Below are 72089 nucleotides of genomic sequence, written 5' to 3'. Positions count from 1 at the left end.
CAAGATATTGGAAGTCAAATGGAAGCTCCACACTGCTTACAGGCCACAAAGCACTGGGCAAGTTGAGCACATGAATCGGACCCTCAAGACTACATTAGCTAAGCTCTGTCAGGAGACCCAGTTACCTGGGGTCGAATGCTACTCCTAGCCTTGCTCCAAGTCTGATGCACCCCATGGTCTCAGGCTATTCTCCCTTTGAGATCTTATATGGGAGACCAAGCTTGACCAACAACTAGCTGACCTGGAGATGCCCCAATACCTCCAGGCCCTGGGAGAAGTATAACCCAAGAAACCTTAAAAAGGACTCTCATTCCTTTGGGCAATTGGGTTCATGCCTATCAGCCAGGAGATGAAGTATGGGTTCAAGACTGGAAAAAGGAACCACTTCAGGCAGTTTGGACAGGCCCCCATACGGTCATCCTTGCAACCCCTACTGCTGTTAAAGTTACAGGCATCACCCCCTGGATTCACCACACCAGAATCAAGGCAGCAGTGACTCCCCTGGACAAGGACATCTGGAAAGCAGTTCGAGACCCTGAGAACCCACTCAAGGTCCAGATCCAAAAGTGACAGCCCTCACCCACAAATGACACCGAGCCCTGCTCTCGTCACTGGGAGCCGACTAGTCAATGCACAGCAGAAGCTTGAGAATTCTGCAGCCCTGCTCCAGCCACATCCCAGCAGCTGGTTGGTCGACACATGGTGGAAGCTTGAGAATCCAGTCATTGGGATATAAATGGGCTTCCACAGTCACCCCGGCCCCTTTCCCTGATCAACATTACTGCCGTACTCTTTGCTATAGGAATATCTTCAGCCACTCCCCAGGACTGGAATTTGGCTCAGAAGCTGCTATTAGCTGTCTGCTATCTCATCATAGTGGGGAGTATCATCCTTATTAGGTACCTCTTCTAATCACTCCCCAGTCAGACACCCCCCTTTTTTCAACTAGAGACATCAGAGAGTTAGGGTTGTGACCACACCCTGATGAATGGGGACTGGTTTCTCTACTGGCGTTGATGCTTTCTGTGGGTCAGACACAAGAGTATCTTGACTACAATCTACCTAAAGGTAGTGGGATTGTTAAGTAGTATCAAATGTTTTGGGTAACAGTGGTTTATATCCTGCTGAGCTGTAGTGTATTAGAAAGTAAAATAGACCCCACATGTATTTCATGCATTCGCATGACTAGATCAGGTCAGGGGGTCGCTTGGACCTTGCTTTATCATACTCACTTCTCTTGCCAAGGAGAGGTCGAAACTTGTGTACTTAACAAAACAACCTATTCTATTTGTCAACAATAATGCCAGTACATCAGTTTTGACCCCAGTTCCCCTCCCAGTGAAGACTGGTTAGAGGTTCACTACTTAGAAGGAGGGCTCTGGGTGAGCCCGACACAAATTACGAATTTAGAAAGCCCATGGTTAGAGGTTCGCCACTCAGACGGAGGCTCTCGGTGAGCCCGACACAGATTATGGATTTAGAAAGCCCAGTGCTGGTGCACTTTGATGAGAGTGCTGCTCACAAAAACCCCAGTAACCCCAGTAACCCCAGTGCTCTGAATGGTGGAGGCTTGTCATGGAAACAGGAATGCACGTCCAATGACAAATACATGTGTAAGCCAGTATCCCATAACATTGGGTGTTATGAAGGCCCCTTTCTTCACAGATTGACCTGGGCCTGTGTCAGATGAGCAACCTGGGAAAATATAGAGGTGACCTGGGAGAATAAGGACAAAGTAACACTCCTCCAAAAGTTGTTGATCCCAAATGTAAGCTGGGGACATGTAACCCAGTCAATTTCACTGTCTTCAACCCTGGGGACTCAAGATGGGAAGAGGGTCACCAGATCAGCATCTATATTAATGGGAGAGGTCCTGACCCAGGAACTGTATTGCTATTTCAGAGCATTTCTGTTCCTCTCTGGATTTCCACACACAGGCTCTTCCATTCTTTTTATGAAGAGACTGAAAGTGGTCCTCTTCCTATTCCAGCCAAAACTAAAAATGTCTTTAGCCCTGGCAGAGACCATAGCCCAGATATTAATGGTTACTTCTTGCTATGTGTGTGGGGGAACTAACATGGGAGACCAATGGCCCTGGGAAGCTAAAGAATTAGATCACTAGAGACCCTTCAACAACTCAAGGGAATTCAAGAAGACCAGGGTCAGAATTTGGCATTTAAAGACTTCTTTAATTGACAAAAACTGTCTGGCATGGTGGGGCCCATTATTCAATGTTCCAGTAGGAAAACTCACTTGTCTTGGCCAAAAATATTATAATATTATAATATTCATACTTCTGGTTGGTGGGGATGCCCAAACTATACAGAGCCTAATCCTCACCCTCTAGCAAGCATCCCCCATTTAAAGACCCGATGGGATGACTTGTCCACTGAAGGCCAGTGGCCTCGTCCAGAAGGATCATATTGGATTTGTGGGACTAACGCATATTCAATTTTGCCAGCCAACAGGTCAGAAGCATGTGTATTGGGGACTATCTGTCCTTCCTTTTTCCTACTCTCCCTAGCCTAAGGTGAATCATTGGGAATCCCCGTTTATAAAGACAGAGGCCCCACCAAAAATCGCAGGTCTCTACAGACTGGAGACTGGAAAGATGATGAGTGGTCTCCTGAATGCATAATCCAATACTACAGGCTAGCTACATGGGCAGAAGATGGGTCCTGGGGCTACCAAACCCCAATTTACATGCTTAACAGAATTATCCAGCTCCAGGCAGTGATTGAAAGCATTACTAATGAAATGGCCAAGGATCTTAATTTATTGGCAGAACAACAAACCAGGATGTGTAATGCTATTTATCAAAATTGCCTGGCCCTGGATTACTTACTGGCTGCAGAGGGGGGCGTCTGTAGAAAGTCCAATCTTAGCAACTGTTGCCTACAGATAGGTGATAATGGCAAGGTTATAGAAGAAATAACCAGAAAGATGGCTAACATAGCTCATGTCCCAGTCCAGACTTGGAAGGGATGGAATCCCAGAGAGCTATTTGGGGAATGGTTTTCTTACCTCGGAGAATTCACAACTGTAGTGGAAATAGTCCTACTCCTCCTTGGGACTTGCCTCCTCTTACCTTGCCCCTTGCCATTATTTGTGAGGACAACTTCCAGCCTAGCTGAGGCCATCTCAGACTGAAGGGCCACCACACACCTCCTAGCCCTGAAAGGTTATCAGCCCCTGAGCCAAGAAGATCAAGAGGTTGATGCCTTATAAGATTTGAGGGACATCAAGAGGGGGGATTGAAGAGGAAATTTTAAAACTTAAACCCAGGTAGAAATAACTTCATGCTGGGTCTGCTTCTGTAAGTCAGCTTGCTCCTTGCAAAGTCACATAAGTTACATAGTTTGGGGGGAGGGGGCAGGAAATGGAAACTTACAACAATGCTAGGAGCTGAAATTTAGCTCACTCACCCTTGTCAATTACCCAGCCCCTGTAATCCTGCTTAACGGAGTTTGTATAAAGGTCAGGCATCCCCCCTGCTGTGTCCTAACAGCTGATCCCAGAGCATGTTCCAAACCCCTAGTTTAAACTAGCCTATTAGTAGTCAGCGCTGCCCACTAAAGTCTGGTGTCGTGCATTGCCTATAAAAACTTTGTAACCCCGTTGTTTTGGGCTCAGAGCTGTAAGTGTTAACTCCTGTGGACCCACCAGCGTAATAAACCTGAGTTCTCCAACTCTCTGAGTGTGGTGCTTGGTTTCTCGATGGTCCGAATTCTGCAACACTTGCAGCAGGCACCAGAGAAATGAATTCCAAACACAGTTGACTTATAGAAAGCCAACTGCCATAGGTAAATGGTCCTCACATGCTTTAAAGAAAAAAAAAAAAAGAAAAGCATAAACATACCCAAACCTCCACCACAAAACAATATGCTCAGAATGTCTTAATTGCTGCAGGAACGCCAATCAAAAGGACAATGGAAAATCAAATCACAACACTCACACTTGCCAACATCACCAGTCTAAGGCAATAAATGTGGGAGAGAATCTGGAGGGAAAAGATTCCCCCTAGGCTGTCAGTGGGAACACACATTGGAAGGACAGTCTCCGAATGCCTGAAAACAATTGTCAAATCAGGCTAAGCCTAGGATCTGACATTCCTGCATATTGGCCTATATCCAGAGAACACCATCAATCAAAAGGCACATGCACCCCAACAAACCTCCAGCACTTTTCCTTCTAGGAGCCAAGACACACAGCCTGCAGAGACCCCAACAAGAGATTAAAGCTTAAACAAGACTATTTCTCAGTCAAAAACAGACACCGAAGTTAGGGAACTATAACACTAGGAGCGGAGAAGGCAATGGCACCCTACTCCAGTACTCTTGCCTGGAAAATCCCATGGACGGAGGAGCCTGGTAGGCTCCTCCGTCCCTGGGGCCGCTATGAGTCGGACACAACTGAGCGACTTTACTTTCATTTTTCACTTTCTTGCATTGGAGAAGAAAATGGCAACCCACTCCAGTGTTCTTGCCTGGAGAATCCCAGGGACGGGACAGCCTGGTGGGCTGCCGTCTATGGGGTCACACAGAGTAGGACACAACTGAGGTGACTTAGCAGCAGCAGCAACACTAGGAGACACTGGGATATACTTTGAAGGATGATAGGTAAAGTGAAGTCAGTCAGGCAGAGTAAAATCCTGATATATGAGGTCTCATCTACGAGGGCTTCCCTCATAGCTCAGTTGGTAAAGAATCTGCCTGCAGTGCAAGAGACCCCAGTTCGATTCCTGGGTCAGGAAGATCTGCTGGAGAAGGGATAGGCTGCCCACTCCAGTATTCTTGGACTTCCCTTGTGGCTCAGCTGGTAAAGAATCTGCCTGTAATGTGGGAGACCTGGGTTCGATTCCTGGGTCAGGAAGATCCCCTGGAGAAGGGATAAGCTGCCCACTCCAGTATTCTTGGACTTCCCTTGTGGCTCAGCTGGTAAAGAATCTGCCTGTAATGTGGGAGACCTGGGTTCGATTCCTGGGTTGGGAAGATTCCTAGAGAAGGGAAAGGCTACCCACTCCAGTATTCTGGCCTGCAGAATTCCATGGACTGTATAGTCCATGGGGTTGCAAAGAATTGGACATGACTGACTTTCATTTTTTTTTCACTAGGTCAAATGAGAACAGATGTAAAAATGAACAAATTCACATCCCAGCGACTGTGAGAATCCAAAGTCAAACCATTTCGGAATAAATAAATAAGGTGGAAGGCCTGGAAAATTTAAGGGGGAAGTACCTAAAGCAACAACAAATCTGTACCTGTAATAAACCATCCACATGCATTATCTTCCTCTTTCCTTCCTTTCATCCAAATAGACTCAGAAATCCGTAGCTCTAAGAGATAATCCACAATAATTATCTCCTATCTTCCTGCTTTCTAGTCACAGAAAAGTGTTTCTGAGGTAGAAAATGCACGACTTGATGCTCACCACTCTGCTCAACCTCCTGAGGAAAAAGTCCCAAAAAACCTATGAGATACTCCATAGATGACTTAATACCTGAATCAGGTGGTTGTTCAGTGACAATAATCATAGTATAGCAAATGGGATTCTGTGCTGCAGGGAGTATTGGCAAGATATTAAAGAAAAGCAGTGTCCACTGTGTTAGGTCCGACCTCCCTGACTTGGGATGCTATCCCATCTCTGGAGGGTGAACAGGCTGGGATCCCACTGTTGAATGGGGGTGAGGTTGACACAGCCTGGCAGGGTGACTTACGTTGAACACTTTTTAAAGGTATAGTGAGTGCTATGTCTGGCTGGGACAAGAGTTTCCCATGGCATCAAGGGCCTGAGAAATTTCAAGGCAAAATTCAGCTAGCCTCAACCTCTCCTGGTGCCGGGGCTCCCAGCACATGCCTCCTCCTGAGAGTGCCACCTCCGAGCACCCTAGCACCCTCAGCAGTGTACTGGGGACCCTGAAGGGATCCGTCTGGACTGGGTGTTTGTGAGATGGGGCTCAGCTGGTCAAGAATCCGCCTGCAATGCGGGAGACCTGGGTTCGATCCCTGGGTTGGGAAGATCCCCTGGAGAAGGGAAAGGCCACCCACTCCAGTGTTCTGGCCTGGAGAATTCCATGGACCATATAGTCCATGGGGTTGCAAAGAGTCGGACACGACTGAGTGACTTTCACTTTCACTTATATGGTGGGTAAAACTAGTGAGACTGAGCCCTCCGCTGTCTCCTCAGGATATTCCACTCTTTTTAAGCCCAGGAAGCCACCTGCCCCTAAGCCTCCGGTTGCCCCCAGGAACAAAGGTGTGAATGAAGAGTGCTGCCGCCTTGAGGACATTTTCTGTAACTACAACATGATCACCCTTGCTGCTGCTGCTGCTAAGTCGCTTCAGTCGTGTACGACTCTGTGCGATGCCATAGACGGCGGCCCACCAGGCTTCCCCGTCCCTGGGATTCTCCAGGCAAGAACACTGGAGTGGGTTGCCATTTCCTTCTCCAATGTGTGAAAGTGAAAAGCAAAAGGGAAGTCGCTCAGTCGTGTCCTACTCCTAGCGACCCCATGGACTGCAGCCCACCATACTCCTCCGTCCATGGGATTTTTCCAGGCAAGAGTACTGGAGTGGCTTGCCATTGACCACCCTTGCTAACAGGCAATTCACAAGGTCTGGGGTTCCCTTAATGACAGTTGCCCTCAGGAAATGTCCTGCGGCTGATTCCAAAGAAATAAATTCCAAACACAGCTGACTTTCAAGGAGCCAACTGCCAAAGGTAAACTGTCCTCCCACCATTTAAGGGGAAAAAAAGAAGGCATAATCACACCAAATCTGCCCCACCAAACAAGATGCTCGGCATCCCTAATTGCTGCTGGATTGCCAATGAAAAGGAGAGTGGGAAATCAAATCCCAACACTCACAATGGCCAACATCACAAGTCTACAGACAATAAATGCAGGAGAAGGTCCAGAGGAAAAAGAATCCCCCTAGACTGCCAGTGGGAATATACATTGGTAGCAGGCACGAGAATGGACAGTCTGTGAATGCTTGGAAAAAGCCATCAAGTTGGACTAAGCCTAGGATCTGACATTCCCTCACCTTGGCCTATATCCTGAGCACACCACCGACCAAAAGGCACAGGCACCCCATCATATACCTCCAGTACTACTTCCTTCCAGTAGCCAAGACACATAGTCTGCAAAATCCCCAACGAGAGATTAAAGCTTAAACAAGATGTGGTACATATATCTGGTAGACTATTTTTTACTCATAAAAAACAGACACTGAAATTAGGGAATCATAACACTGGGAGACACAAGTATGGACCCTGAAGGATCATAGGCAAAGGGAAGTCATCAGGCAGAGGGAGATCCTGGTATATGAGGTCTCATCTAGGTCAAATGAGAGCAGATATACCAGTCAACAAACTGACTACCCAAAAGAGACTCTCAGAACTCAAAGCCAAACAAATGGTATCGGGAAAAAAATAAATTAAGTGAAGGGTCTGGATTAGTGCATAAGTACCTAAAGCAACAACGAATCTGTACCTTTAATAAATAATCCACATGAACTATCTTCCTCCTTCCTTCCTTCACTCCACAAATGCACAGAAATCTGTAGTCCTAAGAAATGATCCTTAAAAATTTTCTCCTCTCATCCTGCTTTCTAGCACAGAAAAGTGTATCTGAGGTAGAAAAGGCATGAGGATCTGATGCTCAACACTCTGCTCCACCTTCAAAGGCAAAAAGTACCCCCGCCAAAACCATAGGGTACCCCACCGATGACTTAATGCCTGGATCAGGCAGTGGTCTGGTGACAATAATCACAGTCTGGCAAATGGACTACGCTGCCGGGAGTATTGGCAAGATGTTAAACAAAAGGGAGGGAAAGCAGGGCCTAATGTTCTATGTCCAACCTCCCTGACTTAGGATGCTATCCCATCCCTAGAGGCCGACCAGGCTTGAGTCCCACTGTCGAACTGGGGTGGGGTCGAAACAGCCTAGCAGGGTGTCCCTTGTTGAACACTATTTAAAGGCCTACTGTGTGCTACGTCTGGCTGGGACAAGTGTCCTGCGTGGCATCAAGGCCCTGAGGAATTTCAAGTCAAAATTCAGTTAGCCTCAACCTCTCCTGGTGCTGGGGATCCCAGCTCAAGCCTCCTTCCTGAGAGTGCCGCCTCCAAGCACCTAAGCATCCTCAGCAGTGTACCGTCGACCGGGCTGTTAGTGGGATGCTTTAGGGGGAAGACGTAGGGAGACTCAAGCCCTTTCCTGCCTATTCAGGCACATTCCACTCTATTTCACAGCCCAGGAAGCCAACTTGTCCTAAGGCTCTGCTTGCCCCCAGAAACCAAAGGTGGGCATGAAAAACTGCTGCTGCCTGTGGACATTTTCTGTAATCACAACATGGTCACCGTTGCTAACAGGCACCTCAATTCAAGTGGCCTGGGGTTCCATTCATGACAGCTGCCCTCAGAAAATGACCTGTGGCCAGCACGGGAGGAAAACGTTCCAAAAAATCAACGATCAGGAAGTCAACAGTCTCCGAATGTCTGAAAAAATCTCTCAAGGGAGGCTAAGGCTAGAAACTGACATTCCCACAGCTGAGTTTATATCCCAAAAAAAATTATCAGTAAAAGGTACATGAACCCAGACGAGCACTGCAGCACTAGTCTCAGTAGTTAAGACAGAGAACCAGCCAAGATTCCGACAGATGGAGGCACAACAGGCCGTGGTGCATACATGTGGTGGGCAGTTACATAGCCGTGAAAAACCAACACCAGCACTAAGAAATCATGACACTGGGAGCCACAGGGATGGACTTTAAATAATCATACACTAAGGGAATTCAGTCAGACAGAGGAAGCAATAATATACCATATCCTTTCTAGGCAATATTTTAAAAAAAGAGAGAGAGAAAGATACAAAAGAATGAATGTACAACTCAACAAGAGACTCAGAATTCAAACAAAAGGATCCATGAAAAAAAATAAAACACAGTGAACGGCTGGGAATAAATTAGGAGTTTGGGATGAACATAGACACAGAAATCTGTATCTGTAGTTTATCATCAATAAGTCGTGTCTGACTCTTGCAACCCCATGGACCTGCCAGGCTTCTCTGTCCATGGGATCCTTCAGGCAAGAATACTGGAGTAGGTTGCCATTTACAAGGATTATCCACTTGGGTCCTTCCTGCTTCCCTGCTTGCCTGCCTTTCTCATATACACAGATACCTGTATCTCTAAGAGATTAAGCACAAGGGTTATCCCCTTCCTTCCTTCCTCACTTCCTTGTATACACAGAAAACTGTATCTGAGATTAGATAATCCGAAAGGGCCTGATGCTCAACACTCTGGCTCCACCTTCTATGGGAAGCTCCCCCCCGCCCCCAAAAAAAAAGCCTAGAGATGCCTCATGGATATGTGACACCTGAACTGGGTGGCCACGCACCAAGAACAAGAGCAACAGTACTCCAACACAGCACTGGCCTGACGTGAAAGGAGAGGACAGAAAAGCAGTTCCGACTTGACTCCTTCTGATCTCCCTAAATGGGGCTGCTACCCCATCCCTGGAGCCCGAACAGGCTTGGAGCCCACTGCTGGCCTGGGGTGGGGTCCAGACTGCCTGACAGGGTGCCCTTCATTGAGCCCTTTTTAAATCTCTGCTGTCTGCTTGATTCTGCCTAGGACCAGAGTCCAGAGGTAGATCAAGTCCTCGAGGATACTGGAGGCAGTGGTCACCAAGCTTCCATTTTTCCTGGTGCTGGCATCCCCAGCTCAAGCCCCCTTACTCACAATGTAACCTCCTAGGCAGCTTAGCCTCCTCAGCTGGGAGCTGTGGCCCCCACTAGGATTAATCTGGGGGTTAAGGGTGTGAAGCTTTAGAGAGAAGAAGTACTGGGACAGAAGCCTTTCATGTTTGCCCAGGCACATTCCACTCTGTTTCACAGTCCAGGAAGCCAGCTTTTCCTCAGGCTCTGTTTGCTGCAGGAGCCAAGGGCAGGTGTGGAGAAGTGCTGCTCTTTGTGGACACGTCCTGTGGCTGCAGCGTGACCACTGGTGCTCCCTGGCGCATCCAGCTCCCAAGGCCTGGGGCGCAGCTGTACAGCTGCCCTCAGCAAATGTCCTGCAGCAGAGACTGTCGAAACAAACTCCACACATGCCCGACTGTCTAAAAGCCACTTGCCACTGGTGTCAGGGGACATTCCACTTTACGGGATCCAATATGTGCTTCTTCTGTGCGCTGTTTCTCACGGCCACTCTACTCCTTATCAGTTCCTGGAAAACAAGAGCCAGCAGGGCCGCATGCACTTCTCAGGACTGAGCTCATGAGGAGGGGCACCTGCTTGGATTCCCTTCAGTGACCCTTCAGTGACTCCCTTCACTGACCTTACTTAAATTTAATCTATTCAGTTATGCCCCTCTTACTCAAGATATTGAATGCTTTCTGGCCCTTTGAAGATTGTTATTTGCTTGGCATTGTTTTTGCTCAATTTTTTTTTTTTAATGCCTAAAGCTGTCTTGTATGAAGATATATAAACATGCATTTCTGCAAATAAACCACCCTTGTTTCACTCGAGACTTGGGTCCCCTGCATCCCTCTTCTCATCAACTCCAGTCCCCAGGTCCCGGTCTACAAAGACCGTGACACACTGGTAAATTTTTCTCACACTCTTTAAAAAGAAATTTAAGTGAAATACCACACAGCCTCATGGGACGTAATGGTCAGCATTCCTAATTGCTGCAGGAATGCCGAACAAAATGACAACTAGAAATCAAATCCCACCATTCAGAATGGACACCCTCACAAGCTCACAAACAATAAAGGCAGGAAGGAGCCTGGAGGAAAGGGAGCGCACGCACACTATCAGCGGGAGTGTACATCGGCAACAGCCTCTGTAAGGGACAGAATCGCAGGAGAGAAAAAACTATCAAGAGCTAAACTAAAATCTGAACTCCTAGTTTCATAAAGGAAATATAGAAAATAAAATTTCCACATACGGAAATACACACCCATATTTCACATAGAAAATACAAAAATCTGATTTTCTTCAATGGAAATATACACCCATATTTTCATATAGGAAACATAGAAAATTTGATTTTCATATATGGAAATAGTTCAGTCAATCAGTCACGTCCGACTCTTTGTGACCCCATGGACTGCAGCACCCCAGTCGTCCCTGGCCATCACCATCTCCCAGAGCTTGTTCAAACTCATGTCCATTGAGTCAGTGATGCCATCCAACCATCTCATCCTCTATCATCCCCTTCTCCTCCCGCCTTCAATCTTTCCCAGCATCAGGGTGTTTTCCAATGAGTCAGCTCTTCCTATCAGGTGCCCAAAGTATTGGAGTTTCAGCTCCAGCATCAGTCCTTCCAGTGAATATTTCAGGACTGATTTCCTTTAGGACTGGTTGGATCTCCTTGCAGTCCAAGGAACTCTCAAGAGTCTTCACCAACACCACAGTTCAAAAGCATCAGTTCTTTGGCACTCAGCTTTCTTTATAGTTCAACACTCACATCCATACATGACCACTGGAAAAACCATAGCCTTGACTAGATGGACCTTTGTTGGCAAAGTAATGTGTCTTCTTTTTAATACGCTGTCTAGGTTGGTCATAAACTTTTCTTCCAAGGAGTAAGTGTCTTTTTATTTCATGGCTGCAGTCACCATCCGCAGTGATTTTGGAGCCCCCAAAAATAAAGTCGGCCACTGTTTCCACTGTTTCTCCATCTATTTGCTATAAAGTGATGGGACCGGATGCCATGATCTTTGTTTTCTGAATGTTGAGCTTTAAGCCAACTTTTTCACTCTCCACTTTCACTTTCATCAAGAGGCGTTTTAGTTCTTCCTCACTTTCTGCCATAAGGGTGGTGTCACCTGCATATCTGAGGTTATTTATATTTCTCCCAGCAATCTTGATTCCAGCTTGTGCTTCATCCAGCCCAGCGTTTCTCATGATGTACTCTGCATATAAGTTAAATAAGCAGGGTGATAATATACAGCCTTGACATACTCCTTTTCCTATTTGGAACCAATCTGTTGCATATCCAGTTCTAACTGTTGCTTCCTGACCTGCATACAGATTTCTCAAGAGGCAGGGAAGGTGGTCTGGTATTCCCATCTCTTGAATTTTCCACAGTTTATTGTGATCCACACAGTCAAAGGCTTTAGCATAGTCAATAAAGCAGAAATAGATGTTTTTCTGGAACTCTCTTGCTTTTTCGATGATCCAGCTGATGTTGGCAATTTGATCTCTGGTTCCTCTGCCTTTTCTAAAACCAGCTTGAGCATCTGGAAGTTCATGATTCAGGTATTGTTGAAGCCTGGCTTGGAGAATTTTGAGCATTACTTTGCTAGCATGTGAGATGAGTGCAATTGTGTGGTAGTTTGAGCTTTCTTTGGCATTGCCTTTCTTTGGGATTGGAATGAAAACTAACCTTTTCCAGTCCTGTGGCCACTGCTGAATTTTCCCAATTTGCTGGCATATTGAGTGCAGCACTTTCACAGCATCATCTTTCAGGATTTGAAATAGCTCAACTGGAATTCCATCACCTCCGCTAGCTTTATTCATAGTAATGCTTCCTAAGGCCCACTTGACTTCACATCCAGGATGTCTGGCTTTAGGTGAGTGATCATACCATCATGATTATCTAGGTCATGAAGATCTTTTTTTGTACAGTTCTTCCATATATTCTTGCCACCTCTTCTTAATATCTTCTGCTTCTGTTAGGTCCATACAATTTCTGCCCTTTATTGTGCCTATCTTTGCATGAAATGTTCCCTTGGTAGCTCTAATTTTCTTGCAGAGATCTATAATCTTTTCCATTCTATCGTTTTCCTCTATTTCTTTGCATTGATCACTGAGGAAGGCTTTCTTATCTCTCCTTGCTATTCTTTGGAACTCTGCATTTAAATGGGTATATCTTTCCTTTTCTCCTTTGCCTTTTGCTTCTCTTCTTTTCACAGCTATTTGTAAGGCCTCCTCATACAACCATTTGGCCTTTTTGCATTTCTTTTTCTTGGGGATGGTCTTGATCCCTGCCTCCTGTACAAAGTCACGAACCTCCATCCATAGTTCTTCAGGCACTTAGTCTATCAGATCTAATCCCTAGAATTTATTTGTCACTTCCACTGTATAATTGTAAGGGATTTGATTTAGGTCATACCTGAATGGTCCCTACTTTCTTCAATTTAAGTCTGAATTTCGCAATAAGGAGTTCATGATCTGAGCCACAGTCAGCTCCCGATCTTTCCCATTCTATTCAGCCGAATCTCTCTCACCCGATACAAAATCCCACTGTACTTTACAAGTGTTGACACAGCCCACCCCAAAATAAAATCTTCTTTACTGTGTTTTGTTGAGGAAAATTCAATTAAGAATTAAGAAGAAAAGAGAGAATTTTTATTGGAGTCATACTGAAGACTATAAACTGGGAAGCAGATTCTCAGAAAGCTCTGAGCCTGTTCTGCCTGTTAGAAATTGAGGGCATGGTCATATACATTTTTGAGACAAAGGATCATGCCTCAAAATGATACACTGATATTTTACAGAAAGTTCACCAAAGATACATAGCCAGGTAAACTCAAACATAGCAAGCAGCAACTCACCATCGCCCCCTACAGAGCCAGAAAAGAACACTATTCTTTTAACAAGTCAAATCAACCCTAAATATTCATTGGAAGGACTGATGCTGAAGCTGAAGCTCCAATACTTTGGCCATCTGATTCCAAGAGCCGACTCCTTGGAGGTGACCCTGATGCTGGGAAACATTGAGGGCAGAAGGAGACGCAAGCATCACAGGACTAGATGGTTGGATGGCATCACTGACTCAATGGACATGAGTTTGAGCGAACTCAGGAGATAGTGAAGGACAAGGAAGTCTGGGGTGCTGCAGTCCATGGGGTCACAGTTAGACATAACTTAGTGACTGAAAGTGAAAGTGAAGTCGCTCAGTCGCGTCCGACTCTTTGCGACCCCCAAGGACTGTAGCCTCCCAGGTTCCTCCATCCATGGGATTTTCCAGGCAAGAATACTGGAGTGGGTTGCCATTTCCTTCTCCAGGGGATCTTCCTGACCTAGGGATCAAACCTGGGTCTCCCACATTGTAGGCAGATCCTTTACCATCTGAGCCACCAGGAAAGTCCAACTTAGTGACTTAATAATAATTGCTAGCTTCAGAAGAAAAGGGAAAAGAGCAATACTGTGGTTGAGCAGGCACTCCTATCTTTGAGGAGCTCTGGCTAATGTGCATGCAAATCCACAGGCACATTATGGAGGGAGAAGGCCCGAACAAACACAGAGAATTTTATGTTTACAAATTTTATTTTATCAGCTTTAACAAATGTCACTGATGTTTCTTCTTTAACACTAACATTATTTCCTGACAACTTTTTCTGATATTATTTTCCGACGTTTCCAACAAAGAAAGGTCCATCTAGTCAAAGCTATGGTTCATCCAGTAGTCACATATGGATGTGAGAGTTGAACCATAAAGAAAGCTGAGTGCCGAAGAATTGATATTTTTAAACTGTGGTGTTGGAGAAGACTCTTGAAAGTCCCTTGGACAGCAAGGAGATCCAACCAATCCTAAAGGAAATCAGTCCTGAACATTCATTGGAAGGACTGATGTTGAAGCTGAAGCTCCAATACTTTGGTCACCTGATGCAAAGAACCGACTCACTGGAAAAGACCCTGATCCTGGGAAAGATTGAAGGCAGGAGGAGAAGGGGACGACAAAGGATGAGATGGCTGGATGGCATCACCGACTCAATGGACAAGAGTTTGAGCAAGCTCCCAGAGTTGGTGATGGACAGGGAAGCCTGGCGTACTGCAGTCCATGGGGTCGCAAAGAGTCGGACACAACTGAGCGACTGAACTGAACATTATTTCAGATAGCCGTGGGAATATAGATAAGGTCAATGTGAAAATACAATATATTTATAAATCAATGACTTGAATTAGGAGATTGTCCACACTGTCATGGACATGACATGAAGTCCCCGGTGGTGAGCTCAGGGCTCGTGCTAACTCCCTGGTGAATGGGGACAGAAAGGGAAACCCTGTTCTTTTTGGTTTCCATCGCCAGCGCAGCCCACTTCCAGCGCAGGGAGGGCAGGAACCGCAGGGCCCAGCTGGGCCCAGCCAGGTCCCCGCCGGAGGCCCAGTCCTGACAGGAGTCTCCAGGAGCGAGAGGTGATTTCAACTTAACCCGTTTTCCACACGGTAACAGGGAAACATCCCAGAATTCACTAGGAAAGGCCTCACAACTGTCAGCTCCGACCTGGAGTTGCTCAAAACACTTATCCCGAAGCCAGGAGGAAGCAGCCCCAGCGCCCGCACAGCCAAAGGCTGAGACTGAGATGTGTGAGCCCGCACCGGCCGGGCGGGAACCGGCGGAGGGCAGGGCAGGGGGAGTCTCCGGCCGCGCCCACAAAGTCCACCGCGAGGGCACGCCCCACGCCGCTCCAGCCGCCCACCGCGCTCAGGGCACGCCCATCCTGGGCGAGGCCTTCCGAGGCTCCGCCCGACCCCGGCCCCACTGCCCCTGCGGCCACGCCCCCCGCACGTAAGTGCCGCGGACCCGGAAGCGGGTGTCGGGAGCAGAGGGCCCCTCGGTGGGTGCGGTCCTGGACGCTGCTCGCGCTCTTCGGCCCCGCCCCACCCCTTGCTTCACCCCGGGGCCCGAGTCCCTGCCGACGTCACAGACCCGCCCTCGCGCCGCTGGCCCGGGGCTCCCTGACACTCGCGAAGCCCGGAGCTCCGCTGCCGGGTTCGAGTCGCATCCATTTCCGGATCCGAGGCCATCCTGGTCCGATCTTCCGGCCTGTGGTCTCTTCACGGGGTCCCGCCCCGACCCGCGCCGTGTCAGGTCCCCACTCGCAACGTGCGCTCTCGCCCTCTGTGCCTCTCGGGGCCGCACGGGACTCCGCGCCCTCCGGCGGCTCCAGGAATCCGCAGACCCCCGTCTTCTCCAGAAGCGGCCCGGCCCGCCACTCGCTCCCCTCGGCGGTCACCGCCTCAGTAAGGCTCCTGAGCCCCCCGGGGGAGGGCATCGGCCCTGTCCAGTGACGCCCCGTGACCTGCTGTCCCAAGTCCTGTCCTTTGCCGGCACGGGTACCGCTCCCTCATGGGACAGTGTCCTCCTGGGCGGAGCATCTTGGCTCCATTCCATGGGTGTCGAGTGGGGCGGGCAGGCCGAGACTGAAGGAAGGAGTAAAGGAGAGTGAAGACTTGAGAAGCAAAATAGAGGAGGGAGGGAGGTGGGTGCAGTGGGACTGGAGAGACAAAATACCGGTAAAAAAGGAAAGTGACTGAAAAAGTAGCATTGTGTGTGAGGTGTGAAAGTCGCTCAGTCGTGTCCGACTCTCTGCGACCCCATGGACTGTAGTCCATGGGATTCTCCAGGCCAGAATCATGGAGTGGGTAACCTTTCCCTTCTCCAGGGGATCTTCCCAACCCAGGGATCGAACCCAGGTCGCCGTCATTGCAAGCAGATTCTTTACCAGCTAAGCCACCAGGGAAGCCGTAAGAGGCATTATGGTACATGAAAACAGACAAAAAGGAGATCAATACGGAGATGGCCAAGGACAGAATGGAGGCGGGGACTTTGACCCGCAGTAGCAGTTGGGGAAAGTAGAAGGATAGGTTCCAAATTCATTCAGTTCAGTTCAGTTGCTAAGTCGTCTCCGACTTTGGACCCCATGGACTGCAGCAGGCCAGGCCTCCCTGTCCATCACCAACTCCCGGAGTGGACTCAAACTCATGTCCATTGAGTCGGTGATGCCATCCAACCGTCTCATCCTCTAAAATTTTCCAAATTACTTTAAGTGTTTTGTGTCAGATTCAAATCATGAGACCTCGGTCCTTTTCTTGTCATTATTGTGTACTAAAAGTATTCTCTGGTGCTTAGTAAATAATTTGTACACTATTTCGGTGTGCAGTTGGTAGGGATATTAATGATTTTTGTCTTAAAAGTCAGTACCAGGTAGTTTAAACAAGTGGTCCAGTGTTCAACAGCATTCTTTCTTCTGTATGTGAGTTTTTAATTTATTGGTCTGTGATCTACAGTTTTCAACTAAGTATATACTCTCTTCAAATTTCTTTTATTTTTTTGTTTGTTTTGCAAATATTGAATGATAGGCTGGATGATTCTAGAACTTGTTCTCACAGATCTCATTTGTTCATGATGAGTACATTACTCAGAGCTATTTCCATACCTGAACGTTTGTGTTTCCCAATGCCGTTATTTAAAAGTGTTCTTAATGTTATACTTTTTATATATTCATAGAATTGTGTATTTTGATATCTATTGTGGAAAATAGAAATTAAATGGTTTTAATCAAGATGATTACAACCATGAAAGACAACTTGCCCTTGCTCAGGAAAATGAAATGAGATCTGGAATCTTTAGGGGCAGGAGTGAGAATGATCCTGGACCACCCCATGCCTGTGAGGCCAGTCATGGTTCCTCTTTCCTGTTCCTGTGTCTTTCCACATGCCCCAGGACACATTCTCGCATAGTCAAAAGGCAACTGGTAGGGAAAGATCAAGAGTTTTTAAACTAAGCACAGAACAGAGGTATTTCTCCAAGGAGGATGTGGCACTTGGTTCAGGAAAGAGAACTTGGAGGAGAAAGGGTGATCTACTTTGGATGTTAGAGAGTGAAAAAGAGCCTAGGAAGCTCAGCAACAGGAGAGGAGGAGACCTCTTCCCATCCTTATCTGGTGATGCTGTGCTCAGCAGGTGCTGGAAGACACTGTGAGGATTGACTTGAAAGGGAGGGTTGTACCAACTCACCTTCCCATATCTGCTGTGTGATGTGTGGGCTTTACAGCATAGAGGGGCAGAGAAACTTAGCTGTTGATGCCCATGTAGGAGTTTATTGGCCCTGTTCCCTAATAGTTCAGCAGACGCAGAGGACCATTTTTTCCAAATGTTGAATTTCTCCCCTACATGTGTGGTTGTGGCCAGAAAGGGGAGAAGTTATTTGAAGACATGAATGGCACATTCCCAACACTAAAGAGTGACTTCTGGCCTGAGCAAGACACTCAGAGTAGGGGAAAGATGAGGAGTCAGGAGTAAATCTTTATCAGGGAAAGCTCATATTATCTGTTGATTGATCTGCCCTCTCTTTCCTGTAATGCTGTTCTCAGGACTTGCTAAAATCTGACTCTCAGATGTCCTGCCTAAGATGTTTCCTCACTCATCTATGGCCTCTCCTATCTCCAGACCAATTCTATCTCAGTGTCACCCAGTGACATGGGACTTGGAACATGCTTCCATTTGGGGGGTCATCACGAGCAATGCTGCATGCCCAGACATTGACTAGAAACAGGAACTGGACACCATGCAGTCAATAGGATTGCCAGTTGGGACTGCATAGGCACAAGAGGTGGATGTAGACCAAGATGAAAGAAAATTGTGGAGAGGGGGAAAGTGTTCTACCTGGTTGTACAATGTAGCTGAAGCTTAACAACATAAATCTTTTTATTTGGCCTGTAATTAGAGACTTAGCCATGACAAATTAAGGTGGCATTTCATCCACATCATGTAGTATATTTTATTCTGTAATTGTTTAAAAACACAATAAACCCAAAATGGCTAATAGAGGATTTTAACATTGTTCACAGCACACCTGTCCCAGGGAGATGTTGGTGTTCATGGATTTGTAAAGAATTGATTTGTCTGCAGATACTGAGTGTTCCTCCTCTTTGGGTAAGTTGTGGTTTCGTTGCTGAGCCAATAGATGGTACATTTCATTTTGTAATAGGTTTTGGCACCATTCTCCCTACACAAAGTACACAGTTGCCAGGAAATCCTCATCTGTCTGTCCCCTCGTACCTTAACCAGGATTCATTTTAAATATGTGTGTATAATTGTAGATTTGGATAAAATGACAACTCTTTGTTCCTAATTTCCATTTTACTAATGATTTAAGAGACTGAATAAAGGTTATTCTTTATAGACATGTATATATAGAATGAATTTTCCTACTTATTTTTCTAATTTATGGTTTAGTTACATACACACAGACACTTTGATAATGTTGATGCAGTGAAACCAAATCATGGCCTTTGCTTTTTTTCCCTTCGTAAGGTGTCACCTGTTTCATAGTATAAAATATTATGTTCATTTAGTCCCAATATATTGTTTAATATTGTTCATTTCAGCTATTTAATTTGAACTATTTTAAAGTTTCAAATAATATAGGTTCAAATGTAACTTGACTGATCTCCAGGTTTTTTTTTTTTTTTTTCTTTTCACAGTTATTTTGGCTATATCCTCATCCCAAATCAAAACTGAGACAAAAATCAACTTTTTGGATGTTTCTCGTTTTTTATGTGAAATATTGCATATGATTTTTGAGGGGTATACTTGATTTACAATTTTGTTTTATATGTACAGCAAATTGGTTCAGTTATACATACATATACACGTTATTTTTCAGATTCTGCATATGACTTTTAAATTTGAGTTGCACCCCATTTCTGCAGTCACAGATTTTTTTGTCACCATGTCCTCTAGTCTAAGAATTTGGTTTGGCAGACTTTGTTCATGTCACATTTATGTCCTTAAAAAGTTTTAAAATTTCTTTGCATGAGTTTGCAAATGTATTTGAAGTTAGAGTCATAATATTTTGCTGTTATACATAGAGACTGGCTTTCATGTGTTTACTTAGGTTTTAAACTATTGTTACTAAATAGGAAACATTGATTTCAGTACATTAGGGTTGGATTTGTCCACTTTAAAAAGTATTATTAGGTATGATAGTTAAAATGGATTCTTACATATATTTTTTTAGTTTGAAATCATATCTTCCAAAAATCATTACAATTTCAGCTCTTTTGTACCATTTTTTAATTTCATCTTTTTTCCTCTCTTTTCTGGGTTCTGACTCAAGCACCTGCACTGATTTCTAGGATACTTCTTACTTCTATTTTGGCACACCCAAAAAAAACAAAGTCCTATTTAGAGACAGAAAGTAGAATGGTGGTTTCTAGGCATTGGGAGGAGAGGGGAATGGGGAGTGGTTGTTTAGTGGGTGCAGCGTTTCAGTTTTACAAGATGAAGAGCATTGAAGATGGTTGTACAACACTGTGAATGTATTTGACACCACTGAACTATACACTTAAAAATGACTAAGATGATAAATGTTATGTGTATGTTTTATTTTACAATTTAAAAAATTAAACAAATTCTGTGTACAATAAAAATCAGTCCTGAAACTAATCATTTATTCTGGAAATCCTTAAATTTTGTGGATTGCAGAGTTTTTCAGTTATTAGGATAACAACTAGATCTGACTTGAAGAGATGTATACTGTATGAGCTTTTTCTTGCTTGGGAGTAAAAATGAAAGATATTTTCTTTGGATAGATATTTACTCAGCATAAATATTTACACTTATGTAGAGTCACCACTCTTCTGTCCTCAGTCTGTGAATATTGTTGTTAGATTACAGATCCTCTTGCAAATAAAACTAAAGAGGAGGAAGGATTCATTTGCTGCAGATTCTCAGTGCTGCCCAGAACAACCAAAATCATAAAACACTGAAGTCTGAGAAAAGGCATAAAGTTTCCTTTTGAGACTTTTAGGGGATGCAAGAACTAAAGAATACAATTTGTTGTCCTTAATTTCATCTACAGGGTCTGCCTAATTTCCTGATTTTATCTTGATTGGGACCCACTTAGTCAGATGCTGTCCTTTTGATTAAAACACTGATGAGATTATCAACAGCATTAAAAGAGAATTCATCAAAATGATGCATTTTCTGGAAAGAGAAAGATGCTCTGAACTCTGGGATGTTGTGGCGGTGTCCTCAGTGAATATTTGGCTTTACTGGGTTTTCCGTCTGTTTGGTTCTGGTGAGTACTGGAGACCGTGTTCACCAAGAGTAAAGTATTCATTTTGGTAGGAATTCAATGAAGGGATCTCTGAGGACCTGACACGCAAACAGATTGAAGGAAATAAGTATGGGGTAGCAAGTTGTGTTTATGTATTCGAGTGGGAATGAAGGATGCTAGTGAACAGTGTAGAAGTAATAGCAGTGCTGAACTGTATTTGTGATGTTCTGAGACAGCATCTAACATGTTAACCCTTGGATGTCTGGTGGAGCTATTGAAAAGATTAGAGACTAGGTAAAGAGTAATATTTGGGGAGAGTGGGAGATGATGTACTGAGATGTAGTTCATTTCTAGTATATATTAGTTTTGGGGGGAAAAAAAGGTAAGCTCAGAAATGGAATTCAAACATGAGTTTTGTCACTTTCAATTTAGAAAAAGTAATGGAAGGAATCAAAGCAACTGTGTAAATATGTAGGCATACGTGGGCAATGCACATAAACAGAGAAAAATGAAGGAGGTAGGGTGGAGTCTTGAGATCTTCCAACAGTATCATTTGAGAAGTCCTTGGTAAGTGATACAGAGTTAGAGTGACAAGATTACTCTGAAGACTGTAGACTAAGAGAAAGTTAGGGAAAGTATGTTCCCCAAAAGAGCTTGACTTCCCATGTGGCACAGCGGTAAAGAACCGCCTGCCAAGGCAGAAGACACAACAGATTTGGGTTCAGTCCCTGGGTCAGGAAGGTCCCCTGGAGAAGGAAGTGGTAACCCACTCCAATATTCTTGCCTGGAGAATCCCATGGACAGAGGAGCCTGGCAGGCTTCAGATCATGGAGTCACAAAGAATTGGACATGACTGAGCACACACACACATTGCAAGTAGGTGCCGTTGATTCCTCCAAATAAAATAAGTACCTAAAATAATTAACCCTGTCAAAATATATTCTTAATTCTCTTAGTTCACTACTAAGTGCAGAAGAAATCTAAAAGTGAGTGTTGCTGGAAATTCTTGGAAGAGACAGAGTGATTCCAGATGAGTGTATGAGGGGCTGAGAAAAGCAGGGATGTTTCAAGGTACTAGAGGGGTGAAATGGAGCTGGAGAAACTGCTAGTGCACAAAGTAAGAATAATTAAACCTGAGAAGTTCATGGTTGTTACTCAAGGTGGAGACGCACGTGGCATGAGTCATTGATCCCTGTGATTTGGAATTAGGAGGGAACTGGACACTTCTGAACATCGTGAGTGAATTAGCATACCAAACTCAGTGGTGTCCACATTCTACTCTAAACTGAGGGTGTTTATACCTTCTTTGGGCTTCCCTGATAGCTCAGTTGGTAAAGAATCCACCTGTAATGCAGGAGACTCCAGTTTGATTCCTGGGTCAGGGAAATCTGCTGGAGAAGGGCTAGGCTACCCACTCCAGTATTCTGGCCTGGAGAATTCCATGGACTGTATAGTCCATGGAGTTGCAGAGTCGAACATGACTGAGTGACGTTCACTTTTATGCCTTCTTTACTAAGAACAATAGCCATGCCTTCTTACTTTTGATCCTAGGAGAGCTCTACCCGTATTTTTCGTGGAGCACACTGCATGTTTCTTTTGGTTGTCCTGGGAGCTACTTCCAGGTGAAGGGTTGGGGCTTCATGACAAGTGAATATGGAGATTGCAGACAGCTAAGAGTCTCATGACTTTTTTCTTCTTCCTCAGCTCTGCTTCCTGTTGCTTGGACTGTGTGTAAGTGAAAACCCAGAAGACAGTTGGCAGCTGAACTAGTTACAATGGAATCTCAGGTGAGTAGGAAATTACTCTTTCTACTGAAATTGGCAGTAGAAATTGCTTTCTAATCTCTATTGCCATTGCTGGTGATGGGGTATATGCTCAGTTTTGTCCGGCTCTTTGGAACCCCATGGACCGTAGCCCACCAGGCTCCTCTGTCCATGGGATTTCCCAGGCAAGAATTCTGGAGTGGGTTGCCATTTCCTTCTCCAGGGGATCCTCCTGACCCAGGGGTCCAACCCGAGTCTCCCTCATTAGCAAACGGATTCTTCACCACTGAGCCTTTTGGGAAGCCCTATTGCCAGTGTATGGACATAATTCTCCTACAGGCACACATGTTCTAAGAGCACTTGAGAGGTTGTTCAAGGATCTGAGCTTCAGTTAAGTTCCCCAGAATTCTGGAATGGTCATGTTGGGTCAAGGACTCATCAAATGGTCAGTCCTTCCCAACATTATAGTAAGATATTCCAGTCTTTATTAATGCCATGTATTCAAGAAGAGATAAGAGAGGTTTTCTTTTCTTCATGCAGCCCATGGCCCACTTGGCAAAAAAAAAAAGATTGTCGTTAACCATTTTATTAACTGTGATGGGCTTAGGATTAAGGTGAATACAGGCAATGGAGATGAGTAAGAAGGAAAACATTGCAACCCACCCACTGGAGAGACAGATGTTTCCACAGATGACATTGGTGAGGCCAGTGTTAGGTACTAAGGGAGTGCTGACTAGTGCTAAGAGAAAACAAATGATTATGCAAGAGAAGGCAATGAGGAGTCATTAACTTACATTTTTTCAAATTTAAACTTCTTAAAATTTTGATAAAATATATTTGTGCTTTTCAAAATCTTCTAAAAAAGAAAACTAAATTTTCATTATTACCAATGTCCCAAGTCATAAATTTTTACCTCTTTGTAATTTCTGCTTTTTCACATTTCATAACTGGAAACAGTGTATAGAGAGTAGTGTTTTCTTAATTTGAGCTGTGATTCAGAAGAAAGAATATAGGAGGTAGAGTACTACTTTAAGCCCTGAGGAAGTTTTCCATGAATGAAAGAGGCCAGAGCAATCAGGTGGCTTCAGATGTACTTGAGTAGAGAGACAAGACAAAGAAACAAAAGAGACAATAAAACTGATATTTGGAGATCCCAGGATAATTGAGAAAGGGAGACCTCAGACATAGGAAGGTTGGGATAAGACTATCCTCTGCAGAAGTCTCAGACCTGTGGTGTGAGCTGCTGACTCATTTACCCTTAATAGCAAACACCTCAGCTTTGTAAGATGAAATGTTATACCTGCTGATCCCACGACCTGTATGAATGCTAATCAGTTAGGCAGAATTCTGGATGTTGCTTCAATATTCTCTGCCATTTCCTGAATAATAAACCTAAAAGTTATATTTAAGAAATGGCTGCTAGATAGCACTTCACACATTAAGTCATTAGATCTTTCAGAACTGATGACAGATTATTAAAAACCATTTCACTGATGAAGAAACTGAGGGCATGTAGAGCAATAATCTAACCACAGTCATGTTTTAAAAGGGGCATATCATGGATACGTCATCCCTTGTGATGATTCTTAGATTTACTTGAAATTGAATTGAAGACTGTTCAGTTTTCAAGTGGAAATTTTATAATCATGATTTGGAAGTTGTAATTACAAATCTATTGGGAAATCTCCACGGTTTGTTACACCATGGAGATTAGTAACAAAAGACTTATATTGTCTTTTTATAATGAAGTTTTCTGTATTCAAAGTTTATGTGTCTTCGTAGGTTTGCTGAAAGTCAGAGGTTCATGTCAACAATGAGAATGATTTGATTGGACCCAAAGTACTGTTTGAGATTCTGTACACTCGGCTGCCACTTCCTTAGTGCCTTATACCTGTACTGTCCTCCCCTGGCAGAGATGGCCGTGTCTAAAACGATTTCTGTGATGTTTTAGGAATCAGTGACCTTCAAAGATGTAGCTGTGGACTTCACCCAGGAAGAGTGGGCCCTCCTGGACACCTCCCAGAGAATGCTGTTCAGAGATGTGATGCTGGAGAACATCAGTCATCTGGTCTCAGTTGGTTAGTCAGTTACTCTTTAATGATTGGTGTATGTATTCATTCAACAAGGATGGAGGAAAACTTTCCCATTTCTCACTCCAGATTCTGTTTTAACTCTTTAGCATAACTCTTGCAACTACCTTATCAAAATTTTCTTTAATTCCTATATTTTTGGGGGCTTCCCTGGTGGTTCCCCTGGTAAGTAATCCGCCTGCAATGCAGGAGACCTGGGTTTGATCCCTGAGTTGGGAATATCCCCTGGAGAAGGGAAAGGCTACCCACTCCAGTATTCTGGCCTGGAGAATTCCATGTACTGTATAGTCCATGGGGTCACAAAGAGTCAGACATGACTGAGTGCTGCTGCTGCTGCTGCTAAGTCGCTTCAATCGGGTCCGACTCTGTACGACCCCAGAGACGGCAACCCAGCAGGCTCCCCCATCCCTGGGATTCTCCAGGCAAGAACACTGGAGTGGGTTGCCATTTCCTTTTCCAAAGCATGAAAGTGAAAAGTGAAAGTGAAGTCGCTCAGTCGTGTCTGACTCTTAGCGACCCCATGAACTGCAGCCTACCAGGCTCCTCCATCCATGGGATTTTCCAGGCAAGAGTACTGGAGTGGGGTGCCAGTGCCTTCTCCGCATGACTGAGTGACTTTCACTCATTTCACTACTTATATATAGTTTGTCAATCCCACTACAATGTAATCTTCCTTACACAACTTTGAGTCTTTGTTGCTACTCAGTCTCTGATGCTCAAGCAGTGGTGGGAACTCACTATTTTTGTATGGGTAAATAAATGTGTTGATTTCTTAAAATTTATTTTACAGCAAGGACTGTGGTTTGATCAGATCACAGTGTTAAAAATAATAGATATATTGTTTTCCACATAGAACTTAGATTTTTCTGGTGGAAGTTGTATGTATTGGATTCTTTGGGTATATAATATTAAAGCACTGTGAAATGAAAATATTGCAGATTCCATAATCTGTCTTTGAACTTGGGCATGGGCATTAGTGGTGATAGGTCATTAATGTCTTTGGGAACAAGTTGAAGAGTTATCATTTTGCCAGTCAAAGCCTGTACGTGTTGTTTTCAACATACTCTTCTCTGTTCTGACCTTTAGAGGTTACTGTATTCTTCCTCATTAGTCTGCTCTGTGATCATGCACTGTTACGAGCATGGAACTCAAAATCCACATATCTTTCTCCTACAAACAGGTAATCAGCTTTACAAATCAGATGTGATTTCCCATTTGAAGCAAGGAGAGCAACTTTCAAGAGAAGGGTTAGGCTTCCTGCAAGGTCAGAGTCCAGGTGAGCTCCAAGAACCTGTACTTCAATAGGAGGAGGAGCCTGGTCAGTGAGTGAATAGGCCCTAAGAAATCAAGTGAAAGTTGCTCAGTCGTGTCTGACTCTTTGTGGCCCCATGGACTGTAAAGCTCCTCTGTCCATGGAATTCTCCAGGCAAGAATACTGGAGTGGGTAGCCGATCCCTTCTCCAGGGAATCTTCCCAACCCAGGAATCGAACCCAGGTCTTCCACATTGCAGGTGAATTCTTTACTGTCTGAGCCACCAGGGAAGCCCAAGAAAACTATTGGGTAGCCTATCCCTTCTTCAGGGGATCTTTCTGACCCAAGGATCGAACTGGGGTCTCCTGCACTGTAGGCTGTTTTTAAAATTTAGACAGTGTCACGGGGAAACATTTTTCAGATGTTATCATACATTGAAGGCATCAATTTTCTATTCACAAGGCTTTCTGCCATTGTCCTTGGCTTTACACAAGGTGAAATTTGTGTACCCACTGGAATTAATAAACATTCACAAAACGTCCCTTTTCGTGGTCCTGTTCTATGAATAGGATCTTCTCTTTTCTTCCCCAACTTGCCATATTCGTTTTATCTTCCTCATAATTCAGTCCTGAGAATGACAGTTGTTGCGTGTTTCTTCTCTCTTTAGAGTATTCCCTAGTTTGACATTCTGTCCCATCTGTGTGTCAGTATTTGAAACAGACACAAATGAGTATTGAGTCACTTCAACATTTTACTTCCACTGATACCATTATAGTAATTTATTTTTTTTCTAGTCATTTCAGATAGAAAAGATGGTCCGAAAAAACAGGAAATGTTATCTGTGCAGCATATCTGCAAGAAGGACGCACGTCTAATTAGTGCAATGGTAAGCTTCACAGGTGTAAACATGTTCCTCCAGATGAAGACCTGGGACTTGAATAAGTTGGAAATTTGGCATACGTACCTGATTTAACTAAAGTTGGGATCATGGACTTCCACAGGAGAAAATTTTAGTTAGTCTGGTTTTAAGGAAGAAAAGATTAACCGATAGTCAGAACTATAAACAGTTTATAGTCTCATAAACAGTTATGTAATTATGGATTATATTCCTAAATGCTGAAACATAATAATGTCTTTAAAATTAAATAGGTATCTCTGCAGTTGGGATATTACAAAAGGTAAATCTATGCTTGCAAAAGAGTAATACCTCATGTTTATGTAAATATTAAAAATATAGAAGCAATTTTAACTGAAGTCCATCACTGAATGATTACCCTAGAATTTATATGTAGAGAAAGGAAGGAATGAATAAATTGGGCAAACTTGTAACAATCTCTCATTTCATTTCAAAAAGCAGTGGTCTCACGCTCAAGAGGATCCTTTGGAATGCAACAATTTCAGAGAAAAATTTACTGAAATCTTACCATTGACTCAGTATGTAATACCTCAAGTGGGAAAGAAACCCTTTATTAGCCAAGATGTTGGAAAAGCCATCAGTCACTTGCCATCCTTTAATATACAGAAGCAGATTCGTTCTAGAAGTAAATCATATGAATGTCATCAAAAAAGGAATACCTTTATTCAAAGTTCTGCCCATAGACAACACAATAATACTCAGACTGGAGAAAAAACATTTGAATGTCATGTATGTAAGAAAGCCTTCGGTAAAAGTTCTAACCTTAGACGACATGAGATGATTCACACTGGAGTGAAACCACATGGATGTCATCTTTGTGGAAAATCTTTCACTCATTGTTCTGACCTTAGAAAACATGAAAGAATTCACACTGGAGAGAAATTATATGGATGTCATCTGTGTGGCAAAGCCTTCAGTAAAAGTTATAATCTTAGGCGACATGAGGTGATTCACACCAAAGAGAAACCAAATGAATGTCATCTGTGTGGGAAAGCCTTTGCTCATTGTTCTGACCTTAGAAAACATGAGAGAACTCACTTTGGGGAGAAACCATATGGATGCCACCTGTGTGGGAAGACTTTCAGTAAAACTTCTTACCTTAGACAACATGAGAGAACTCACAACGGAGAGAAACCGTATGGATGTCATCTATGTGGGAAGGCCTTCACTCATTGTTCTCACCTTAGAAAACATGAGAGAACTCACACTGGAGAGAAGCCATATGAATGCCATCTATGTGGAAAAGCCTTCACTGAATCTTCTGTCCTTAGACGACATGAGAGAACTCACACTGGAGAGAAGCCATATGAATGTCACCTGTGTTGGAAAGCCTTCACTGATTCTTCTGTCCTTAAACGACACCAAAGAACTCACACTGGAGAGAAACCATATGAATGTCACCTATGTGGGAAAACCTTCAATCACTCTTCTGTCCTTAGACGACATGAAAGAACTCACACGGGTGAGAAACCATATGAATGCAATATATGTGGTAAAGCCTTCAATAGGAGTTATAACTTTAGATTGCATAAGAGAATTCACACTGGAGAGAAACCATATAAATGTTACCTATGTGGAAAAGCCTTCAGTAAATATTTTAACCTCAGACAACACGAGAGAACTCATGCTATAAAGGTAATAAATGAAGATTCACCACCCATACCTTCAAAGTATAAACACTCTTGAGGACTCACACAATGAAGAAATACTATGTTTATTTTCAATGTATAAGAGTCTTTATCATCCTTATTAATTAACTAGAGTTAATGCGCAGTAGGCAGAATCCATATGTATGTCACCTGTGTAACAAAACCTTTAGCAGTGGACTCATGGGAGAACAAACTGTAAATGGAATGAATGTGGAGGAATCTTCATCCTCAGCTGTAACTGTTAAATGGATAAATCACATTTCAGAGAAGTTCCAATAATATATCTGTAATTAGTGTAGAAATACCTTTGGTTATAAGTTATCCTTTAAATAAGTAAACCACAGAGGAGAGAAACTAGACCTGTAACCACTGTGCACTTGTTTAACTTAGCACCACTCTTGGCACGCATCTGAAGATTCGGTGTCAGGCAACTGCTAGTGGAAACAAACTAGGACATGAAAAATATGGAAGGCATTTGGAGTGTCCCCTTCTGGAATGCTTGACGTACATAAACTAATTCATGTAATGACAAAAGTGCTGCCCCTCCTAGTGATGCATGAAACACCCAGAAAGCAGGGAGAGCAGAAGCAGCCATGGTCCCCTGATCTTGCCCATGTTGCCCTGTCAACAGCCATGAATCCACAGATCCCCAACTGGGAGTGAGACCCAGGAGTTCCAGCCCCTTCCATACACAAACAGAAGGCTCAGAGAGGGGAAGGTGGAGCTTCCTTCCGCCAGGGTAACGAGAAGGCCTGGGCCTTGGTACCCATTTGAACATGTCTATTACCTATGTTTCACAGGTGGCAAAACTGAGAACACAGATGTTTGTAATTAATTTATCCCATGTTTTTCTGGGACATACATATGGACTCGAAGGGATGGAAAACATACTCCACATAAATGGAAATCATAAGAGCAGAGGTAGCCATGTTTACATCAGACGGACTAATTCAAAACTGAGTTCATCAAGAGGATATGTAACATTTGTAAATATGTCATACAATATAACACCCGGACTAAAGTGCAGAAAATACCTTATAGTGATCAAATAGAGGAAGCATTCCAAAATAAAGGGAGATAAGATGAAGGAAAGATTTGTATTTTATTTTATTGTATAAAAAATATAAGATGAATCAGAGTGCCCGTGTTCATGTATGTATGTGTGTGTGCACAATAAAACTACAGAATATAAAACAGTATGTGAAGTTACATGAAAAATTGGTCAAGTAGGAAAGTTAATTTACATGTCAAATAAAATGCATTAATAAATTTTATTCAGTCATCAGTGACATGGAAAGAGGAAAACCATATCATCTTTTCACATGCATAAAAAGTAATGTAGTGTAAAGTCCTGTTTAAAGCTGAGTGAAAAGCCCACCTCCTGGTTGTGGATGAGAATAAGCTTGAGGCAGGGGGTAGCTTACCGATTCGATGGACATGAACTTGGGCCAACTCCAGGAGATGGTGAGGAGACAGGAAACCTGGCATGCTGCAGTCCATGGGGTCCCAAAGAGTCTTGACACAACTTGGCGACTAACAACAAAGCTTGCCAAACTGTATCAAAATATGAATACAGCCTAGTTTGAATCAGCAAATGAACTCCAACTTGCCCAAAGTAGAGGAAAACTTAGACATCTGCAGATAAATCATTCTGCTCGGAAATGGCCACTAAGAATTCCTTACGAAAAGAGTGTATCTTGAGATGGACGAGGGCTCAGGGAAGGCCATGAGTGACTGAGCAGATGTGTGAGGCAAGATACAGGAGAGAGATTAGCAGGCCCTGGGGAAAAAGGACACTTTAGGAAGAGAACACACCAACCAAAAGAGAAGATGCTTCCTAAGAAGCACTCCTGACTCCTGCTCTTCTCATCTGAGCTCTCTAAGGCAGATCAGCCTTAACTGGTCACTCTTGGGAATTGAAAATACATCTTCCAACATACCTCCTTCCTGTGACACAGCCATATACATAAGGACAAATTCTCCTTGTGGGTGTGATGGTCATCTGTTGTCCACTAGAACACTGGGAGCTCAAGGTCTATAAGCATGGAACCCATAGATCGGTTTTTCTGTCCTTCAGTTTTCCTTTGCTAATGAAACCCACATGTTGCTTGGCAGCAGTGGGTATAAGGGAGGGACTGACCTACCTGTGAATTAGAGACACTGAAGATGCTTCTAGTCCCTGATGAACAGCATATCCAGGAAAGGATGGGCAAAATTTTTCATTTGCCCTAATTCTCCCACCCAATCCCAGCTCCTTAATCCTCTACAGTGTTCTTTTCATTCTCCAAGCCCGGTTCACATAGCCATGTGGCCCCTCCAAATGGGAAAGGTAGTTTTGTTCTATCCTTAGTTTTAAAAGTCTTGGTCCAGATGACACCCACACTGAGCACGTGCCTTTAAGCAGCTGAGGCATATTCTAGATAAATGCAATTCATCCTCAAGCAGCACCCTTTAATAACTGAACAGCGTCTCCCTTTGCAGGCACACTGTAAGTGAGAGTGCTCATTCGTAAGTAAGTAGGAGGATAAGGGAGAACCCAGACCCCGGGGTCAGAACCCAGATCCACACCCTGGGCATCTCTCTCAGTGTGAAATTTTGCTAGTTTGGACTCTTCCTCTGAGGTCACAGTTGCAGGACAGAGAAACGTTGGTACTTCACTGGAGGTTGTCGTGGGGAATTATGGTTACTGTGCCACCAGGCAATTGTTTCATAAATAAAGACCTTCCCTTCTGGACAGGCCAAGCTCTGCCTTCACATCTGCAGTGGTGATGTCACCAAGCCTCTGCTGTGAGTGAACTCCTGCCACGGATGCTCTGCCCACTCGTGCTCTGACTATCCTGGCCCCACTCTCCTCGGGCACGCCGACCTCGCAGCTCCTCATTAACTGTCTCCCTGACTTCTTGGGCTCCTATTGTTGCCGCATAATTAAACTATGATTTCCTTTTCCACTTCCATCTCTTCAAACTTGCTCCCCCACATCTCTGAGCTGTGGGTCAGAGCAAGCTTGGATTGGGAAACAGGACTACTGGGCTCTGAGGTCTGATCCAGGCTCCAAGCCTGTAAGTGGCTTCTGGCCACCCCTTTGTGCTCCAGTACTGTGCTCTGTCTCCTCTCATCACAGCAGAGATGGGCACCTGGGGGTGTCCCAGCTCCGCACATTCTGAGGTGCCGGGTGAGAGAGAAAGGGCCTTGGCCTTCAACCCCTGCCAAGGGGTTTCCTCGGACCGCAGAGGGCCCTATAGCCAGAGGAGGCTGCTTATTGAAACCTGAATGGATGCAGTGGAGAAGGGGCTGCATGTGTCCCTGTGGCTGGTGGGGTGAAGGGGGTGGTCCTGACACTGTTAAAGAGCAGGCAGCCTGGTCCTGTTTACACTGTATGTTTCCTGGGGATGGGACACAACCAGGCTGCAAGCCCCTCCCAGCCCTCCTCGTGGGGTCAGTACAAGGCAGTTCCCTGAGGGGCAGAGAAGACCGAGGAAGACAGCGGGGTGTGGGGATGCTTGAACTCTAAGCAGTCCCCAATCCCCAAACCCTAGAGGACTAAAGGCAGATAGAAGAACTTCTAGAAGGATTGGCGGGAGTTGGGGGGACTGCATCTAGGGAGTGGGAGAGGAGGGAGATGGGGGAGGAGCTTGAGGGCTGCAGGGAGGGTGGGAACTTGATGGGCCCTGTTTGTGATTGATCGCCTGAGTAGACACAGGCCACGAGATCAGCAAGAGGACCCGCCCCTCTGGTCCTCCACCGGGTGGCCTCAGCGGTCACCAGGGGCAGGGCAGCAGCCCTGGTGCAGAACCCCTCCCCTGGGGAGGAGGCTCCCCACCCCCACCCTCCCGGTCGCCCCCTGCCACACAGCACTGCTCTGACCAGGCACTGACGCGCTCCAGGTAACACATCCCCAGACAGGCTTCGCTATGCTGGCCGAAGCCTAACCAGACGAAGAATTTAGTTCTCTTTGAAAACGTACTTTAGGCTAACATACTAATGTAATTTGTGGTTTAATAGCAGTTTATTTAGATTTTAAATACATCAAAGGTTAAAAACTACAACTTTTCCACCACTTTATACCCAGCACCCACAGCAATGCCTAGCACTGCCTCATTCATGGTCAATAACATCAGAAAAAAAAATCACTTTGTCGGTTCTACTTTCCTCTTTCTTGTCCATCCGTTGCCTCCCTAATATTGTCTGTCATATGTTTCTTAAAATACAATAATACCCTGTTGAATTAATTCACAATTAATTAAACCCATCTCACAAACTAGCAAAGTAATGCTCAAAATTCTCCAAGCGAGGCTTCAACAATACGTGAACCAAGAACTTCCAGATTTAGGTGGATTTAGAATTGAAGCTGGACTTAGAAAAGGCAGAGGAACCAGAAGTCAAATTGCCAGCATCCGTTGAATCCTCGAAAAAGCAAGAGAGTTCCAGAAAAACATCTACCTCTGCTTTATTGACTACACCAAAGCCTTTGACTGTATGGATGACAATAAACTGTGGAAAATTCTTCAAGAGATGGGAATACCAGACCATCTGAGTTGCCTCCTGAGAAACCTGTATGCAGGTCAGGAAGCAACAGTTAGAACTGGACATGGAGCAACAGACTGGTTCCAAATTGGGAAAGGAGTATGTCAAGGCTGTATATTGTCACCCTGCTTATTTAACTTATATGCAGAGTACATCATGAAAAATGCTGGGCTGGATGAAGCACAAGCTGGAATCAAGATTGCTGGGAGAAATATCAATAACCTCAGAGATGCAGATAACACCGCCCTTATGGCAAAAATGAAGAACTAAAGAGCCTCTTGATGAAAATGAAAGAGAGTGAAAAAGCTGGCTTAAAACTCAATATTCAGAAAACAAAGATCATGGCATCTGGTCCCATCACTTCATGGCAAATAGATGGGGAAACAGTGGAAACAGTGTCAGACTTTATTTTTCTGGGCTCCAAAATCACTGCAGATGATGACTGCAGCCATGAAATTAAAAGACGTTTGCTCCTTGGAAGAAAAGCTATGACCAACCTAGACAGTATATTAAAAAGCAGAGACATTACTCTTCCAACAAAGGTCATATAGTCAAAGCTATGGTTTTTCCAGTGGTCATGTATGGATGTGAGATTTGGACTATAAAGAAAGCTGAGCACCAAAGAATTGATGTTTTTGAACTGTGGTGTTGGAAAAGACTCTTGAGAGTCCCTTGGACTGCAAGGAGATCAATCCCAAAGGAAATCAGTCCTGAATATTCATTGGAAGGACTGATGCTGAAGCTGAAATGCCAATACTTTGGCCACCTGCTGTGAAGAGCTGACTCATTTGAAAAGACCCTGATGCTGGGAAAGATTGAAGGCGGGAGGAGAAGGGGATGATCGAGGATGAGATGGTTGGATGGCATCACCAACTCAATGGACATGAGTTTGAGCAAGCTCGGGGAGTTGGTGATGGACAGAGAAGCCTGGTGTGCTGCAGTCCATGAGGTTGCAAAGAGTCAGACATGACTGAGTGACTGAACTGAACTGAAATAATTCACTCCATTCCAAAGGGAAAATCTCATTCACAAAACCAAATGCAGTTATATCATTAATTCACTCAGTGGTTTCCACATGCCTTTGACGGAGAACCTCCGGACCTGTCATGACTCTGGGGCTGAGAATCCAGTCCTGCTGCCCTGCCCAGGCCAGCACCCCCACCTCCGCCCCACAGCCCCACCCCCAGCCTGGCCTCAGCTCCCGGGCGCAGAGGTTCTGTTCACTGCTGCCACTTACCCAAGTTCTGACACCAGGGGGGGGGGGGGGGGTGGGGACTGTAAAACTTTAGTCCTGTTTGCAACTGCTGAAATAAAATTTTACTAATTTTACTACTATGTGTTTATTATTTTATTTTCCCAGCTCCACAAATGTTTTCCTTCAGAATCATGTCTAGAGGGTATTTTTGTTTCCTTAAATTTACCCTTTTAAATTAGCCTTTAAACTCAAAAGTAATTGAAAATATGTCCTTCCTATATTTCAGGCTAATTCTTCCTAAATGGCACGGGCCTTGTTCAGAGTCTTCTGGCTTATATATTAATTTCTGGGGAAAAAAAATCATTTGCCTCACGAATGCTACAGCTTAAGTCAGGCTGTAAAGACACAAGAACGTAAAAGCGAGCCATGTTTGTTGAGCATAGATGACATGAAATGGTTGCTATGAACACAATACACCCTGCAGGGTTTTATAAAATGATCTGCCTGGAATCAAATATCTGTATCTAAAATGAAAACCACTAGCAAGCTAGCAAGCGTGGGCGGCGGCGACGGCGCACAAGAGTGGCCGAGAGGAGGTACCCCACACCTGAGGTCAGGGGCCGCGGCTGAGAGGAGCTACCCTATGTCCAAGGTAAGGAGCAGCAGCTGCACTTTGCTGGAGCAGCCGTGAAGAGATACCCCACATCCAAGTTAAGAGCAACCCAAGTAAGATGGTAGGTGTTGCGAGAGGGCATCAGAGGGCAGACACACTGAAACCACAATCACAGACAACTAGCCAATCTGATCACACAGACAACAGCCTTGTCTAACTCAATGAAACTAAGCCATGCCGTGTAGGGCCACCCAAGACAGACAGGTCTTGGTGGAGAGGTCTGACAGAATGTGGTCCACTGGAGAAGGGAATGGCAAACCACTTCAGTATTCTTGCCTTGAGAAACCCATGAACAGTATGAGAAGGCAAAAAGATAGGACACTGAAAGAGGAACTCCCCAGGTCAGTAGGTGCCCAATATGCTACTGGAGATCAGTGGGGAAATAACTCCAGAAAGAATGAAGGGATGGAGCAAAAGCAAAAACAACACCCAGTTGTGGATGGGACTGGTAATAGAAGCAAGGTTCAATGCTGTAAAGAGCAATATTGCATAGGAACCTGGAATGTCAGGTCTATGAATCAAGGCAAATTGGAAGTGGTCAAACAGGAGATGACAAGAGTGAACATTGACATTCTAGGAATCAACAAACTAAGATAGACTAAATGGGTGAATTTAACTCAGATGACCAATATATCTACTACTGTGGGCAGGAATCCCAGAGAAGAAATGGAGTAGCCATCATGGTCAACAAGAGAGTCCAAAATGCAGTACTTGGATGGAATCTTGAAAACGACAAAATGATCTCTGTTCCTTTCCAAGGCAAACCATTCAATATCATGGTAATCCAAGTCTATGCCCTGACCAATAATGCTGAAAAAGCTGAAGTTGAACAGTTCTATGAAGACCTACAAGACCTTCTAGAACTAACACCCAGAAAAGATGTCCTTTTCATTATAGGGGACTGGAATGCAAAAGTAGGAAGTCAAGGAACACCTGGAGTAACAGGCAAATTTGGCTTTGGAGTACAGAACGAAGCAGGGCAAAGGCTAATAGAGTTCTGCCAAGAGAACGCAATGGTCATAGCAAACACCCTCTTACAACAACACAAGAGAAGACTCTACACATGGTCATCACCAGATGGTCAACACTGAAATCAGATTGATTATATTCTTTGCAGCCAAAGATGGAGAAGCTCTATACAGTCAACAAAAACAAGACCGGGAGCTGACTGGCTCAGATCGTGAACTCCTTATTGCCAAATTCAGACTGAAATTGAAGACAGTGGAGAAAACCACTGGCCTATTCAGGTATGACTTAAATTAAATCCCTTATGACTATACAGTGGAAGTGAGAAATAGATTTAAGGGACTAGATCTGATAGACAGAGTGCCTGATGAACTATGGACAGAGGTTCGTGACATTGTACAGGAGACAGGGATCAAGACCATTCCCATGGAAAAGAAATGCAAAAAAGCAAAATGGCTATCTGAGGAGGCCTTACAAATAGCTGTGAAAAGAAGGGAAGTGAAAAGCAAAGGAGAAAAGGAAAGATACACCCATTTGAATGCAGAGTTCCAAAGAATAGCAAGAAGAGATAAGAAAGCCTTCCTCAGTGATCAATGCAAAGAAATAGAGGAAAACAATAGAATGGGAAAGACTAGAGACCTCTTCAAGAAAATTAGAGATACCAAGGGAACATTTCACGCAAAGATGGGCTCGATAAAGGACAGAAATGGTATGGACCTAACAGAAGCAGAAGATATTAAGAAGAGATGGCAAGAATACACAGAAGAACTGTACAAAAAAGAGCTTAATGACCCAGATAATCATGATGGTGTGATCTCTCACCTAGAGCCAGACATCCTGGAATGTGAAGTCAAGTGGGCCTTAGGAAACATTACTACAAATAAAGCTAGTGGAGGTGATGGAATTCCAGTTAAGCTATTTCAAATCCTGAAAGATGATGTTGTGAAAGTGCTGCATTCAATATGCCAGCAAATTGGGAAGATTCAGCAGTGGCCACAGGACTGGAAAAGGTCAGTTTTCATTCCAATCCCAAAGAAAGGCAATGCCAAAGAATGCTCAAACTACTGCACAATTGCACTCATCTCACACTCTAGTAAAGTAATGCTTCAAATTCTCCAAGCCAGGCTTCAGCAATACGTGAACCATGAACTTCCAGATGTTCAAGCTGGTTTTAGAAAAGGCAGAGGAACCAGAGATCAAATTGTCAACATCCACTGGATCATCAAAAAAAGCAGGAGAATTCCAGAAAAACATCTATTTCTGCTTTATTGACTATGCTAAAGCCTTTGACTGTGTGAATCACAATAAACTGTGGAAAATTCTTAAACAGATGGGAATACTAGACCACCTGACCTGCCTCTTGAGAAACCTATATGCAGGTCAGGAAGAAACAGTTAGAACTGGCCATGGAACAACAGACTGGCTCCAAATAGGAAAAGGAGTACGTCAAGGCTGTATATTGTCACCCTGCTTATTTAACTTCTATGCAGAGTACATCATGAGAAATGCTGGGCTGGATGAAGCACAAGCTGGAATCAAGATTGCTGGGAGAAATACCAATAACCTCAAATATGCAGATAACACCACCCTTATGGCAGAAAGTGAAGAAGAACTAAAGAACCTCTTGATGAAAGTGAGAGAGGAGAGTGTGCCGAGGTCCAGCCCTGGCTGATCCAGGGAGTTCAAAGTGGGGACTGCGTCAGCAAGGATCAGGATACAATAGCTTCAATTAGATATTAATTAGAGATGTAAAGAGTAAGAGAATGAGGCTAGCTCAGTAGGAAAATTCAGTGGAGAAAAGAGGCTGAGTAGCTTGGTTTACGTGGGAGACCAATAAAACTTCAAGACAAGAAGTTTGCACCACTTACGTAGGCTGCAGCCGTCCTTCCGTTCTCCCGAAGGAAAGGAGACACTGAAGCCTCCCCGGTCGGATCTTAGAAGCCCAGGCAAAATTAGTAAGCTTGGTGGGTTCTGCGCTCCAGATGCAGACTCAGCCAGAGTTTGACAGAGAGAGAGTGACATGGGGAGACCAGTATTTCGAGAAACTGATCCCAATTCTTTATTTTCCATGGTCTACTTTTATACACTGAGATGTTATGCAAAAGTCACATGGGGTCAGCAGTCCTGACTTTTATCAAAGTCAGGTGCTTCATACAAATGTATACAGAAGTCTTAGGGGTGTTACATCATCTTCTGGCCAGGGGGACTGCTGACAATTTATGACCCTCTCCTTGTGACAGCAGTCAGTCAACCAGAACACTTATTTCTCTGGGGGTGATTATTCTTAAAACAGACGCCACCCAAATAAAGTTACATTCCTATAGGGTGAGGGTGTAGTGGGTTTTAATTAAGGAAAGAATTTACTTAGCCTAAGGTCTAACGTGATTAATATCAAAGGTTAATACTTATTTCTTCTATATATTCATTAATGTGTGTAAGGGCAGGGGATATGGAGACTTAGCAACAAACATTGGCTCAACAAATGAAAAACCCTTCACCAATACAATTTCTAATCAGCCCACTATACTTATACTAATGGTTTTCTAACTTTTCTAAGGAACCTGTTTTTAGAAGGTTTAAAGCATCTCGTGCCTCTCATGGTTGGGAGGGTGTGAGCAATCACATGTGGCCAGACAAGCCTGTCAGGCAGGCTAGAGAACCTTCAGAGGAGTTTGTAGGTTAAAACACTCTTGTCATGCCCAGGAGTTTTTATTAACTGGAGCTCTAAGTTAACTCCTTCTCCGAAAGAGGTGGTGGGGGACAGCCCCCCGTAAAGTCAGAGGTGTAGGTGAGAGCACAAAGTAGTAAAGTAGGCAGGCTCTGGTTATGGGGGTAGATGCTCGAGAATTTCCAGGGGGACTCCTGAGGCTCGATCCCGCCTTTGCGTATGTCGAGCCTCCTTCCTCATGACCTTTGCCATGGGTGGAGGTCCTCACACCGGCTCCCAACAAGAGTGAAAAAGTTGGCTTAAAGCTCAACATTCAGAAAATGAAGATCATGGCATCTGGTCCCACCACTTCATGGGAAATAGATGGGGAAACAGTAGAAACAGTTGCTGACTTTATTTTTCTGGGCTCCAAAATCACTGCAGATGGTGACTTAAGCCATGAAATTAAAAGACGCTTACTCCTTGGAAGGAAGTTATGACCAACCTAGACAGCATATTCAAAAGCAGAGACATTACTTTGCCAACAAAGGTCCGTCTAGTTAAGGCTATGGTTTTTCCAATGGTCATGTATGGATGTGAGAGTTGGACTATAAAGAAAGCTGAGCATTTGATTGATGTTTTTGAACTGTGGTATTGGAGAAGACTCTTGAGAGTCCCTTGGACTGTGAGGAGATCCAATTGGAAGGATAGATGTTGAAGCTGAAACTCCAATACTTTGGCCACCTGATGCAAAGAGCTGACTCATTGGAAGAGACCCTGATGCTGGGAAAGATTGAGGGCAGGAGAAGAAGGGGACAACAGAGGATGAGATGATTGGATGGCCTCACTGACTCAATGGACATGGGTTTGGGTGGACTCTGGGAGTTGGTGATAGGGAAACCTGGCGTGCTTCTGTTCGTGGGGTTGCAAAGAGTGAGGTCGGACACAACTGAGCAACTGAACTGAACTGAAAATGAAAAGATCTAGCTTGATTTTTCTTCAAAGGTAATTTATGATTTATTATTTAACCTGTGTCCTATGATTGCCAAATTTGTTAATATTATTGGAAAATAAATGAGTTGAAAAATGACATTACAGGAAGATCAATTATACAACTAGATAATTTATTTCAGGATTCTGCAGTATTTTGAAGCTTGGAGAATATTCTGGTCCTTAGGTACAGCAGCTAAGTGTGATCTGAAGAGACCCACGCCGGATGGTTTTCTCAGACTTAGAGTACGACATGGGGTGCCCCAGAGCCCTGAAAACTGTATCTTTTTACAGCGCCAGCATTTCTCCTTTTGCCATCCCGGCTTGAGAGGATGCTGGTAGCTTAGGTGTTGTCTTGGGAATGAGGAGTAGGATGGTTCTGCTGCTAAGAACTAGTAACAGTCTCTAGCTGCATCAGGACAACGCAACCTCACAAAGCAGTGAGGCCACTGGCCACTCACAAAACAGAGATGGCCACTCTGTCTGGCAGACTGAAGGAGCAGAATTCCAGGAAATGCCAGTTTTCCATAATTGTATCATTGCCATGTTCCGTGCCTGGGGGACATACTTTATTAAAGAGGTGGGGTCGATTAGATTTGTTCTGACTGGTATCCAGGTGGGTTACTCAGGTGGCTGCCCTGGATTACCTGCGTGATGAGATTATGTGACCCAAGGGGTTCCATACCTGATGAGGTTATATCAATGATGGGGTTAAACTGCATGTAAGGAGAGCTCACCATCTGAAAGGGGCTTAGTTTCTAGTGAGACACTCCGTGGTGCCCGTGACCCCAGCAGAGAACTGGCTTTGTCGTCTTCTCTATAGATTTGGATCCTGGTAAGCATTCAAGACTCCCTGGTAGCTCAGCTGGTTAAGAATCCGCCTGCAGTGCAGGAGACCGCGGTTCAATTCCGGGGTTGGGAAGATCCCCTGGAAAAGGGATAGGCTACCTACTCCAGTATTCATGGACTTTCCTGATGGCTCAGATGGTAAAGAATCTGCCTGCAATGCGGGAAACCTGGTTTGATCCCTGGGTGGGGAAGACCCCCTGGAAGAGGGCATGGCAACCCACTCCAGTATTCTTGCCGGGAGGACAGAGGAGCCTGGGGGCTAAAGTTCATGGGGTTGCAAGGAGTTGGAAGACTGAGCCACTAAAACAACAACAGAATGGAGCTGATAGCTCTTCAGTCTAGCTAGAGTCCAGACGACAGTTCTTTCCCTGTCAGTTTAGAGACACCGGTAGGAGAAACTGAAGTAACTTGAGTCCTTCTTCTCCAGACCTGGGAACCAAGAGGTGTCCTGCAGAGCCGGCTCTCAGCAGCGGACAGGGACCTCACCCCCAGGCCTGAAAGATGGGGAACTGCATCGCCTCCAGCACCAGGGACGACCGCCAGGTCCCTCGGTTTCCGGCCCCCTTCCGCGAGCGGAGAGGCGGAGACGGCCCGGGGGCGGGGGGACCGCGGGGTCCGGAGCGGCGCGGGGCGGGGGCAGCCCCGCCGGGAGCGCCGCTGACCTTCGGTCGGAGGATCCGCCTCATTCAGAGCCCGCCTCGAGACGTGTACGGAAGGGATGGGTGCGAAACGAAGACCACCGAGTGCGCGGTCTGTCTGATGGACTTCGTGCCCGGGGACCCCATCCGGTCTCTGCCCTGCAAGCATGTCTATCACCTGGACTGCATCAACCAGTGGCTGACCCGGTCCTTCACCTGCCCGCTCTGCCGGGGGCCCGCGGACGCCGCGAAGCCTTTGTTCGAGGACGCTCTTGAGCCCAGACCCCTGGTGTGATTGCAAGGGACCCATCATTTTTACTGATTTCCATGTTTTGTACTGTGCCCAGATAGCCAGGGATTAGGAATTTAAATCGTGCACAAAGGTTTATTAAAAGTTCCTGGAATGTGGCAGATGTCCAGGAACCTTTTCTAATGTTTTAGAAAGATAGGGAGAAATAGCGGGTGAACCTTGACCAAGTGCTGAGAGGGGTAACGACGTCTTAGCACTGTCCTCTTGCTAGAACTGTGCACCCTGTTTCAGCAGCTCTACGTGTTGTATTGCATCTGTTGAACGTCAGGGAAAGATGGTGGTTACTCTTCCTAAATGAAATCAGATTCTTCTCCCCCATCCAACTTAAAAGTTGCTGGCGTTTAGGCCACAGTTTTATGAAAAGTTACAATTTATACAACTGAACTAAAATAAAATCCAAGTATGTATGAGTGAATACATGAAGAATGTTATTCTCAAATGAGCCTTCTAAATGGTCTTATCCGTTTGTTCTCCATCATTTTGAGACACTTAACCCTTTCCTCTTATAAATCCAATCCAGGTGAACAAAGTGTTCCAGGTAAGAACAGTCCTGAGCAGGTTTATTATCTGTGTAATCAGGGCGTGTCCAGCTAAAACACTTTAGCTGTGTTTGCAAGTGAAAGTGAAGTCGCTTAATCCTGTCCAACTCTTTGTGACCCCATGGACTGTAGCCTATCAGGTTCCTCCGTCCATGGGATTTTCCAGGCAAGAGTGCATCCCCGTTTCCTTCTCCAGGGGATCTTCCTGACCCAGGAATCGAACCCGGGTCTCCCACATTGCAGGCAGACGCTTTACCGTCTGAGCCACCAGGGAAGCCCAAGGGAAGATAGTTTTCCATTAAACTGGAAGTCAGCCAGCTTCACTCCTGTTCCACTTTACAAGCCTTATCAATTTACATTTTCCTACCAAAGCAAATACTTAAAGTTTGAACTTTCAAAATTTTCTACTTTTTATTTGTCTTTAACTTTATCTCTTATGGTTGTGAAGAGGTGATTCATTGGAGAAGACCCTGATGCTGGGAAAGACTGAGAGCAAGAGGAGAAGGGGGTGACAGAGGATGAGATGGTTGGATGGCATCACTGACTCAATGGACATGAGTTTGAGCAAACTCCAGGAGTTGGTGATGGACAGGGAGACCTGGCGTGCTGAAGTCCATGGGGTCGCAAAGAGTCAGACATGACTTAGGGACTAAACAACTCATGGTTGTAGCATCATAACTCACACCCATGTTACATTTTTGTGCAGGGGATTTTTTCTTTTCTTTTTCCCTGAGCTGGGTCTTTGTTGCTGCTGAAGGGCTCTCTCTAGCTGTGGCAAGCGGGGGCTACTCCCTTGTTCTGGTGCACAAGCTTCTCAGCGTGGTGGCTTCTCTTGTTGCTGCTGGCTCATGGGTTTAGTTGCCCCGAGGTATGTGGGATCTTAGCTCCCAGACCAGGGATCAAACCCATGTTTCCTGCATTGGCAGGCGGGTTCTTAACCACTGGATAACCAGGGAAATCTCTGATGCAGTGGATTTTAAGAGGTAAATTTGCAGGTAGGTGCTGTTGTTCCCACTTAAGTCACTGAACATTGAATAAGTCATTGAAATAATTATATGTAATAGATTCTGGTGACATTTGGTTGCCAAGAGAATCTACCAAAAAAACAAGCTAAAAGAGATGAGGGAGTGGTACTGCTGGAGACCCCAGTACAGGAGGGAGTCAAGACTGTTCAGAATGACCCCTGCAGAGGTTTGACTTGGATTTGCAATGATGATTTAGAACCATGGAGCAAACTGAAGCTTCTGATCGCTGTGAGCTTGCGAGCATATACACCTTCATATTTTCCTCATTTTTATCTCACATGAAGGTGTTCCTACATCATTCATCAGCAGTAATAGTCTTATTGAACAATTTGCCCTGGAAACGAACAGAGATCATTATGTTGTTTTTGAGATTGCACCTAAGTTTTGCATTTCAGACTCTTGTTGACTGAGGGCTACTCCATTTCTTCTAAGGGATTCTTGCCCACAGTAGTAGATATAATGGTCATCTGAGTTAAATTCACCCATTCCAGTCTATCTTAGTCCGCTGATTCCTAAAATGTCGATGTTCACTCTTGCCATCTCCTGTTAAACCACTTCCAATTTACCTTGATTCAGGGACATATCATTCCAGGTTCCTGTGCAATACTGTTCTTTACAGCATTGGATTTTACTTCCATCACCAGATACATCCACAGCTATTATTTTTCCTCACTAGGGTCTGACTCCTCTAGTCCTCACTGGGCCCTGATACAGGTCCTCACTACAGCCTGACTATTGTCTTTATATGACCTGACACTGCTCCTCACTAAGACCTGATTCTCATCCTCACTAGGGCCAAACACTTGTCTCCTCTACATCCTGACACTCGTCTTCTCTAGATGCTGACTCTGGTCCTCTGTGTGCCTTGAGTCCTCTCCTCACTGGGCCCTGACTCTGGTCCTCACTGGGGCCTGACCCTCATCCTCACTATGGCCTGACCATTGTCATCACCATGGACTGACTCTGGCCCTCAACAGGGCCTGACTGTCAACATCATCATGGACTGACCCTTGTCCTCACTAGAGCCAGACTCTCATCACTGTGGACTGACTCTGGTCCTCTCTATGGCCTCACTGATTCTCACTACAGCCTTACCCTGGTTCTCAGTAAGCCTGTCCCTGGCACTCACTACAGCCTAGCCCTTGTCCTCTCTATGGCCTAACCTTGGTCTGCTCTTTGAACTGACCTTTTCCGATCAATGGCCTGACTCTTTGCCTCACAATTGCCTGAATCTTTGCCTCACTTTGCTCTATTTACCTCACTGGGTCCTGACTCTTTCTTCACTGGGGCCTGACAGAGCTCCTCACAGGGCCCTGATTCTGGTCCCCAAAGGCCTGACTTTGGTCCTCACTATGACTCCTCACAAGCACCTGACCCTTCTGCTCACTAGGGCCTGACTCTGGTCCTCACTATTGATCACTCTGTGCTCACTATGGATCACTCTGTCCTCACTATTGATCACTCTGTGTTCACTACGGATCACTCTGTCCTCACTATTGATCACTCTGTGCTCACTACAGATCACTCTGTCCTCACTGTGGATCACTCTGTGCTCACTACTGATCACTCTGTGCTCACTGTGGATCACTCTGTGCTCACTGTGGATCACTCTGTCCTATGGATCACTCTGTCCTCACTGTGGATCACTCTGTGCTCACTATGGATCACTTTGTCCTCATTACAGCCTCACTCTTTTCCTGTCTATTTCCTGACACTGCTTCTCGATGTGCTCTGACAGGCTTCTTACTGTGCACTGTCTCTGGTCTTCCCTGGGCCCTGAGTCTGGTCTGCACTGAGCTCTCACACTGGCTTTCTCTATGGCAACAGTGGTCCTCTCCTACCGACTCTGGTCCTCACTGCGCCTGACTGCCTCCCTGGGCCCCGAGTCTGGCCCTCACTGGGTCCTGACTCTAGTCCTCTCTACGACCTGACCGTGGTCCTCTCTATGACTTGACTCTGAACCCACTACTGCTTAACTCTTTCCCTCACTATGGCTTGACTCTCTGCCGCACTGGGCCCTACTCTGGCCCTCACTGGGTCCCAAGCCTTGTCCTAACTGGGTCCTGATTCTACTTCTCTCTATCGCTGACTCTGGTCCTCCCAACGGCCTGACTCATGCCCTGTGTATGTCTTGACTCTCCTCTCTGCCTGACTCTGGTCGTCACTGGACATGTCTCTGGTCCTCACTATGGCCTGACTCTGGTCGTCACTAGGGTGTGACTCTCACTCTCACTAGGGCCTGAATCTTGTCCTTCCTTCAGCCTGGCTCTTTGCCACCCAGCTGCCTAATTTTGCCTCACTACGGCTTGACTCTTCACTTCACTCAGGCCTCACTCTTTGTTTCACTGGGGCCTGACTCTTTTCCTCACTGGAGCTTGACACTGGTCCCCACTGGGCCCTGGTTCTGTTCCTGACCATGGCCTGACTGCGCTCATTACGGCATGGCTTTCATCCTCATTAGGTGTCTCTCGTGTTAACTAGCGCCTCCTCCCGTCTTCATTACGACCCATCTCTCACGGTCTTAGTGACTGACTCTCGCCCTCACTAGCCCTGGGTCTGATTCTGGGCCCTGACGCTGGCCGTCTTTACAGCCTGACTCTGCTCCTCTGTATGGCCTCAATCTTTCCCTCACTATGATCAGACACTTGGGCTCACTGGGCCTGTAGGACCACACTCACTGTGGTCCCCACTGGACCCTAATTATAGTGCTGACTACCGGCTGACTCTGATCCTCACAATGGCCTGAATTGACACTAGTCCTCACTAAGGCCTAATTACTTGCCTCACCATGTCTGACACTTTGCCTCACTGGGCCTGAATGTGGTCCTCAGGCCCACACCCCTGACTCTGGCCTCAATGCAGCGTGACTCTCGTGAGGACACTACGTCATTACTATGGTCCTCACTCTTTTCTTGTTACCTGACACTGCTTCTCAAAATGCCCTGACTCTGGGCCTCACCAAGCACTGACTCTGGACATCACTGGGCCCTGAGTCTGATCCCCTCTGTGGCTTGACTCTGGCCCTCTCTATGGCCTAAATCAGTTCCTCTCTACCACGTGACTCTGGTCCTTTCTGCAGTCAGACTCTTTGCCTCACGATGGCCTGATCCTCTGCCTCTCTGGGTCCTGACTTGGGTCTTCACTGGGCCCTGAGTCTGGTCCTCGCTACCCCCTGACTCTGGTTCCCTCTGGCTTTACACTATCCTCTGTATGGCCTGCTTCTTTGCCTCAGTGGGACCTGACTCTGGTCCTCACTGGGCCCCTGAGTCTGATCCTAACTCGTCCCTGACTCTGGTCTTCACTAGGGGTTGGCTCTCCTCAATAGAACCAGACTCTGGTCTTTTCTATGGCCTGATTCTTTGTCTCCCATCTTCCTGACTTTTTGCATCACTACAGCCTTACACTTCCTCACTCAGGCCTGACACTTTGCCTCACTGGTGTCTGATTGCTGTCCTCAGTGGGGTCTGACATGATTCTTCACTGGGCCCTGACTCTCATCCTCACTAAGGCCTGTTTTTTGCTCACACTAGAGCCTGACTCTTGTCCTCACTACATCCTCATTCTCGTCTTCAATATAGTTTCCCTCTGGTCCTCCCTGCAGCCTCACTCTTTTCTTCTCTATTACCTGACTCTTCTCACTATGCCCTGACTCTGGTTCATACTCACTGACTCTGCTCACTCCAGCTGATTCTGGTCCACAATGGGCCCTGAGTCTGGTCCTCTCTATGGCCTGAATGTGGTTGTCTCTACGCCCTGACTCTGGTCCTCACTACATCTTGACTCTGGAACTCTCTGCAGCCTGACTCTGCCTCATTATGATCTGGCTTTGCCACACTGGGAACTGACTTGGGTCCTCACTGGGCCCTGAGTCTGGTCCTCTCTACAGCCTGACTCCGGCCCTCACTATGGCCTGAATCTCGTCCTCTTTACAGCCTGAGAGTGGTCCTCTCTAGGGCCTGACTCTTTGCCTCACCATGGCCAGGCACTTTGTCTCACTGTGCCCTGACTCTGGTCCTCACCATGGCCCTGATGCCGGTCCTCATCGTGGCCCCGATGCTGGTCCTCACCGCGGCCCCGACCCCAGTCCTCAATGGGCCCTGACGCTGGTCCTCGCTGTGCCCTGACACTGCCTCTAATGTTCCCAGATGCCTTTCCTTTATGTTCAGACACTGCCGCTCACTACATCAAGATGCTATTCCTTCTCTATGCCCTGACAATGCCTCTCACTCAGCCCTTATGCCTTACCTCTCTCTATGCTCAGACACTTCCTCTCACTATTCACTGATGCTTTAACTCTCTTTAGTCCCCAGCATTCAGGTTTTTGAATGCAGCATTAAAAAAACTAAGATCATGGCATCCAGTCCCATCACTTCATGAAACATAGATGGACTCCAAACGCAGTGCAGATGGTGACTGCAGCCATCAAATTAAAAGACATTTGCTCCTTTGTCAGTTGTTTCATTTGCTATTATTTTCTCCCATTCTGAGGTTGTCTTTTCACCTTACTTATAGTTTCCTTTGCTGTGCAAAAGCTTTTAAGTATAATTAGGTCCCACTTGTTTATTTTTATTTTCATTACTCTAGGAGGTGGATCATAGAGGATCTTGTGATTTATGTCATAGAGTGTTCTGCCTATGTTTTTCTCTAAGAGTTTTTAGTTTCTGGTCTTACACTTAGGTCTTTAACCCATTTTGACTTTATCTTTGTGTATGGTGTTATGAAGTGTTCTAATTTCATTCCTTACACATAGCTGTCCAGTTTTCCCATCACCACTTATTGAAGAGACTATCTTTGCCCCATTGTATATTCTTGCCTCCTTTGTCAAGTATAAGGTGTCCACGGGTGTATGGGTTAATCTCTGGGCTTTCGAGCTTGTCCAATTGGTCTATATTTCTGTTTTTGTGCCAGTACCATACGATATTGATGACTGTGGTTTTGCAGTATATTCTGAAGTCAGGTCCATACCATTTCTGTCCTTTATCGAGCCCATCTTTGCATGAAATGTTCCTTTGGTATCTCTGATTTTCTAGAAGAGATCTCTAGTCTTTCCCATTCTGTTGTTTTCCTCTATTTCTTTGCATCGATCACTGAAGAAGGCTTTCTTATCTCTTCTTGCTATTCTTTGGAACTCTGCATTCAGATGCTTATATCTTTCCTTTTCTCCTTTGCTTTTCACTTCTCTTCTTTTCACAGCTATTTGTAAGGCCTCCCCAGACTGCCATTTTGCTTGTCTGCATTTCTTTTCCATGGGGATGGTCTTGATCCCTGTCTCCTATACAATGTCACGAACCTCATTCCATAGTTCATCAGGCACTCTATCTATCAGTTTTAGGCCCCTAAATCTATTTCTCACTTCCACTGTATAATCATAAGGGATTTGATTTAGGTCATACCTGAATGGTCTAGTGGTTTTCCCTACTTTCTTCAATTTAAGTCTGAATTTGGCAATAAGGAGTTCATGGTCTGAGCTACAGTCAGCTCCTGGTCTTGTTTTTGCTGACTGTATAGAGCTTCTCCATCTTTGGCTGCAAAGAATATAATCAATCTGATTTCGGTGTTGACCATCTGGTGATGTTCATGTACAGAATCTTCTCTTGTGTTCTTGGAAGAGGGTGTTTGTTATGACCAGTGCATTTTCTTGGCAAAACTCTATTAGTCTTTGCCCTGCTTCATTCCATATTCCAAGGCCAAATTTGCCGGTTACTCTAGGTGTTTCTTGACTTCCTACTTTTGCATTCCAGTCCCCTATAATGAAAAGGACAACTTTTTTGGGTGTTAGTTCTAAAAGGTCTTGTAGGTCTTCATAGAACCATTCAACTTCAGCTTCTTCAGTGTTACTGGTTGGGTTAGGGTTAGGGTTAGCAGAAGATATTAAGAAGAGATGGCAAGAATACACAGAAGAACTGTACAAAAAAGAGCTTCATGACTCAGATAATCACGATGGTGTGATCACTGACCTAGAGCCAGACATCCTGGAATGTGAAGTCAAGTGGGCCTTGGAAAGCATCACTACGAACAAAGCTAGTGGAGGTGATGGAATTCCAGTTGAGCTATTCCAAATTCTGAAAGATGATGCTGTGAAAGTGCTGCATTCAATATGCCAGCAAATTTGGAAAACTCAGCAGTGGCCACAGGACTGGAAAAGGTCGGTTTTCATCCCAATGCCAAAGAAAGGCAATGCCAAAGAATGCGCAAACTACCGCACAATTGCACTCATCTCACATGCTAGTAAAGTAATGCTCAAAATTCTCCAAGCCAGGCTTCAGCAATATGTGAACCATGAACTTCCTGATGTTCAAGCTGGTTTTAGAAAAGGCAGAGGAACCAGAGATCAAATTGCCAGCATCCGCTGGATCATCGAAAAAGCACGAGAGTTCCAGAAAAACATCTATTTCTGCTTTATTGACTATGCCAAAGCCTTTGACTGTGTGGATCACAATAAACTGTGGAAAATTCTGAAAGAGATGGGAATACCAGACCACCTGACCTGCCTCTTGAGAAACCCGTATGCAGGTCAGGAAGCAACAGTTAGAACTGGACATGGAACAAAAGACTGGTTCCAAATAGGAAAGGGAGCACGTCAAGGCTGTATATTGTCACCCTGCTTATTTAACTTCTATGCAGAGTACATCATGAGAAACACTGGACTGGAAGAAACACAAGCTGGAATCAAGATTGCCGGGAGAAATATCAATAACCTCAGATATGCAGATGACACCACCCTTATGGTAGACAGTGAAGAGGAACTAAAACGCCTCTTGATGAAAGTGAAAGAGGAGAGTGAAAAAGTTGGCTTAAAGCTCAACATTCAGAAAACGAAGATCATGGCATCTGGTCCCATCACTTCATGGGAAATACATGGAGAAACAGTGGAAACAGTGTCAGACCTTATTTTTTTGAGCTTCAAAATCACTGCAGATGGTGACTGCAGCCATGAAATTAAAAGATGCTTACTCCTTGGAAGGAAAGTTATGACCAACCTAGATAGCATATTCAAAAGCAAAGACATTACTTTGTCAACAAAGGTCCATCTAGTCAAGGCTATGGTTTTTCCTGTGGTCATGTATGGATGTGAGAGTTGGACTGTGAAGAAGGCTGAGCACCGAAGAACTGATGCTTTTGAAGTGTGGTGTTGGAGAAGACTCTTGAGAGTCCCTTGGACTGCAAGGAGATCCAACCAGTCCATTCTGAGGGAGATCAGCCCTGGGATTACTTTGGAAGGAATGATGCTAAAGCTGAAACTCCAGTACTTTGGCCACCTCATGCAAAGAGTTGACTCATTGGAAAAGACCCTGATGCTGGGAGGGATTGGGGGCAGGAGGAGAAGGGGACGACAGAGGATGAGATGGCTGGATGGCATCACTGACTCAATGGACGTGAGTCTGAGTGAACTCTGGGAGTTGGTGATGGACAGGGAGGCCTGGCGTGCTGGGATTCATGGGGTCGCAAAGAGTTGGACACGACTGAGTGACTGATCTGATCTGATATATTAGAATAGCCATCATCAATAAGAGAAGAAATAACAATGCTAGTGTAGATGTGGAGAAAACGGAACCCTTGTGCAATGTTGGTGGGAATGTAAATTGGTACGGCAACTATGGATGGAAAACAGTGTGGAGGAACCCACAAGATTCCTCAAAAAATTAAAGTAGAACTATAACAGATCTTGTAATTCCATTTCTGGGAATATATCCAAAAGAAAATGAAAACCCTAACTCAAAAAGTTTTCTGCAACTCCCTGTTCCGAGCCCGGGCACACACGGAGCCTGCGCTCTGCAACTGCTGAGCCCGCGTGCCGCCGCCGCTGAAGCCAGGGCACAGGAGCCCGCGCTCTGCAGCCAGAGAAGCCCCGCGGGAAGAGAGGGCCCCACCCGCTTGCCGCAACTAGGGGAAGCCCATGCACAGCAACAGAGACTCAGGAGCAGCCATATGAAATAAATAAATACACACATTTACCCGGCCTGGTGGCTCAGAGGGTAAAGTGTCTGCCTGCAATGGAGGAGACCCGGATTCGATCCCTGGGTCCGGAAGATCCCCTGGAGAAGAAAATGGCAACCCACTCCAGTACTCTTACCTAGAAAATGCCATGGATGGAGGAGCCTGGTAGGCTACAGTCCACGGGGTCACAAAGAGTTGGACACAACTGAGCGACTTCACTTCACTTCACTTCACACATTTCTGCTGCTGCTGCTGCTGCTGCTAAGTCGCTTCAGTCGTGTCCGACTCTGTGTGACCCCACAGATGGCAGCCCACCAGGCTCCGCCGTCCCTGGGATTCTCCAGGCAAGAACACTGGAGTGAGTTGCCATTTCCTTCTCCATCACACATTTCTAGCTATACGCTAAACAAGTACTGGAACATGATGTACGCGATGACCACAGCCAACATTGCTCTATGATAGGAAAGCTGTGAAGAGAGCACCTCCTAAGTGTTCTCCCCTCAAGGAGAAAATCACTTTCCTCCTTTCTCTTCTTTCTTCTTATACTGTATCTATGTGAGACGATGGACGTTAGCTGCACGTATTGCCATAAACATTTTACAATATATGTAAATCAAACCATCATGGTCTATGCCTTAAACTCATACAGCATTGTGTGTCAATTATTTCTCAATAAAACTGGAGACAAAAAATGTTTAAGGTACTGTGATGCCTGGCTCCACCCCCAAACAGGCTGATATAACAAGATGCAACCCAGGCACCCAGGCATCAGGATTTTTAAGATCTCCCCCGGGTAGTTCCAGATGCAACAATAGTTGAGAATCCTTGGCATTCAAAGGGCCAAAAGGGGCCTCATGCCTGTGGGGAGCTGGAGGGAATTGTAATGGGAGAAGTCAGCAGAGGCCAACCACAGGCCAAATGTCCATACTCAGAAGTCTAGATGTATATACAGAGAGATACAGAAGAGAGTTAGAGATAGTTGATAGGTAAATGGACAGATGGATGGATGGATGGACACATAGATAGATCCAGCTGCCTGTAAAGATCTCATGTCTTAAATAGCTAGTAGATACCTCAAAATTATGATGTAAAAATCCAAACTCCTGATTTATGCCCCCACAAAAAATGTTCTTTTCCTGCTTTAGTCTTTCCCGTCTCAGTAAGTTTCAGCACCACCCTTCTGAAAGCTCTAGGAGTCACCCATGAGTCTCACTGACTTAGGCATCCGTATTTAATGTTTACTCCTCAGTAGTTCTCTAATCTGAGGCTCTCGAGGGGATAACCGCAGCTGACTGAGGACACTGACTCAGCCGGCGTGGAGTCTCCCTCACATGCTTCGCAACTTCAGCTCTCCAGCACTCTCAGAACTCCAGGAGGGCACTCCTCCTGAGGGTTTACATTTACTTCACCAGAAGCCCAGGATTTTCAGAGGCTTGGATCTCTGTTAGTTTATTGACTTGGAGTTTCCTAGAACCATACTGACGGAAAGATTTCAATCCCAACTCTGGGTGAAGATAGTGACCTGATTATGGATTTTCAGGAAAATTTTTTTCTATCCAAAATCTAAATAAAGACATACAAAAGTCCTTCAGACACTATTCTGCACCAGTGGGTAAGTTTTCTAGTGTGAATCTTCAAAGGCCCCAGCTTTCTGTGGGAGTCTCAAATGCAGCCTTTAAACTCGTAAGAGTCCCAAGGCATTATCCCCTATTCTCGTGTAGGTCCTGAGGTCTAAACCTCTATGCGACTGAGACAAAGATTCCCTGTAGCGCTCTTCTGATCCCACGCCCCAGGCTGTCAAAGCACATTCCAGTGTGGTTTTGGCTCTGATTTTCAGTTCATACTTCATTTTTAGTCCACTGGAAATGTTCTTACATGCTTTCTGCCTCAGTTACACATTTTAAAATGATACTTTTTTATATTTTCACTAATATGTGAGAGCATTTTACAACAGGAAGCTTTCTGGGTAATCTAGTTTACCATATTGCCAGAAACAGACATAGCAAATGGTAGCATGATGCCATAAGGATGAATGGAATAGGTTAAAACGAAGCATCTCAGACTTGAAGAAAAACCCTTACACTTTTTCAGGGATTTCTACAATCATGCAACACTACACATAGAATTCTACAGTGTCATGAAATGTGGTAATATATATGTTGAGAAGCTTCTTTTGAGGTTTCTCATTTAAATCAAAGGCATTTTACAAAAGCACAGCCACATCCAGTGAGGAAACACTTGTTCTGTCTCAGTTAAGGTGGCTGAAATAATACCAAAAAAAGCATACGGCGAAACCCAAAATGTCTATCTCTGTTAGTCAAATCTTGTTGCATGACATGTGAAAGCATTATAGAAGAGTAAAGGAACAAATGTTGGAACAAATTACATAGTGTTGAACGTTTGCTATATATTTGTATGAAGCACTGATATTTCTAACACATTTCAGCTTATGGTATTTTCTGGATTCTGTTTCCAATAACAAAATACATAAAGAACTATTTTTTATGAACCACACAAAAAAAAGAACCAAATAATATTTTCCCTCAGCTAAAAATAACATCTTTTAGAAAACCTATAATACGTAGGAAAGTTCAGAAAACTACTTCAACTGAATTGTAGAAATTCCCAAGCAAAGGTACAGATAAAGTATTGATACCCCACATGAAATGTATTCCCTCCATCATTCACAGGCAAGGTATTGGTAGCAAAGGCAATGCGTAAGACAGCAATGGATGTTGTAGGTGATGTTAGATTTATAAAAACAAGACATTTTAAAACATAGGGGACTCTTTGCACTCTTTTTTGGAGGGTAACTTTCTAAGATCAGGTTCCCTGGGAAGCAGATTCTGACAGGAATAGTCACATATAGAAATGCTACTGGGGAGCGCCCTTAAGGTCAACTGCAGGGATGTGAAGGAGGCAGGAAGAGGGACTGAATTGAGATGCAGTTCCCACAAGGTCCTTAACCAATGCCCTGCACAGTTCAGGGCCTGTGATGGCCATTCAGTGCGGTCTCAGCTCTCAGCGAGTCAGCCCGCCTTTAATCCAGCACCAACCAGTTGTTGACGGAGCGCTGCCCCCCGGAGGGGATGCACCTTGGGTGAGGTGTCCTTCTTCCACTGAGTGCTGTACCTAGAATGGCCTGCCAGCCACCAACATGGCGCAAAGGACTGGGAGAAGTGCACCAGCATCCACGGAGGTAACCACGTAGAGGACTGCAGGACAGACTGTGGAAAAGTGCCTGAAAGAACAGACTGACTGAAAGATGAAGTATTCACTTTTCTCTTACAAAGAAATTAAGTGATCCAAATGTGTTGGCTTCGGCCATAGTGACAATTAGTGGACAGTTCAGCTGCTCAGTCGTGTCCAACGATCTGTGACCCCATGGACTGCAGCACGCCAGGCCTCCCTGTCCATCACCGACTTCCAGAGCTTGCTCAAACTCATGTCCATCACATTGGTGATGCCATCCAACCATCTCATCCTGTCGTCCCCTTCTCCTCCTACCTTCAGTCTTTCCCAGCATCAGGGTCTTTTCAAATGAGTCAGTTCTTCACATCAGGTGGCCAAAGTATTGGAGTTCAGCTTCAGCATCAGTCCTTCCAATGAGTATTCAGAACTGATTTCCTTTAGGATGGACTGGTTGGATCTCCTCACAGTCCAAAGGACTCTCAAGAGTCTTCTCCAACACCACAATTCAAAAGCATCAATTCTTCGGCACTCAGCTTTCTTTATGGTCCAACTCTCACGTCCATACATGACTGGATGTAATGACTGGAAAAACTATAGCTTTGACTAGACAGACCTTCGTTGGCAAAGTAATGTCTCTGCTTTTTAATATGCTGTCTAGGTTGGGCATAGTTTTTCTTCCAAGGAGCAAGCGACTTGTAATTTCATGGCTACAGTCACCATCTGCAGTGATTTTGGAGCCCAAGGATATAAAGTTTGTCACTGTTTCCATTGTTTCCCCATCTATTTGCCACGAAGTGATGGGACCAGATGCCATGATCCTCGTTTTTTGAATGTTGAGTTTTAAGCCAGCTTTTTCACTCTCCTCTTTCACTTTCGTCAACAGGCTTTAGTTCCTCTTCACTTTCTGCCATAGGGTGGTGTAATCTGCATATCTGAGATTATTGATACTTCTCCCGACAATCTTGATTCCAACTTGAGCTTCTTCCAGCCCAGCGTTTCTCATGATGTACTCTGCATATAAGTTAAATAAGCAGGGTGACAATATACAGCCTTGACATAACTCCTTTCCCGATTTGGAACCAGTCTGTTGTTCCATGTCCGGTTCTAACCATTGCTTCTTGACCTGCATCCAGATTTCTCAGGAGGCAGGTATGGCGGTCTGGTCCACAGTTTGTTGTGATCTACACAGTCAAAGGCTTTAGCATAGTCAATAAAGCAGAAGTAGATATTTTCCTGTAATTCTCTTGCTTTTGCTATGGTCCAACGGATGTTGGCAATTCGATCTCTGGTTCCTCTGCCTTTTCCAAATCCAGCTTGAACATCTGGAAGTTCTCGGTTCACATACTGTTGAAGCTGAGCTTGGAGAATTTTGAATATTACTTTGCTAGTGTGTGAGATGAGTGCAATTGTGAGGTAGTCTGAGCATTCTTTGACATTGCCTTTCTTTGGGATTGGAATGAAAACTGATCTTTTCCAGTCCTGTGGCCACTGCTGAGTTTTCCAAATTTGCTGGCATATTGAGTGCAGCACTTTCACAGCATCATCTTTTAGAATTTGAAATAGCTCAACTGGAATTCCATCACCTCCACTAGCTTTGTTGGTAGAGATGCTTCCTAAGGCCCACTTGACTTCACACTCCAGGATGTCTGACTTTAAATAATGACAATTACAATTTTGAAAGCACAGTGAAAGATATACTTTTTCCATTTGGGTTAGCATATTGTTGGAAGAACTTTTCAGCCATGACAGCCAAAAAAATCAAGTATCTAAATAAATTGAAAACATACGCTTTTGAATTGCTACATCACCAAATGCTAAACCAAGTTTTTTCATTACAGTAAAGCATCTGATCTGGAGAAGGCAATGGCACCCCACTCCAGTACTCTTGCCTGGAAAATCCCATGGATGGAGGAGCCTGGTAGGCTGCAGTCCATGGAGTCGCTAAGAGTTGGACACGACTGAGCGACTTCACTTTCACTTTTCACTTTCATGCATTGGAGAAGGAAATGGCAACCCACTCCAGTGTTCTTGCCTGGAGAATCCCAGGGACCAGGGAGCCTTGTGGGCTGCCATCTATGGGGTCACACAGAGTTGGACACGACTGATGTGACTTAGCAGCAGCAGCAGCAAAGCATCTGATCACATAATGATGCAAGACAAATCATGTGCTTACCCAGAGCCAGAATAATTCAGCTCAAAGCTCCTGGCCTCCCACAGTAATTTCCCAGTTGAAATACTCCAGCTTCTTTCTAGGCTCCTAGATTGTGGCTGGTTATCCTCCTTACCACTTAGTAAAGCAGCTTCTAAGTCTTTATCTCCATGTATCACCATCAGTTAAAAAAGGGTCTTTCCTGGTAGTCCAGTGGTTAAGACTCTGTGCTACCAATGCAGTGGATGTGGATTTGATCCCTGGTCAGGGAACTAAGATCCTGCGTGATGTGGGTGTGGCCAAAAATAAAGAAATGAAGGAATGAATGAATTATATGGAAAAATGTTTAAGCATGTAGCTCCTTTTGTTTATAAATCATGCACGTGTTACACTACCAACAAATTATCTATTTTATGTAACATATACAAAAATAGACATTTAAACAGATAAGACAATTGTTGCTCATAATGCATAAATGAAGAGATTCTACAATGTGCATTTACTCTTCAAAACCATCACAGTCATGAAAGACAAAGATTTAGGGGCTGCTCCAAGCTGGAGTGATAACTAAATGCTGCACGGTCCAGAGTTAGATCTTGAACTCATAATGGAAAGTTTGGAGAAAATAGGCAAATTCTGAGCAGAATCTATGGATTAGATGATCAAGTTAGATGAATGTCAATTTCTTAATTTTGATTTTTGCCTTGTAAATACACTCTGAATATGAAAGGCTACAGGGCATCATGTATGCAACTTATTTTCAAGTAAGTTCAGGAAAAAAATAAAATCCACAGTCAATGTATGTATATGTATTTGTGTGTATAGAGAGAGAGAGAAAAAGAATGCAAATATGGACATTGTTAACAACTGGAAAATCTGACTGAAGGCTATATAGAGCCCAGTGGATCTTTGCACTACTTTTGCAACTTTTCTGTAAATCTGAAATTCTTTCAAAAAAAGGTTAACAATATAAACAGAACAAAAATTCCTTGAAAACATGACACAAAAAATAGAAACTAGTTTAAAGCATTCCAGTTATTATTAGTACAAAACAATGTATTGAATATGTGAACCGTGAACTTCCTGATGTTCAAGCTGGTTTTAGAAAAGGCAGACGAACCAGAGATCAAATTGCCAACATCCGATGGATCATGGAAAAAGCAAGAGAGTTCCAGAAAAACATCTATTTCTGCTTTATTGACTATGCCAAAGCCTTTGACTGTGTGGATCACAATAAACTGTGGAAAATTCTGGAAGAAATGGGAATACCAGACCACCTGATCTGCCTCTTGAGAAATTTGTATGCAGGTCAGGAAGCAACAGTTAGAACTGGACATGGAACAACAGACTGGTTCCAAATAGGAAAAGGAGTACGTCAAGGCTGTATATTGTCACCCTGCTTATTTAACTTATATGCAGAGTGCATCATGAGAAACACTGGGCTGGAAGAAGCACAAGCTGGAATCAAGATTGCCGGGAGAAATATCAATAACCTCAGATATGCAGATGACACCACCCTTATGGCAGAAAGTGAAGAGGAACTAAAAAGCCTCTTGATGAAGGTGAAAGTGGAGAGTGAAAAAGTTGGCTTAAAGCTCAACATTCAGAAAATGAAGATCATGGCATCTGGTCCCATCACTTCATGGGAAATAGATGGGGAAACAGTGGAAACAGTGTCAGACTTTATTTTTTGGGGCTCTAAAATCACTGCAGATGGTGACTGCAGCCATGAAATTAAAAGATGCTTACTCCTTGGAAGAAAAGTTATGTCCAACCTAGATAGCATATTCAAAAGCAGAGACGTTACTTTGCCAACCAAGGTTCGTCTAGTCAAGGCTATGGTTTTTCCTGTGGTCATATATGGAAGTGAGAGTTGGACTGTGAAGAAGGCTGAGCACCGAAGAATTGATGCTTTTGAGCTGTGGTGTTGGAAGACTCTTGAGAGTCCCTTGGACTGCAAGGAGATCCAACCAGTCCATTCTGAAGGAGATCAACCCTGGGATTCCTTTGGAGGGAATGATGCTAAGCTGAAACTCCAGTACTTTGGCCACCTCGTGCGAAGAGTTGACTCACTGGAAAAGACTCTGATGCTGGGAGGGATTGGGGGCAGGAGGAGAAGGGGACGACAGAGGATGAGATGGCTGGATGGCATCACTGACTCAATGGACGTGAGTCTGGGTGAACTCCGGGAGATGGTGATGGACAGGGAGGCCTGGCGTGTTGTGATTCATGGGGTCGCGAAGAGTCAGACATGACTGAGTGACTGAACTGAACTGAATAACCTTTTTAACATTAGAATATTAAAAGTTATAGATATTTGTCCTATCCTCTTTATGAAACTATTGCAGAGGAAAATCTTCAGTGAACTTTTTATTCATAAAAAGTTGAGTTTCCAAATTGTATTATAAAACCAACCCCTCTTTTAAAACATTAGATTTAGTCACTTAAAGGTAACTTTTATAGGGTAACATTTAACATTTGAGAATGAATCATAAGCAATTTACCAAATACATTTAATATCTTATTTCCAACTGATTGCAAGATTTACATTATTTTAAGATGTTTATATTTTCTTATGATATAAAATAGAATTGATTTCCTCTAAGACTCTTAAAGTTGGGTTCTAATCATTTTCCACATTCCTGTTTCTCTCTTCCCTGTTATTCTCAAAACAGACTGACATCCTCAGAGTAATCAAGATTTGTAATATTATGTAGGAGAAAGTGGTCATTAATTTTAACTGCAAAAAGGTACTCTTCCCGAGACTTCCCCTGAATGCCCTCCACTTTCAGATCCACAAAGAAGAGTAAAATGATACAGCTGAGTCAATGTCACAGAATAATCCTCCACTGTCTCCGTATTTCAGCACTTCTGACCAATCCTGACTGACTGATGAAAAGGAGAGCCTGCCATCCCCAAAATTTAGAGGTGTCAGGGGACTGTGTGTTGATTTCAGAAAAGCACATGAGGAATACCTAATTGCTTTAATTATATAAACAGACCACAAAATGCATATCAACAAAGATTATGCATATTCAAAAGCAGAGACATTACTTTGCCAACAAAGGTTCGTCTAGTCAAGGCTATGGTTTTTCCTGTGGTCATGTATGGATGTGAGAGTTGGACTGTGAAGAAGGCTGAGCACCGAAGAATTGATGCTTTTGAACTGTGGTGTTGGAGCAGACTCTTGAGAGTCCCTTGGACTGCAAGGAGATCCAACCAGTCCATTCTGAAGGAGATCAGCCCTGGGATTTCTTTGGAAGGAATGATGCTGAAGCTGAAACTCCAGTACTTTGGCCACCTCATGCGAAGAGTTGACTCATTGGAAAAGACTCTGATGCTGGGAGGGACTGGGGACAAGAGGAGAAGGGGACGACAGAGGATGAGATGGCTGGATGGCATCACTGACTCGATGGACATGAGTCTGGGTGAACTCCGGGAGTTGATGATGGACAGGGAGGCCTGGCGTGCTGTGATTCATGGGGTCACAAAGAGTCGGACACGACTGAGCGACTGATCTGATCTGATCTGATACACCAGCCTATCAAGCTACAGGAAGGGCTTGTGTAATTTTGAAATAAGGTTCTTTTTAATTCAGATTCAGAACAGTCACTCAGTTGTGTCCGACTCTTTGCGACCCCATGAATCGAAGCACGCCAGGCCTCCCTGTCCAGTACCAACTCCTGGAGTTCACTCAAACTCACGTCCATCGAGTCAGTGATGCCATCCAGCCATCTCATCCTTTGTCGTCCCCTTCTCCTCCTGCCGCCAATCCCTCCCAGCATCAGAGTCTTTTCCAGTGAGTCAACTCTTCGCATGAGGTGGCCAAAGTACTGGAATTTCAGCTTTAGCATCATTCCTTCCAAAGAACACTCAGGGCTGATCTCCTTTAGAATGGACTGGTTGGATCTCCTTTCAGTCCAAGGGACTCTCAAGAGTCTTCTCCAACACCACACTTCAAAAGCATCAATTCTTTGGCGCTCAGCTTTCTTCACAGTCCAACTCTCACATCCATACATGACCACTGGAAAAACCGTAGCCTTGACTAGAAAGACCTTTGTTGGCAAAGTAATACCTCTGCTTTTGAATATGCTGTCTAGGTTGGTCATAACTTTCCTTCCAAGGAGTAAGCATCTTTTAATTTCATGGCTGCAGTCACCATCTGCAGTGATTTTGGAGCCCAGAAAAATAAAGTCTGACACTGTTTCCCCATCTATTTCCCATGAAGTGATGGGACCAGATGCCATGATCTTCGTTTTCTGAATGTTGAGCTTTAAGCCAACTTTTTCACTCTCCACTTTCACCTTCATCAAGAGGCTTTTTAGTTCCTCTTCACTTTCTGCCATAAGGGTGGTGTCATCTGCATATCTGAGGTTATTGATATTTCTCCCGGCAATCTTGATTCCAGCTTGTGCTTCTTCCAGCCCAGCGTTTCCCATGATGCACTCTGCATATAAGTTATATAAGCAGGGGGACGATATACAACCTTGACGTACTCCTTTTCCTATATGGAACCAGTCTGTAGTTCCATGCCCGGTTCTAACTGTTGCTTCCTGACCTGCATACAGATTTCTCAAGAGGCAGGGAAGGTGGTCTGGTATTCCCATCTCTTTCAGAATTTTCCACAGTTTATTGTGATCCACACAATCAAAGGCTTTGGCATAGTCAATAAAGCAGAAATAGATGTTTTTCTGGAACTCTCATGCTTTTTCGATGATCCAGCAGATGTTGGCAATTTGATCTCTGGTTCGTCTGCCTTTTCTAAAACCAGCTTGAACATCTGGAAGTTCATGGTTCACATATTACTGAAGCCTGGCTTGGAGCATTTTGAGCATTACTTTACTAGCATGTGAGCTTACTTAACAAATAAATTTAACAAGGCTGTGCATGGCTTTTCTCTAGTTATGATGCAGCGAGCAGGGGCCACTCTTGGTGTGGTGCTCAGGCTTCAGAAGGTGGAGCTGAGGCTTCAGGAGGTGCAGCGTGAGGGCTCAGCAGTTGCGGCTCCCGGGCTCTGAAGCACAGGCTCAACAGCAATGGCGCATGGGCTTGGCTGTTCTGTGGCACGTGGTATCTTCCCAGACCAGGGATTGAACCCATGCCCCCTGCACTGGCAGGCAGGTTCCTAACCACTGGGCCACCAGGGAAGTCCCTGAAATAAGGTTCTTGAATACCACTGTGGCATGTCTCCCCACAGCAATAGCCCTCAGACACTGACAGCCATTTAATGAAATATCTATCAACAAAGTGCCCCTAAACTCTCACAGATCTACTGTGTACAAGACCTTGCTGAGTAATCTGTTCTACACTTAGAATCTGAAGAAGAAAGCCATGTGCAAGAAGTTACACTTTGCCCACATACAGGGAATGAACCACAAGTGTCCTCCATGAACGCTGCTCTGTAGATGTATAAGATCAACATTCCCAGACTCACAGACAAACTTATGGTGACCGAAGTGGGAGGGATAAATTAAGAGTTTGGGACTGGTGAACAGAAGCACTTTGACGTGCAAAGGGAGAAACCAAGCAATTGTGCTGCTGCAACCGAGAAAAACCTTTATCCAGAAGGATCTGAGAAATCCTCTGATAGCCACTCCCACACTCAAGGCAGATAAAGGGGAACAAGACAAACAGGTCTTGATCCAGGATGCTTGTGAACTGGGTGCGACTCTTCATACACGAGGCTGGTACCCTTCTCCTAACCGTGGAGTCCAAGGCTGAAACAAGCCAGATCTGAGCACACTGGCAAATGAAGTAACCTCCTTTGTCAAGTGAAGTGAATCCCTTATCAGTGGTAATGCTTCAGAAATACCCCAGGAGCATCAATCGGCAAGTGAGATTACTCTGGCATGTGATACTTTAGCTGAAACACTGAAAACCTCAGACAGCTCCTCACCTCCAAGCCTGGCAGGTGAGACAGACACCAGCAGAGGCGGGAACATCTATGTCATCATTAGAGACCAGTCCACACTTATCACTGGGGCCCAAGCCCTCCTTCTTTTCAGCATTCACATCCTGTGGCCAGCCCGATTCCAGAGCGCCTCAACGTGCACTGCCTCTCAAGGCTCCTTCTGCCTGTGTTTCCTCTCCATGCACTGAGCCAGGTTAAGCCTAACCCTTCAGGCACTTGGGCAGGATTGCCGAACCAGCCTGATGCAAGCCTGCTCAAATGAGCTCTCCAACCTTGGCCTGGCCCAGAACATAAGCCTCCCACTACCCTGTGGCCAGAGTCAATCAGCTGCAGGACAATATCCATGAAGACAAACCTTCTGGCAAGTGGATAAAGTCAGTCATGGAGCACACCTGGAAGTTTCAGGAGCCGTGTAACAGAAGAGCAAAGCTGGGTATAGACAGCTATGAGTATGCGTATCTTAAAGCTATAGCTCTCTTTAGTCCCCAGCATCCAGGTTTTTGAATCCAGCATTCAAAAACTAAGATCATGGCATCCTGTCCCATCACTCCATGGCAAATAGATGGGGAAACAATGGAAACAGTGACAGACTTTATTTTCTTGGGCTCCAAACGCACTGCAGATAGTAACTGCAGACATGAAATTAAAAGATGCTTGCTCCTTGGAAGAAAAGCTATAACCAACCCAGACAGCATATTAAAAATCAGAGACATTACTTTATCAACAAAGGTCCGTCTAGTCAAAGCTATTGTTTTCCCAGTAGTCATGTATGGATGTGAGAGTCTGACTATAATTAAAGCTGAGCACTGAATTGATGCTTTTAAATTGTGATGTTGGAGAAAACTCTTTGGAGAGAGTCCCTTGGACTGCAAGGAGATCAAACCAGTCAATCCTAAAGGAAATCAGTCCTGAATATTCACTGAAAGAACTGATGCTGAAGCTCCAATACTTTGGCCACCTGATGGAAAGAACTGACTCAAAGGAAAAGCCCCTGATGCTGGGAAGATTGAAGGTGGGAGGAGAAGGGGACAACAGAGGATGAGATGGTTGGATGGCATCACTGACGCAACGGACATGAGTTTGAGTTGGCTCCGGGAGTTGGTGATGGACAGGGAGGCCTGGTGTGCTGCAGTCCAAGGGGTTACAAAGAGTCAGATACGACTGAGTGACTGAACTAATCCAGATTTGGCCAGCACAAGCCAGATTTTAAGATTAGAAGAAAAGCGTAGATGGAGTTGGAGGATTGTGTTCAAAAAACCTACTTGGAAGACACCTACTGACTGGCCCAGATCCTCAAACCGCCTGCGGGCACTCAGGCTGATGAGCACTAAGATAACCAAAGAACGCTTTTTACTGGTCACATGGGCAATGCTTCCATAGACAGCATAATCCCCTAGATCCTTAAGCAGATGGCCGAGCATAACAGCCGGATCACTGATGTCAATCTACAGAGCACACCACACACCTGCTGAGGATGAGAAGCACAGGGATCCTTCCAGGGCCACTCAGATACAGAGAAAATGAAGTAGTGGTATTTTTGCACATGCAAATATTTCCAGTATGTTAGTCATTTTCCACCTGGTTTTTTCTTACCTGTTATGATTCATATATTAGCAACTAAAAGACTAACAGGATTCTTTCCTGCTGTAAGAAATGTTCTAATGCCTTCTGATGAAGCAGCAGATTTTTGGAACAATCTTTTAACTCAGTTTGTATTTAGAAATTGTCAAAGCACAAAAAACAAAAATTTTATAATGTCAGAGACTAGTATTAAAGAAAACTTTCAAGATAAGTCTCTTGAAAAACAAAGAAGCCTTATTTGTTGTTATTGCTGTTTAGTTGCTAAGTTGTGTCTGACTCTTTTGGGACCCCACGGACTGTAGCCCACCAGGCTCCTCTGTCCATGGGATTTCCCAGCCAAGAATACTGGAGTGGGTTGCCATTTCCTTCTCCCGGGAATCTTCCTGACCCAGGGATAGAACCTGTGTCTTCTTTACCATTGAAGCACCAGTGAAGCCCAAATTATATTCCATGGTAAATTCCAATTCATTTTTTAAATACCTTAAGATAGATATTTGCAAATAATTTGCCATTAACATTTCATTGAATGCTCAACTTATCACCTAAGAAGTTTTATGTATAGTGTAAGAACGCAGTAAAGTAAGTAGATAAGGATGACAGAATTCAAGCCAATATTCTCCTGACCTCTTCCAAAGAAGAATAAAGCCAAAGGATTATAAGCCCTTTTGCCTCATACTTATTGTAATTTGCATTAATAGTTTGTGATGGTTTTCTCATTATATTTAAGCAGTTATTGCCTATTAAGAATAGCTGTTCTTTAGCAAAAATAAATTGTTTAGACACGATCTGATTTTAAAATTTCAAGTAGATAACCTATGCTTTTACTTATTATATGTTAATTAGACTGTATTCAAACATGTAGATACATTTTTTAAAGTACTGCCCCTAAAATTATTCCTACTTTCCAAATTTTCACTTACCCTTGCCATTATGATTAAGTATTTAGTGGAAATAAAAATCAATACTACAAGTTGAAATAAAGAAAATACATAAAATTACATTAAAACTCTTGCATGCTTCAGTTCAGTCACTCAATCATGTCGGAATCTTTGTGACCCCATGGACTGCAGCACACAAGGCTTCCCTGTCCATCACCAACTCCGGGAGTTTGCTCAAACTCTTGTCTATTGAGTCAGTGATGCCATTCAACCATCTCATCCTCTGTTGTCCCCTTCTCCTCCTGCCTTCAATCTTTCCCACCATCAGGGTCTTTTCCAGTGAATCTGTTCTTCGCATCAGGTGGCCAAAGTATTGGAGTTTCAGTATCAGTCCTTCCAATGAATATTCAAGACTGAGTTCCTTTAGAATGGATTGGTTGAATCCCCTTGCAGTCCAAGGGACTCTCAAGAGTCTTCTCCAACACCACAGTTCAAAAGTATCAATTCTTCGGTACAGAGCTTTCTTTGTAGTCCAACTCTCCCATCCATTCATGACTACTGGAAAAACCATAGCTTTGCCTAGACGGACCTTTGTCGGCAAAGTCATGTCTCTGCTTTTTAATATGCTGTCTAGGTTGGTCATAGCTTTTCTTCTAAGGAGCGAGCATCTTTTAATTTCATGTCTGCAGTCACCATCTGCAGTGCATTTGGAGCCCAAGAAAATAAAGTCTGTCACTGTTTCCATTGTTTCCCCATCTATTTGCTATGAAGTGATGGGACTGGATGCCATGATCCTCGTTTTTTGAGTGTTGAGTTTTAAACCAGCTTTTTCACTCTCCTCTTTCACTTTCATCAACAGGCTTTAGTTTCTCCTCACTTTCTGCCATAGGGTGGTGTCATCTGCATATCTGAGGTTGGAGCCTGGGCAATCTTGATTCCAGCTTGTGCTTCATCCAGCCCAGCACTTCGCATGATGTACTCTGCATGTAAGTTAAATAAGCAAGGTGACAGTATACAGCCTTGACGTACTCCTTTCCCGATTTGGAACCAGTCTGTTGTTCCATGTCTGGTTCTAACTGTTGCTTCTTGACCTGCATACACATTTCTCAGGAGGCAGGTAAGATGGTCTGGCATTCCCACCTCTTGAAGAATTTCCCACAATTTGTTGTGATCTACACAAAGGCTTTGGCATAATCAATAAAGCAGAAGTAGATGCTTTTCTGGAATTCTGTAGCTTTTTAATGATTGAGCAGATGTTGACAATTTGATCTCTGGTTCTTCTGCCTTTTCTCAATCCAGCTTGAACATCTGGAATTTCATGGTTCAAGTACTGTTGAACCCTGGCTTGGAGAATTTTGAGTATTACTTTGCTAGCGTGAGATGAGTGCAATTGTGTGGTAGTTTGAGCATTCTTTGGCATTGCCTTTCTTTGGGATTGGAATGAAAACTGACCTTTTCTAGTCCTGTGGCCACTGCTGAGTTTTCCAAATTTGTTGGCATATTGAACGCAGCACTTTCACAGCATTATCTTTTAGGATTTGAAATAGCTCAACTGGAATTCTATCACCTCCACTAGCTTTGTTGGTAGAGAAGCTTCCTAAGGCCCACTTGACTTCTCATTCCAGGATGTCTGGCTCTAGGTGAGTGATCACACCATCGTGGTTATCTGGGTCGTGAAGATCTTTTTTGTACAGTTCTTCTGCATATTCTTGCCACCTCACATGCTTACGACTTGTCTTTATTTTGTTGTGTTGGGTCTTAGTTGTGGCACACAAGGTCTTCGTTGCATCACGTGTAACCTTTCACTGTTGCACACAAATTCTCTAGTGTGGCACACAGGCTCAGGAGTTGCCGCCCAGGCACCAGAGTGCACAGGTTTAGTTGCCCTGCACCTGTGGGATCCTAGTTTCCTAATATAGAGAGACAGAAAATCTATTAGTGTTTGCCTATGACTACGGGCAGGGTGGCTGGAAAGTAGGGAATGACTTTTAGTAGTTATCAGGGCTTATTTTCAGAATGACAAAAATGTTCTAAAATTGATTGTGAGAATCATTGCAAATATTTGTGAATATCTTAAAAAACACTGATCTGTATACATTGTAAATGGGCGAATTTATGGTATGTGAATTATAACTTAATACAATTGTTATTTATTTTTTAAGAAATAAAAAAAGGTAAATCATGAGGACCCTTCATGTTGTGCCTTTATAATCACACCCACCTGCTTCCCACCCCTCCCAATCCTCTTTTCTATTTAGTGGCAATCACTACTTTGCCTTCTATTTCAAAATTCTGCTATTTAAAAAATGTTACCTAAGAATGATGCTAAAGCTGAAACTCCAGTACTTTGGCCACCTCATGCGAAGAGTTGACTCATTGGAAAAGACTCTGACGCTGGGAGGGATTGGGGGCAGGAGGAGAAGGGGACGACAGAGGATGAGATGGCTGGATGGCATCACTGACTCGATGGACATGAGTCTGAGTGAACTCCAGGAGTTGGTGCTGGACAGGGAGGCCTGGCGTGCTGTGATTCATGGGGTTGCAAAGAGTCGGACACGACTGAACTGAACTGAAAGTTAAGATCATATACGAGGTAACCTTTTGGGATTAACTTTTTTCACTCAGCATAATTTCTTGGCGATTCATCCAAGTTGTTACATGCATCAATAGCACATGCAGTACATGTACTACTACACATAGCAGTGTGTTCATGCGAATCCCAAACTCCCAATTTATCCCTCCCCCTTTCCTCCCAATAACCATAAATTTGTTTCCTATATCTGTGACTCTATTTTTAAATACATTTGTACCATTTTTTTGTTTCAATATGCATTTCCTTGATGGATAGTCTTGTTCAACACCCTTTTCTGTGCTTCTCTGCCACCTGTTTATCCTTGTCAGTGAAATATCTGTATATGTTTTTGCTCATTCTAATCAGACTGCATTTTACTGTTGAGTTTGCGATGCTCTTTCGTTGTTTAAAATACTAGTCCTTCTACTGTACAGCACAGGAACTCTACTCAATATTCTGCAGTAACCTATATAGGAAAAGAATGTGAAAAAGAGGGGATATACATATAACTGATTCACTTTGTTACACACCTGAAACACAGCATTGTTAATCAACTACAAGCCAATGAAAATTTTAAAAATTAAAAAACAAAACACTACTCCTTTGTTGGATAGATGTTGTATTAGCTTCCCAAGGCTGCTGGAGCAAATCACCACCAACAGTGTGTCTTAAAACAATGGAAATGTACTCCCTGGCAGTTCTGGAGACATGAAGCTCAAAGGGACTCTGTCAGCAGGCCTGCTCAGCCTCTGGAGAAAGGCCATCTTCTGCCTCCTCCAGCTCCTGGTGGCTGTGGGCATGCCCGCGCTTGCGGCCCCTGCTCTCTCTGCTCTGTCCTCACCTGCTCTCTTCTGTGTGTTTCCCTGGTGGCTGCTTCACTGCAGTCTCTGCCTCCGTCTTCATGCTGGCATCTCTTCTCTGTATGTATTTGTCCAATTTCCCTCAGCCTTTTTCTTACAAGGAAAATTGTGTTAGCATTTAGGGCCCACCTGGATAACCTAAATAATCTCCTTATCTCAAAAGCCTTAGTTTAATTACATCAACAATGACCCTTTTTCCAAATAAAATAACATTTACAAGTTCCAGGCATCAGGACTTGATATTTTTAAGTAGCCATTATTCAGTCAGTCATGAGTGCTTTGTAAGCTTATTTCTCCCAGTCAGTAGCTTTTTAAAATCCTTTTAACAGGATCTTTCACGGGCCGGAGTCTTTTATTTTGATGAGGTGCAGTTTAGCAATATCCCCATTTACGGATCGTCTTTAGGCATCCAGTGGACGTGCTATTTGAGAAGCGAGCAGGTGAGACCCACCTATTTTGGTTCCAACTGAAGAGTCCTGTGTGCAAACACAGTCATTACAGGAGGAAATGTAGGCTGGAACAGAAGTGAAAGAAAATTTGTGGCCTCTTTAATGTGTGAAGGCCTTGACAGCAAGTGGGCAAAATAACACAGATAAAGCTATATTTTAAAAGGCAAAAAACCCTATTAACTTTGTCTTTTGTCACTTTGGGAAGTAATGACAGCCATCTTGCTCTGGCTTTAAAATAGCAAAGGAATTAAAATCATACTGAATCTTGAGGAACAAACTAACAGTACTTCTAGCTAAATTATGAACTGGAGAAAATCTGTATCTATAAAAAATGTTAATGCAATAATTGATGAAATTTGCATACAGGCTGTAGGTTAGGTAACAGTATTGTATCAGTGTAAAATTTTTTGACTTTGATCATTGTGCTAAAGCATGTAAGAGGTCATTTTTTTCCTAGAAAATACATAAGGTTTTTTAAAATTTTATTGAAGTACAGCTGATTTACAATGTTGTGTTAATTTCTGCTCTACTTGGTGGCTCAGATGGTCAAGAATCTGCCTGCAATGTGGGAGACCTGTGTTCAATCCCTGGGTTGGGAAGATCCCGTGGAGAAGAGAATGGCAACCCACTCCACTATTCTTGTCTGGAGAACACCAGAGACAGAGGAGTCAGGTGGGCTACAGTTCATGGGGTTGCAAAGAGTTGGACACAACTGACCGACTTTCACTTTTGATTTACAATGTTGTGTTAATTTCTGCTGTACAGCAAAGTGACTCAGCTATACGTTATATATATACACATCCTTTTTCATATCCTTTTCCATTAAGATTTATCACAGGAAACTGAACATAGTTTCCTGTGCTATACAGTAGGGCCTTGTTGTTGATGCATTTTCTATATAAAATAGTTGAGGGCTTCTCAGATGGTGCTAGACCCACTCCAGTGTTCTTGCCTAGAGAATCCCCGGGATGGGGGAGCCTGGTGGACTGCCGTCTATGGGGTCGCACAGAGTCGGACACAACTGAAGTGACTTAGCAGCGGCAGCAGCAGATGGTGCTAGTGGTAAAGAACCTTCTTGCCAATGCAGGAGACATAAGAGACATAAGTTTGTTACCTGGATTTGGAAGATCCCCTGGATGAGGGTGTGGAAACCCACTCCAGTACTCTTGCCTAGAGAATCCCATGGCCAGAGAAGCCTGGCAGCTACAGTCCATAGGGCTGCAAACAGTCAGACATGACTGAGTGACTTAGCACAGCACACATATAACAGTTTGCATCTGCTAACCCCAAACTCCCAATCCAACCCTTCCCCACCACCCCTTCCCCTTCGAAACCACACGTCTGTTCTCTTCCTCTGTGGGCCTATTTCTGCTTTGTAAATAAATTCCTTTGCATCCTATCTTGGTGGTTTGACCTGAGGTGACCCTGCCCTGGAGTCTACAGGCCCTATGGTAGGGCTAATGGCATCCTCCCGTAGGGTTCCCACCAGTGGGCAACTCCCAGGACTGCAGCTGCCAGTACCTACATCCGTGTGGCAAACCACTGCCAACCCACGCCTCTTCAGGAGAGGCTCCAACACTAGCAGGTATGTTGGGTTCAGTCTCCTTTCCCCCTGGGTCCTAGGGAGCCCAAGATTTTGTGTGTACCCTCTAAGATCGGAGTCTCATTTCCCCCAGTCCTGTAATCCAACCCCACTGGCCTTCAACATCAGATTTCCTGGGGGCTCCTAGTCCCTTTGCCTGTATCCCCAGGCTGGAAAACCTGACGTGGGTCTCAGAACCTTCACAACAGTGGAAGAACTTCTTTAATATTATTGTTCCTTACTTTGTGGACCGCCCACTTGTCGGGTATGGGATTTAACCTTATTATGAGTGTGCCCCTCCTACCATCTGGTTGCAGCTTCTCCTTTGCCTCTGGAGGGGAGGCATCCCAGCATCCTCCTGTCCATAGCTGTTCAACAGCTAGTTGGGATTTGGGTGCTTTCTCAGGAAGAGATGAGCATGCGCCCTTCTACTCTGGCATTTTAACCAATCAGCTCTCAGGCACCTGTATTTGTATTTTAGATTCCACATATAAGGGATATCCTATGGTGTTTGCCTTTCTCTGCCTGACTTAGTACGATCATCTCTAGGTTCATCCATGTTGCTGCAAATTTTCATTCTTTTTATGACTGAGTAATATTTCATTGTATATATGTACCACATCTTGTTTATCCAATCCTCTGTTGATGGACACTTAGGTTTCTTCCATGTCTTGGCTATTGTAAATAGTGTTGCTATGAACATTGAGGTACATGAGGTATCTTTTCTAATTATAGTTTTTTCTGGGTATATGCCCAGGAGTGGAATTTAAGTGGTAGGAGAACCATGCCTCTAATCTACTTTCAAATGGAGTAAACCTGTTTCCAGGTGGAGGCGGGAAGGTAGGTCACTCTCCAAAAAGGCTTTAGAACCCAAGTGGTCAAGAAGGTGAGCAGCCAAAGACACCAGGTGCCCTAGAATCGGTGGCTTATCTCAGTGGTTCTCAGATTTGGCTGAATCACTTGGAAGCTTTTAAAATGCCTAGTGTCTTAGCATCACTGCATCTCTCTACTCACCTAATCAAGATATGTGGGGATGGCCCTAGAAGGTAATTTTCACTATCCCCAGGTGACCCCAATGCCAATCAGTGTCTTAGAGTTTTGCTCCTCAAAGTGTGCCCTGCGTAGATCACCGACAAATAAGCAACATATGGGAACTTGTTAAAAACACAGAATCTGGGGCCTAACCTCAAATACACTGAGCCAGAAGCTGCATTTCAACAAGATCCATGGGTGATTTATGTGCATTTGTTTCCCTGGTGGCTCAGCGGTAAAAGAATTCGCCTGCAATTCAAGACGCCTGCAGAATTCCATCCCTGGGTGGGGAAGATCCCCTGAAAGAAGCGGCAACCCACTCCAGTATTTTTGCCTGGGCGATCTCACGGACAGAGGAACCTGGCAGGCTTCACTTCATGGGGTCACAAAGATTTGGACTCAACTTAGCCACTAAACAACAACAAAGAATCTGATGAATATCAAAACTACTCAGAGAGCTAATAAACACGAGAAAGAAGGCGAGTCGCGGAGGCACAGTAAGGTCCGCGCCTGTTTTTACCAAGTTCCCCAGTGAAAGAGTTTCAGTATCCGACAGTCTCAGTCAATCTCTTAGGTTAGACAAAATTTACCTTCCCTCTGGGCACAGGTCCATTCTTTCAATCTGACAGGGTTTGCCAACCACTGTCAAAGGGCACACACCCGCAGCTGCGATTACAGGGCTGGACACCGGTCCTGCCTTGAGGCCGGCTTCCGCTTTTGATGCCCTGGCTCTCGCGGTCACGTGACTATCACAGAGCGGAACGGGAAGGGCCTGCAGAGGTTGCCGGAGACGACTTTGCTGTTTCTGTGAGATAAAGAGAAGAACAAATCTCCCAGACCCAGGGGTCCGTGCAGAGGCAGGCGTCTTGGCGTCATAACCTCAGCGTCCTCATCCACCTTCACACTCGTCCTAGGATTCCGACAAACGGACTTGTTGGGAGGATTGGGGTGTGAGAACGACGAGGAAGAGCCAGAGGCTGGGGAGGGTGCATAAGAAGCGCTTAGAGGAGATGGAGCCAATTTCAGGGCCTCTAATTACTGTGAAAATGGAAAGTGTTGGTCGCTCAGTCTGTCCCACTCTGCAACCCGCCAGGCTCCTCTGTCCCTGGAATTCTCTGGGCAAG

At 44.6% G+C, this 72089-nt stretch overlaps 2 protein-coding genes and 1 pseudogene across 3 annotated transcripts; all 3 read left to right on the top strand.

Annotated features, from left to right (window-relative positions):
• The first annotated feature begins 15505 nt into the window (after positions 1–15505).
• LOC102410356 (zinc finger protein 596) lies at positions 15506–30289 on the top strand. Its single transcript, XM_025294301.3, is given in 9 exon segments — positions 15506–15973; positions 18583–18667; positions 20598–20816; positions 22500–22582; positions 24510–24636; positions 25829–25924; positions 26695–26786; positions 27255–28430; positions 28433–30289. Coding segments are annotated over 6 exon segments (1533 nt in total). The 5' UTR covers positions 15506–15973; positions 18583–18667; positions 20598–20816; positions 22500–22570; the 3' UTR covers positions 28463–30289.
• A 9895-nt stretch (positions 30290–40184) lies between these two features.
• On the top strand, positions 40185–41672 carry LOC102412662 (RING finger protein 11-like). Of its 2 annotated transcripts, none has more exons than XM_044947748.2 (2): positions 40185–40295; positions 40690–41672. In XM_044947748.2, the coding sequence occupies exon 2, from the start codon at positions 40811–40813 to the stop codon at positions 41240–41242; it is 432 nt and encodes a 143-aa protein (XP_044803683.1). In that variant the 5' UTR covers positions 40185–40295; positions 40690–40810; the 3' UTR covers positions 41243–41672. The 2 variants fall into 2 exon arrangements, with proteins under 2 accessions (XP_044803683.1, XP_044803644.1); XM_044947709.1 differs by having other exon boundaries at positions 40204–40295; positions 40737–41672.
• A 12082-nt stretch (positions 41673–53754) lies between these two features.
• On the top strand, positions 53755–62515 carry LOC102412326 (annotated as a pseudogene).
• Positions 62516–72089: the final 9574 nt, after the last annotated feature.

The sequence above is a fragment of the Bubalus bubalis genome, chromosome 1 (genome assembly GCF_019923935.1).
Source record: "Bubalus bubalis isolate 160015118507 breed Murrah chromosome 1, NDDB_SH_1, whole genome shotgun sequence".
NCBI classification, from domain to species: domain Eukaryota; kingdom Metazoa; phylum Chordata; class Mammalia; order Artiodactyla; family Bovidae; genus Bubalus; species Bubalus bubalis.
Note: the sequence above shows the minus strand (reverse complement) of the source record. Positions and strands in the feature narration are given on the sequence as shown.

Bases quoted from the DNA above. Each gene is read 5' to 3' on its own strand.
- LOC102412662 (XM_044947748.2), top strand. From the start codon at position 40,811: ATGGGGAACTGCATCGCCTCCAGCACCAGGGACGACCGCCAGGTCCCT.